The sequence below is a fragment of the Saccopteryx bilineata genome, chromosome 5 (genome assembly GCF_036850765.1).
Source record: "Saccopteryx bilineata isolate mSacBil1 chromosome 5, mSacBil1_pri_phased_curated, whole genome shotgun sequence".
NCBI lineage: Eukaryota > Metazoa > Chordata > Mammalia > Chiroptera > Emballonuridae > Saccopteryx > Saccopteryx bilineata.
In genome coordinates, this window is record NC_089494.1 from 122,709,537 (window position 1) to 122,779,962 (window position 70,426).

General features: G+C 54.7%; 1 protein-coding gene across 15 annotated transcripts; it reads right to left on the reverse strand.

The window, feature by feature from the left end:
- Positions 1 to 7,414: 7,414 nt before the first annotated feature.
- BIN1 (bridging integrator 1) lies at positions 7,415 to 59,582 on the reverse strand. Of its 15 annotated transcripts, XM_066278972.1 has the most exons (20): positions 59,350 to 59,582; positions 32,455 to 32,535; positions 29,617 to 29,671; positions 29,307 to 29,401; positions 29,042 to 29,137; positions 27,904 to 28,011; positions 26,998 to 27,090; positions 22,915 to 23,000; positions 22,631 to 22,706; positions 20,890 to 20,972; positions 19,476 to 19,520; positions 17,849 to 17,996; positions 16,419 to 16,547; positions 13,551 to 13,658; positions 13,001 to 13,024; positions 11,459 to 11,566; positions 10,573 to 10,662; positions 10,224 to 10,334; positions 9,792 to 9,893; positions 7,415 to 8,061 (listed from the first exon to the last, which is right to left on the reverse strand). In XM_066278972.1, the coding sequence occupies exons 1-20, from the start codon at positions 59,431 to 59,433 to the stop codon at positions 7,954 to 7,956; spliced, it is 1,830 nt and encodes a 609-aa protein (XP_066135069.1). In that variant the 5' UTR covers positions 59,434 to 59,582; the 3' UTR covers positions 7,415 to 7,953. The 15 variants fall into 15 exon arrangements, with proteins under 15 accessions (XP_066135069.1, XP_066135072.1, XP_066135071.1 ...); XM_066278975.1 differs by lacking the exon at positions 26,998 to 27,090; XM_066278974.1 differs by lacking the exon at positions 26,998 to 27,090 and having other exon boundaries at positions 19,476 to 19,547.
- Between the last annotated feature and the right edge of the window lie 10,844 nt (positions 59,583 to 70,426).

Here is a 70,426-nt window from a genome sequence, read left to right on the forward strand (position 1 = left end):
ATTGCGGAATCCTCTGGCCAGGGGCTCACTATTCTCATCTGTAAAATGGGGATAATAGTGGAACCTTGCCCATAAAGCAGAAGCCAGCTCTAAGTAAAGAGAGGTGAGTACAAAACTCAGTACAGAAACTGGCGTGTCCTAAGCGATCAAAAAGGGATGGCAGTTGTCCACCTTGTGGAAGAGAAGCAGGAGCTCTGTAATTCTCTGCCCTTGACGGGGTCTGCCCACTGCCCAACCACCCATCACAGTGTTACCTGAGCAGGGCCAGCGGCAGAAGCTGGCTGTGCAGCTAGACTGTTCTCACCCCTTTGATGAATGTTCCATGAGCATAAAATAAGAAAAAGCTTGCTTAATAGGATAGTGCTGCCCTTTCCTTGCCCCTTCCTTTGTCCTGAGGAAGTTTTGGTCTCGGGAAGTCAGACTTCATGCCATGCTCCAACCCATGTCCCCTGTGCTCTTCCCAATCTAGATAGTAGGCTCACTGAGGCTCCGAAGATTTCCACTTTTTTTATGCTTTGCCTCTCCTTTCTCTGTTTGTCTTATTCCTTCTCTCCCACTGTGAAGACTTGAGGCTTATCCACATTCCTGACTGTAAAGCCAGTAGCAGGACCACCATCACAGCTTCCTGGCCCATGCAGGTTCACATTAGATTCGGACAGACAGTAATGAAACAACGGAGCCAGGAACTAGTGGGCCATTACCTTTAATCCTAGCTTGCGCCTGGCAGGCAAGTAAAAACATACACTGGGCTCGAAAAACCCCTCATTCAGTGCTCACAAAGCTACTGACTTATTTGAGTTTCCTAGAATCAAAGGTTTCTAGCTCACCAGCCTTATTCACTTCTGTTCCCCCATCTCCTCTCTGCACAAACTGGCTTCTCCTTCAGCACTCTGCCATCTTGGCTGCTTCTCCTGTCCTCCACATGGCCTTTCTCTGCTCTCCTATAGCATGGGCTTCTCCTAGAACAATGATGGGCAATCTTTTGAGCTTGGTGTGTCAAAATTCGCCAAATAACCAAGCATAACTCAAGTGGTGTGTCACTTCGAGAAAAAAACCATAATTTCATGATATTTATAGTTTAAATAACAAAAATGTATAATTGTAATATATAATTGTATTTCATAAACCAAAACCTAATTTACCTGCTTAGTGACTTCTTTGTTCATCTGTCAGTCGGTTTCTTTAGTTGGTCTTGATATTATTTAACTTGTGTGGGGTGCCATGAACTAAGATAAGTGAGGGGGAGGGGGAATTCTTTAACTAACCTGCCTATTAGTGACTTTTTTGTTGCTGAATTTCAATGGCTAAATCTTCAATTGAAGGTTGGTATTTTGTACACTTAAAGCCCAAGCAAGCGCTACTAACTTCATCTGTCAATCTCTTTCTTTTGTTGATTTTGACATTATTTAACACTGAGAATAAGGTCTCACAAAAGTACGTAGAGGGAAAAATTATGAGTAAAGCCATTGCTATATTTTTCAGGGTGCTAAAAGTGTCTGGTAATCAGTTCCAGGCACTCCAAACTTCCTGTTTGTAGTGGCACTCTTCTTGATTCTCCAAGTGGCACCTTTCCAGATTCTCAAGCTTTGACCTCAAGTCAACAAACACCTGAGCCCAGATGCTGTCTTGAAATTCTGCAAGTTGCATCTTATGTAAATTAAGATGGCGGCCACTATTTCTAATGGCGGAAACGGCACTCATAGCACAGGCCCTCGCCTCTCCCAGCCTCCCCCTCACTTATCTCAGTAATGATGGTCAATTAGAAATCCACTACACCCCAGAACAGTAGATTGGATATGACTGCTGTGGTTATGTGGTTGCTGGTAATGGCAATCACAGGGCCTCCAGAGATGCCCTGTGGCATTCCGCTGCTCCCTGCTCCATGGGCCAGAAGTGAGGTCAAAGATCCCCTAATGGCCTAACCGGAAGTCCCAGAACTAGACGCTCTGTGCCGGAGTTCTGTTGTTTTGGCCTACACACCTCCGGCACAGAGTGTCTACACTACAGCGAATGTTTTATCCTCGGCTACTGCACCTGGCTGTGCAGGAGCCGAGGATGAAACATCCTTTTGGCATGCGGCCCCATACTTCTCTGGTATGCGGCCCCATATTTCTCTGGTATGTGGCAACATGCGGCCACGTATCATCGAAAATGGCTAAACGTGTCAGTGCTGACAAGCGTATCACAGGTTCACCATCACGGTCCTAGAACATAATCACTCTTTCTCCCAGAACAACATGATCTCTCTTCCTTTTAAAACCTTTTTGTGCAAAAGCCCGCCCCCAACACATATTAACATAATCACACCCATCCCGAGCAATCACCTGGGTGACGGGCTTCCATGTGGGTAGTGCTATCTTTAACAAAGTGAGCATAATATATTTTATCTGCCCAACACTGACTTCACCTTCTCTACAGAGCCGCTGGGTATCAGAATGTCATAACCTGTGTGTCTCTCCAGCTTTCTCCTGGACCACATGTCCCTCGCACAGCACCAGGCGGAAACAGGAGCCACACAGATCTAAGCCACGATCAGTGGGAGTGCATAGTCCATAAAACAGTACATGTCAGGTGAGAAGGCCCTGTCTCACAGAGGCTGATGAGGCGACTGCCACACTGGGCTCCAACAGTTCCACCACCCCAAACTTCTTCTAGACCTAGGTCTCTGTGTGAGCCGGGAAAGCATTCCCCATCCCACCACTTAGGTCTCTGGAAAAGGCAGCCCTCTGGCTACAGGTCCCAGGAAACCAGTCCAGATACAGGCCAGTTTGAACCACATGCTTAGAAACAGAAGGCAGCTCTGCCCTGTGCCCAGTAGCCATGGTATCTCCAACCTCTGCCACATGCCCTCACTTAGGAAAGAAATGGGCATTGGGGGCTGAAGAAGCTCCTGGCAGCTGCTGTCAGACAGCAGAGACACGCAGGTACATGTAGCTCTCCAAAGCCCCAGCGGTCAGGAGGGAACAGAGGCGGCGGGCCTGGCCTCTGCTCACAGACACAGCCCCCCACCTAGCCTTCTGCAGTTCCTTTACCAGTGACAGTCAACCTGGTCCCTACCACCCACTAGTGGGCATTCCAGCTTTCATGGTGGGTGATAGCAGAGCAACCAAAGTATAAATAAAAGATAGATTTAAGTATAGTAAGTTGTTTTATAAAGATTTATTCTGCCAAACCTAGCAAAAATCCAACATAAAGTACTTGGTAAGTAATTATTATTATATGCTTTAACTTGCTGTAACTCTGCTTTATAAATTTTATAAAGTAAAGTTACTTCCCTACTTTATAAATCACCATTACTGTGGAACCGGTGGGTGGTTAGAAAATTTTACTACTAACAGAGATACAAAAGTGGGGGGTACCCCTGACTACCCCTCCTTTACACCATCTGAAGCCCAGTTATTGTTGGTTTATTCAACAGACGTTTAAGAGATGCCAATACTGTGACAGTCACTGATGCATTGTCACCTTTATGGCTGGTGCTGGAAACTTCCCAGGTCTGACCCCTGCCGGCAGTTACCCTGGGGTGGCCAAACAGATCCAGGGCATAGACTCATCAAGTGTGACCAGAGGCGCCTCGAGCCAGTGGGTGCAGAGTCCTGAACCTGAGTATGACTGGAAAACCAGGGATGCAGAAACAGAAGAAGGTCATGCGGGGGGCAGGAAGGTGTGGGAAATGCCTCCAGGGACTAGAGACTCACAGCCCCAGCCCCAATTAGGGGATTCAGATGAAAATGTATGTCACCACAGCCTATCCCTATGCCCAAGGTGCCTGAATAAGAACAGATGGTCTGAGCTGGGGGTAAGGGAGAGTGAGCTGCCCTAATGCCCTCTTGACGCAGGGCAAGACGCAGCCAGCTAGCCACCCCTTTGATGGGAGAGCAGACTCGTTAGACCTGTGTTCAGGACTGTTTTGTTTGCTGGCTTGCTGTCATTTTCCCATTTTTGCCTTCTTTGTTAACATCCTGTTCTACTAAGGATTATGTGCTTACGTGCTTAGAAGCTTAAAAAAAGGCCAGGAAGCTCAAGCAGGATTTGGGTTACTAAGACAGCTCTGAAAGCAACCATGGCCTTGAAACCTGGAAGAGTCGTTTGTTTTTAACGCCATCTCTCAGCCACTGCCAAGATCTATGAGGGAAGGAGCTACAGTAATGAGCCTATCTGCCCTCAATGCAGAAGAGGCCTTGTCCTTTACTTCTAGTGCAGGGAAAGGCCAGTCTGACTTTGCAAAAAGTCTGAGCCAGAGATCTTTTCTGAGTAAGACAATGGTTTTAAATTTTTCAAGAGCTTACAGTAACAGTAACTGGGCCCGAGGCAGGCCAAGACTGGTCTCGTCTCCCAGGACACTGGGAGTTCCTGATGGGTTAGAGGCAGCAACTCACTCAGTCTTTGTTTTACACATGGAAATCACTCTGGGTTTCGCCCTTCAGAAGAACTTAAGTGTCTGTTTTATCCAGGCTCCTCACTCTTCTGGCCCTTGGCACTCCATCGGCCCACCCACCCCCACCCAGCATGTCCTGCCTCAGGTCGTCAGAGAAAGATAACATTTTCTCAAGGATGTTACACCCCTTGTAACTGACATGCCTGGGTGCCCTTCTTGTCTCTGGGTATACAGTGCCCGCATGGAGTGTCTCCTGCAAAAGCCCCATCTCCCATGGTAGTCGTGACCTCAGCCGGCCAAATGGCACAACAGTGTCATTTCTAGGAATACATTATTGTGAAACACACTATAGTGAAATTCTGTTAGAATAAATCCATTCATAGGAGTGTTTTTAATAGCAAAGTATGGGCAGTAATACGAATGTGTCTCAAAAAGAGAATAGAAAAGCAATCGTGGTGCCATACATGACTAGCCACAATAAAGGAATAATATGGAAAATCTCTTGGCTCAGCCATAGAGCATCGGCTTGAAGTGTGGAAGTCCTGGGTTCAATTCCGGGTCAGGGAACACAGGAGAAGCACCCATCTGCTTTTCCACCCCTCACCCTCACCCCCCTCCCTTTTTCTCTTCCTCTCCCACAGCCATGGATCAGTTGAAGGAAGCTGGCCCCAGGGTGCTGAGGATGGTTCCATGGCCTCCCTCAGGCACTGAAATAGCTTGGTTGTTGAGCAACAAAGCAGCAGCCCCAAATGGGCAGAGCACTGCCCTGTAAAGGGCTTGCCAGGTGGATCCTGGTAGGGGTGCATGCGGGAGTCTGTCTCCCAGCCTCCATGCCTCTCCACTGCTCACTTAAATAAAAAGGAAAATCACGATACAGTGTTACAGGAAGAAAGTACATAGTACACTAGCATACGTGTGTGTGTGTGTGTGTGTGTGTGTGTGTGTGTGTGTGTGTAAAATGTATGCAATCGAATATTTCTAGAAGGCTACACAAGAAACCAGTAATATTGGAGGCTTTGGGGAGGGAAACTAAGTAGTTTTTGGACAGGCATGAGGATGAGACTTTTGTATCTTTTCATTTTAAACTTAGTTTCAAAAAGTGTATTGACTCTTTCAAAAATATATAAAGAAAAAAGAAAATGGGCCTGTCACATGGAGACTGACCAGGAGCTGATAGGGCAGCATTCCATGGGAACCACAAGCAGAAAATGAAGGCTACATTTTGTAGGCAGATTAGCAAAGTTCGTGCCTTTTTCTTTGTGTCTTTTGTTATTCCAAGGCTTCCAGTAAAGTGCTCTGTGAGCAGTCCAGCCTGCAGGGCCTAGTTAGCAATACCAAAAAGGTTAAGATGTGGGTTCTGCCTTCGGGAAGTTCCAATTTTCAGTGGCCAAAAAATACCTATATCACCTTGAAACTTAAAAATTTGGGTTATCTTTGTTATGCAATGTAAACTATATCACAAAATTTAATGGCTTAAAACAATACTTTATCATGATCCCCTTAACATTGTGTGGGTTAACCGGGGTCAGCTGGCGACTACAGTCCGAAGGTGCCTAGAGTTGGGGTCATCAAAGACTCAACTGGGCTGGACTCTGAAGATGATTTCTTCATTCACATGTCTGGCCCTCCAGCAGGGTGCTGGCCCAACATCTCTCTCCATCTAGCCCTGCCATGTGGCTAGTTTGGCTGTTATGGATGGTAAATGGCCTCCTAGCCAGACTTGCCTACTCTACCACTTGCCTCTGTCTGCCCAATATGGGCCTTCCCTGGGTCAGCTCCTAGGGACCCCCATTACCTCTAAAGGCTCAGCAAACACCTCCCATGTGAAGCCAGAGTAGTGGCATCTTGTCTGCAGAACTCAGAGCACACACATCCTTAACAGCCCTGCTGTGCTCTTAGCTGTTCTGCCGGGGCTAGGAATCACACTTTAATTTCTGTGATTGCATCATGGCTTACTGGTAGAGTGTTGGCTCAGCATGCAAATGTCCCGGGTTTGATTACCGGTCAGAATGCACAGGAGAAGCACCCATCTGCTTCTCTACCCCTCCCCCTTTTGCTTCTCTCTCTCTCTCTCTGCTTCTCTCACCCTCCTGCAGCCATGGCTCAACTGGAGGGAGTTGAGGATGGCTCCATCACCTTCACTAAGAGCTCAGTTGGGCTGATCAGATGAGCAGATCATCATCCCTTAGTGGGCTTGCCGGGTGGATTCCAGTTGGGGGTGTAGGAGGAAGTCTGTCTCTGCTTCCCCACCTCTCACTGAATAAAAAGAAAAAAATTCTGTGATGGCAGTGCTGACATGGGAAGTGGTGAGGAAGTAAATGAATGTTCAGGAGGCCGAATTTATACACAGGTACAACCCCTGCAGCAAGTCTCCAAATGGCTGAGGAAAGCCAAACGTTGCTTGTGCTGTAAGCAGTGGTGGACAGGCTCTAGGGCATGGAGGTGGAGGGGCAGGGAGGTCAGATGCACACTCGTCCTGGAACACAGATGCACATGGGTTAGGTTCCTGATGACGCACTGGCCTTCTTGATGAACTGGATGGACTGGAGCTCCAGGCTCAGGCTTCCCCAGGTGCTAGGGCCAGCTGCTCAGGTTCAGACCAGCCTCACTGCTCCCCTGCAAGCCTCCAAACCCCCTGGAGCCTGTTTCTTCCTCTGCTAAAGGGAATCTGGCTCCTGACCCCAGTTCACTCATGCATTAAATCACACCACTTAGGGCAGCACCTAGCAGACTCCGGGGCACACAGCTGGTTCTTCAAGCTTCTCATCTTCCCTGCTGTCACCCAGTTCCTGTCCACCAGCAAAACTGAGAGGGGAGAGGGGCTACAGCCTTCTACTGGCTGAGCCCAGCCAAACTCAAAAGGAAGTGGTGGTAGCCCTGTAGCTGGTGGGGGACTGCCAAGACTCCAGCCTCTTGCCCAGGAGCACTGACCCAGAGGAGTTCCCCCAGGAGTGAACTGTGTTGGTAGAACAGCCATGGATCAGCCCAGTTACAATGTACAGGAACGGAGGGAGAAGAATAAACACAGTCTCCAAGTGCTTTCATCAGGTTTTGTTTTGTTTTTGTTTTTTTCATTTTGTTTTGAACACTAAGATTTATTTTCAAACAGCACACAGAACGGTCTGCAGAGCAGGGCCAGGCCAGATGGTTGCCTGGGTCCCGAGGTGTCTGGAGAGACAGGACCCCACCCACAGCAGCTGCCAGGAAACGAGTACCCTTGCCCAGGTGGCTCAGCCAAAGCATCAGGCAAGCACGGCGACTCTGCGGCCCCCAAGGCCCTGCCTTCAGCTGGGCACAAAAGGCGCTGGCACAGGTGAGGCAGCCAGGAACTCAACTAGGGAACACAGCAGCTTCAGGAACACTGGTGATTCGACCAAATCTGCCGAAACCAGGCTCTTTGGAAAACAACATAATATTTGGGAGAACACCTCTTGGTGTAGGTCTCTCTAGATTCCCCTTTGCTTTCCAAAAGTTTAAAAACAAAACAAAAACAAAAAACAAACAAACAAAAAAACACATTTTTCGGGAAAAGGTGTTCTTCACACATCCAGAGAGCTGCACCAGCCGCGCTGCCCTCACTGAACGCGCTCAGTAAAGTTCTCAGGGAAGACGCCCCGGCATTTGTCCAAGTCCTTGTGCTGGTTCCAGTCGCTCTCCTTCACACCCATCAGCCAGCCTTCATCCTGAGGGGGGCAGAGCACCAGGCTGCACGGGGGTGGGAAAGGAAGAGACCTGGACCCTACGGGGTATGTCTGGCTAGGGAGCTGCTGGGAGGATGTCCCCTCCTCTAGTTTGTGAGGCTGCCTTAAAGAACACCTCCTCCAGGCAGCATTCCCTGCTAATCTCCCAGACCCAAACGTAATGGCCCCAGGAGCTATCTGCCCTTCAACAGGTGGATTTAACTCTTTGCCCTCTGGCAGGTCCTCTTCCCTCTGCAGAGGTAGACTGACTGCGGCACTGGTCTGAGCAACGCCCTTGGGCCCAGCCAACGAGCTTTCCCTTTCTGCTGCCCACAGAGGACACATCACTGAGGACAGAGGCTCTCCTTCCAGACTCCTACAGATAATTCCAGAGAGTTCTATTGAGCGCTGACCAGTCAAAAACTTCTAGAACAGCCTGAGGCTATCCCACCAAACCCTCCACCTGGACCTTTGCCTAATCCTGACCCCTCCCAGGGTCATGTCAGCCTCCTTGGCCCCAGACCCCGACCCTGGGCCTGCAGGAGCCATAAACCTGGCCTGTGGCTGAGCCCTGCGGTTGATCTATGCTTGGCACCCACTTATGTCTTTGTTGTTTCATTCTGTGTCACTATTTGCCTGTTACAAACCCTCTGGATATCCTCTCTGAACCACATCTGTCCCCCCACCCCAGATAACTCCAGCTATGGACCAGGATTCTGCTTCTGAAAATCCCACCCAGCACAGAGCTAGGCCACGAGGGAGATTAGTGGAGACCTGAAGTTTAGGAGAATCAGCAGATTGAGTGCCAGCCCAGAAACTTCCCAGACCAGTATGGCTTCGTACACATCTGGTGCCCTAAAGCCCAGCCCAGGACCACCCCCCCAAGTCCAGCTCCCCTCTCACCCTGACAATTAAACCACATGGACATGCTGAGATCTAAATGGGTCAGTCTAACCAGAACCCTCAGGATGGGAGCCCCCAGCCCCCTCACCAACCCCCTGCAAAGGCTCACTTGACACCGACAAGGAGAGTCCTGCCACAGGGCCATAGCTCTGTGCACAAAGCAGCCTGCCCCAACCTGGGAGGTGGTTCTGTCTCCAGGGAGCCCACCCTGAGGGATACATTAACAAAGAGAAGTGACAGCAAGAAGAGAAGGTTCTGAAAGGCATTTGGGGTCAGAAACAGCTGAAGACATAGTGGGGATTGCTCAGGGGTTCTGCTAGAAATTACACTGACCCTGTGGGTCCTGTGTGGACGGATATGGGGTCAGCCTGGAGGGGGTGGTACATGGGGCCAATGGGAGCCCACCAGGAGGCCAGGAGCGGTGAGCAGGGCTAGAGGTTCATGGAGGGACAGCCAGGGGTCCTATCCCAGCAGAGGGAGAACTTTGGGGCAGAGAAGGGAGAAGTGGAGAGAGAAACGAGCAGAATGCTCAGAGAAGGCAGCAGAACCCAAGGAAAGGGGGGAGGACAAAGTCTGAGGAAGACAGGGAGGAAAGAAAGAAGAGACAGAAACGGGAACAGCACCAGAAGGGATGTGTCAGCAAGGGAGATGGTCTGAAGAAAAGGCAGCGGGAACAGGTAGAACGAAGGAGGAAAGAAAGGGGGGACGACGAATGATGAGAGATGAGGACAGGCAAGGAGAGGGGACAGGCCCGCTGCGTGGCAGCCTGTGGGGCTCTGCTGCCCAGCTGGCCATGCCCCGCTGCCAGCCCTGCCCAAACGCAGCCTCACCTGCTCCTCGGGATTCTGGAAGGGGATCACCAGCACAACATCCCCAGCTTTAAGCTGCAGCTCGTCTGTATCGGTAGCCGTGTAGTCATGCTGGGCCTGCACCTGCAGAGGTTGTGTGGGAGAGCTGGGCACCCTCTCCTGAGGCCCTTGGTCCCACTTTTAAGCCTGTGCAGGGTACCAGGCCTTGCAGTGGCTTGGCTTTGTTGGGATGTGCGACACAGCGACCAGGAACATGTGAACATCGCAGGACCAGGGCACAGATACCACTGTGCCGAGTGGGTGGCAGGGGCTGGAGGAACAGGACGACTTTGGGCCGATCACACAGCTTCAGGGACTGTGTGTTCTCATCTATGAAGGGGGTGACACCACCCCCCCCCCAGGACACTGTCTGACAGCGGCAATCAGGCTGTGGGGTCAGTAACCGGGGCTCACCTTAAACATGAAGCCCGGGGGCAGGTCCAAGCGCACAGCCGCACTGCCACCCTCCACGGTGCCGTTCACAGCTGCTGAGAAGGTCTCCGCCACGACAGCAGGCAGAGAGTTCTGGGGAGGGAGCACAGGTCAGCGTGAGCAGGAGGGGGTCCCAAGAGGACAGGGGTGACAGGCAGGGGAAGGGGATGTCTGAGCCTGATACCAGGCCAGCCAGCCTCCAGTCTCCTCAGCAGGATCTATGACCTGGACAAACGGACAAAGCAAGGAGGATAGGCCAGATGCAGAGCTGGGGGGCACAGGCAGGCAGACAGCAAGGGAAAAAGCCAGAGCCCCGGTCCCTGAGTCTTACGGAGGCTGCTTCACTCGTGGCCGCCTCCCCAGGCTCCTGGGCTCCCACAGCAGGTTGGGTCCCACTCGCCACCTCCGAGGCCTCTGCTGGCTGCAACATAAACCCCAGTAGAGGGTCAGACACATGCTGGGACACTGCCACCAGAACAAGGGAAGGAGCCAGAGGGCAGCACCCACTGGTGTGTAGAGTTGACCAGCTGTCTGCAAAACACAGGGAGTCCCTGGAGGAAAGGCAAGGTCCTGGGTGTGAGGAGCAGCTGGAGAAGGTGCCAGCAGGTGTGAGGCCAGCACAGGCCCCAGGGGCTACCCCTGTCCCTCCCTCACAGGCCCTGTCCCTAAGCCAAGAGCTGGCCCAGCCTCAGCTCCCTGAACTCACATGGCCCACTGGCCCTCACAGCTTACTCTCGCAAGAGGACGCAGCATGGACTGGGCACCACGACAGGGCCTAGGTAAGTCCAAGAGGATGCTACCTAGCTGCACTCAGGCTGCCCTGGGCCAACACTCAAACTCAGCCACTCCTGAGGTCTGGGAGCAATCCCCTCAACCCTGCTAACTCTGTGAAAGGAGGAAATGGCTAGTGCAGGGTGAAGGTTAAAAGAGAAATGCTGAGAAGTCTCCACCACAAACCAAGGGGAGCTGCATGTGTTCCTTCCTCCCCCGTGAGAGCCCTGCGCTGGGAGGCTAGGCTGGGCTCGGAGAAGGGAACAGGGGCAGATCCAACCCCAGCTACCCCGAACACAGGGACAAGCCCCTAGCTCATGGCCCTGGCTTCACCCTCAGGCTCATGGCGGTCTTGCCCATCCTGTGCCCTTTCCTCTGGGCTCGTCTTCCATGCTACACCCCCAGATACTGTGGACAGGTGGGGGGGCTGGCAGGTGAGCACTTACTTGCACAGGCCCTGGCTCGACCATCTGGCTGGGCCAGGCCACAGCAAAGGTGCCCTCGGCAGCACTGGGCTCCCTGGAAGGTAAGCTGCCAGCTGGACTCTCTGTGGGCTGGTGACGGCCACCAGGGAGGATGGGGTGGGAGGTGGGGAGGACAAGGAGTTGGGCAGGACACAAGACAGAAGACAGGCATGAGCTGCCAGTGTGGGCAGAGGGGAGAGGTGGTGCCTGCGGCAGGCCGCCTGGCTAGAGCCCAGCAGGGGACTGATGCATCCCTGATGGGACACCCGTGTCCACCTCCAGGAACCCCCCACTGCCAAGGAACAGGTGTGACTGTGCCCCTCGCTCAGAACCCACGGAAATCTGCTCTGCAGAAGGGCTCTGCCCACTCCCACCTGGCCTCCTCCAAAGTGATACCTACTGAGGAGCTCCCTAAGCTCCCAGGACCCAGGGCTGCCCTCCCTTTCACACCTGCCACACCAGCACCCCTACCACCGCTCTGGCAGGAGCTATCACCAGTTACTGGGCAAGTCCCACACCCTCCCTGAGCCTCCATGTCAGAGCCACAAGGTGATGACGCCATGAGCCCAGCAGGTCCTGCTCATGAAGGCACCTAATTCAGCTTGCCTTTCCCTCCCTCCTTCCTCTGTACCAAGAGCCCCCTGATGTCACCGCCCTGTGGCCCCTGCAGACAGAAAGCCCCTCAAGGGCCAGGACCCTCCAACCAGAGTCACCCTAGTTCTACAACCTCAGCCCAGCCTGAGAATACCATGTCTGTCCTGAGTGATCAGCTGGTCACTGTCCTGGTTGTAGGCCTCAGCCCAGCCTGAGAATACCATGTCTGTCCTGAGTGATCAGCTGGTCACTGTCCTGGTTGTAGGCCTCAGCCCAGCCTGAGAATACCATGTCTGTCCTGAGTGATCAGCTGGTCACTGTCCTGGTTGTAGGCCTCAGCCCAGCCTGAGAATACCATGTCTGTCCTGAGTGATCAGCTGGTCACTGTCCTGGTTGTAGGCCTCAGCCCAGCCTGAGAATACCATGTCTGTCCTGAGTGATCAGCTGGTCACTGTCCTGGTTGTAGGCCTCAGCCCAGCCTGAGAATACCATGTCTGTCCTGAGTGATCAGCTGGTCACTGTCCTGGTTGTAGGCCTCAGCCCAGCCTGAGAATACCATGTCTGTCCTGAGTGATCAGCTGGTCACTGTCCTGGTTGTAGGCCTCAGCCCAGCCTGAGAATACCATGTCTATCCTGAGTGATCAGCTGGTCACTGTCCAGGGCCACTCACAGGCCGTGCCAGCTGGGCCACACCGAGAAGGACCCTCTTTCTCAGACTACACCCTTTCCCACAGGGCCTAACTGGGGCCATAGTGCCTCCACAGCAGGGAAGCAGCAGAACAGATGGACACAGGCAGCGGTGGCCAGCCCCTGTGCATGGGAGCACAGGGTGCATGCACCTGTGGACGACTAGCTATAGGAAGAGTGGGCCCAGCTTACGCAGAGGAGCGGCTCCCCCCCAGGGGACAGGCACAGAGCACACATGCTTACCTCCCAGAGGTCCCACGGGATTGGCTGAGCACAGCAGAGGGAGAAGGACAGAGTTAGCACACAGTTAGAGCTGGGGCAGGTAAGCAGCCCCCCAGTGATCCCCACCCCATGCCCACCCAGGGCCCTCCAGCCAGCCCAGAGCTGGCACAGACCCAGAGCCAGGCTCTGAGGTCCCTGGAGGGCTGAGTCATGGACATCTCTCAGTGGGCGACAACCCCAGGCCTGGGAGTAGCCAAATACAGGGTGACTGTCAGCAGAGGCACAGGGTGCTGGGATGGACAGCACACTGCCCGGTAAGCACTCAGCTGACCCTACTCCCAAGGTTCCCTCACCAGCGTCTGTCTGCTCTCTTTCCTTCCCCCACAGTCAGGACCAGAAGAGGTGACAAGGGCCAAGGGCCAGAGTGTGAGTGGGAAGAGAGCCTGGTGACCCCAGGACCCCCAAAGGCCCAGGCCTACAATGACCCACACAGCTAGGGGGCAGACATGAGCCCAGGGCCCACTGGCCAAGGGGCTGGTGGGTTCATGGGTCATGGCAGACTCAGACCAACCTGACTGGAGGGCATGGGTGCCTTCACAGGGCTCGCCACAGGTGGGAGAGGGTCAAAGTCCAGGTCCAGCAGGCTGGCCTGCTCCGAGAAAGGCCCCAGTGCCTCAAACTTGGCAGCAGTGGCAGAGGAGGATGGCAGTTAGTGACGGGAGAAAGCATCGCACAACGCACACAGCCGGCACCAACTCAGGGACACTTCCACCTCACACACACAGCAGCGCCGTCCACACCAGAGACCGGGCACACGTTCCCACCTCAGTCATGGGCAATGGACCAACTACCTGCCAGACCGATGTTGGTCCCGCTCCCTCACTGGTCTCCGCCCAGCAACTCCCTGCACCACAAACCCCAAGACAGGACAAGACCACACTTGGTCGCCCTGACCCAGAGGGCCCCTAGGACAGGCTCCAGCCTCCCCTCACTGCACCAGATAAACAGGCCACACTGTGATGACAACCACCCCCTGGCCAGCCACAGGAAGCAAGGACAGAATGACAGCCACACTGCCTAGGAGCTCAACCATTTAGGCAGCATCCCCAGCACCTGTAGCACCCATTTCAAACTAAAGATTCCGCCCAGGCACCCCCGAGATTATCATTCAGTGGGTCGGGGTGCAGCTCAGGGATGTGCCTGTGAGAGGGACAGCCCCGGGAGACTGGGAGGTGGTGGCCTTGCTCAGGCTGGGAAAACCGGCCCCACAGTGAAGTTAGGCCTCACAACCGTAGGAGAAAAGGCTCTTTCCCAGGGCCACCTGCAGAGGATAGCCAGCTCAGCACCAGAGCGCAGAGTACATGCTGCCTCCATCTGGTATGAGGGCCAGGAAGGGAGCTGGCTCAGCCTGTGTCCCCCTATCCCTCCCTCACGCAGCCCTGGGAGGGCCGCAGCCCCCAGGAGCCCATCCCAGCCCGGCTCTGCTTGCTCTCAGTGGACGCCCAGTACGGATAGGGGACACACTGCAGCCCTGTCCCTCCGAGGCCCTCCATAAAGGACCCATGACCTGGAGAATGAGGAGGGGTATCCCAGGAGGCTTTGCACAGCTGAGGTGTAGCCTGTTGGGAGAGAGGACCCTCAGGCCTGAGAAAACTTGGTGCCAGCCATCCCACAGCTGAGGGGACAAGGCACCCCCTCAGAACCAAGCCACAGAGTTGAGAGGGCCCAGGCCACATGGCCTCACCTCCTAGACAAGAGGCTCTGGTCCCCACGGCACTGCCCCAGGCTTGTCCCAGTCACCAACTCTCCCTTTAGGGAGAACCCTGTCTGATGAGACGGGGAGAGAGATTGCTGCACCATTCCCATCCCCTTCTTTCTGTAAGGGAATGCATGCTCCAGGCACCCTAGGTGCATGGCCTCTATGTGCCCCCCACTGACCGGCAGGGGGCATTTCTCCCCCTAAGTAGCCCCACCACCCACCCTTTCTCAGATGTCATCCAGGCCCAGACTGCTGCCCCCTCACGCCCCAAGGGGACAGTCACCAGCCCAAAGGGCAAACCTTATCCTCCCTGCCTCTTTCCAGCAGGCCATCCCCACCAGGACTGTCCTTGGGACAGGGAGGAGGCTACTCACCATGGCCCAGGAGAGCAACCTGCCAGCACAGCTTCATGGGTGTGCCCAGGCCACCCCAAACCCAGGCAATAGCACCCACAGTGTCCACTTATGCCCCCACCAGGTAGACACCCAGCTCCCTGAAATGAGTGGAGGGGCAACAAGGGCAACATGCAGTGAGTGCCGAGATGGACACGCTCAGGGTAGGTGGTCTGCTACAGGTCAGGCCTGCACTCACCTGTCACATGGAGACGACCTTTCCTAGAGGGCGGGTGAAAACTGAACCAGGCCGTGCAGTAAGTGCTAGTTCATACTGCCTTGGGGAGGGGGGTCTTACACTGTCTCCCCAGTGCTCCTGGAGGGCCCCTGAGCCAGCCTCAGCCACCGTCTACAAACAGGGGCTCCCTTGCCTCCTAGAACCTGAGCCAGGGCATCATCCCACACCCACCTAGGACCCCATACTGAAAGTTCTTACTTATGACCCAAAGTCCTCCCCAGGGGCTGGAAGGAAGCACACTCACCCTGAGAGCCCTCTCAGCAGAGACCACTGTCCTCAGATCCCATCTGCCTCTCCCTCTGTACTCACAACTTCTGGCTCTGCCCCTCCCTTCCAGACCTCTGAGTCAATGCTAAGGAGACAGAGCCCAGAGCACCCCAGGCAGGGCAACCCCATAGCAGCAGCTCCCCACAGCCTGGGATCAGCAGTCCACTCAGGGAGCAGGCCTTGCATGGCAAGGGCCTGGCTGGGAGGCCTGACGCCACGCTCGGTGCCGTTAGCACATATGGCCCAGGCGAACTGCGCTGACAGCATGCAGCCTGCTCTAGGGCTACCACAGCGACCTTCCTGCCCAGCCTCCTTTTGTCTGTGAGTGGGCCTTGCATGCTCTCTGAGGGCACTGATGAGCACATTGAACTCCAGAAGTTCCTGAGCCCCTGTCTCACCCCTCTGGTCTACACACAAGCCACTGTCTCTGCTTCTAGTCACCTGGCATATGTCACCTGCTCCAGGAAGCCTTCCCTGACTTGCCCAGGTGCTCCATGCTCCCCATCTCTCCTCATAGAATCAATGGAACCACAAGGTCATTGCTGAGCTGAGGATCTCTGTTAGGACCATTCACCTATGTCCCAGACTCTGGCCACAGCACATGCTCAGAGATAAATGAGGGATGACAGATGAAAGGACGAACAGTAAGTGAGGGAGGCCCAGGGCTGACCTCTGGCCAGATTCCTGGCTCCTGAGGCAGCAGATGGGTGTGAGACAGAGGAAGGCCATGCATGTCCCACGAGAGCAAGAGGAGGGAGCTGGGCCGCGGCGGCCGCGGCTGACCTGGGAAGGGGTGGTCACGCTGATTTCAGGGACAAAGGTGTCATCAAACAGGCTGAGGATCTGCTCCTGCTTTACTTCCTTGGACGGGGTGTGTTTGGGAGGCGGAGGGACTGGTGGGCCTTTCCGGAGCTGTGAGTCAACAGTGGGTGAGGGGCCGCACAAGGAGATGCGGCAGAGCGCGGAGAATGGGGGAGATAGAGACAAAGCCATGGTTAGTCACACCCCAGGCCTCAGATCCAACCAGTCAACTGAAGAAGAGGCAAGAAGAGCCACCACTCCCCAGGACAGACACCAGGACTACTGCCTTCCCTTGGTAGGAGGTCCAGACATGCTGCACAGGGAGAAAGACAGAAGGGGTGGGGGAAGGCAAGAGAGAAAGAAGAGAAAAGAGGGAAGAAGGAGGGATGGCCACAAGAAGGCTCCCCAGCTGGTGAGATAACTGCCTGTGTCCTGTGCCCCACCCACCCCAGCCTCCGCTCTCCTCACACCCAGGGTCCCTCCACGCTGAGCCATGGAGGCCAGCCCAGAGCCAGGGCCCGGAGGAGGCCTAAGGACAATGGTCACACACTTGTCCACTGTAGGGGTGGGAGCTCAGGCAAGTCACACCACACCCCGCAGCCTGGGTTTCCCCATTTATCAAGCTGGGCTGACACAGCATCTGCCTCCCAGGTGACAGTCAGGATTCAGGGAACGAGAACAGGGAAAGTGCTGGCAGTTTCCAGCCCGGAGTAACTACTCCTTAAGTGTGGGCTCTCGTCACTATTAGCATCCTCATCCTAATCAGCTTGTCCAACAGGGTGTCGGCACAACCCAGCAGAGCTGCTGCCAAGACAGCCTGCCTGGCTCAGTGAGGTCTGTGCAGATGCTGCACTTGCTCCCCTCCCAGCACTGGAGACTGCAAAAACCCGGAGAAGCCCAGTGGGGGCAGAGGCTAGGCTTCCCCAGAAGGGCCAGACAGGAAGCCCAGGGCCTGGCCTCTGACCCACTTCACATAACCCTCACTGTGCCCGTTCTCTTGCATGACCCTGTGCAGGACAGAGAAGGTGAGGACCAGGGAGGCAGCTGCGTCCAAGGACCTGGACGCTCTTGAGAACCTGAGCCTGAGTCTCGGGCAGAAAGTAAGATGGAGGAAGTCAAGCTGCCCACAATGCAGGGAGAGAAGGGAAAGGGCACTGCAGTGAGGCAGGGGACACCAAGGAGGAAAGAAACAGTCATGAATGCCCCTGAAAGGGCCAGGGCCATGAAGGGGAGCCTGGGCCAGGCAGGGCCCAAGGGAGAACAATGCCAGGCTCAGCCCCCTCTGGTTCCAAACCTGTCCAGGCCCGGGCAGAAGACAGAGCACTGGGAAGGGTTGGGGAGTGGGGAATAAAAGCAAAGCAGGAAGAGGAGCAAGGAGGGGAGGGGACAGGCCACTGAAATACAGTGTGTACCTGAGATGGGGACTTGGGGAGGGCAGCCCCAGGGATAACCGCACTGGTCAGTTCAGGCTCATGGTTGACTCTGATTTCCGGGGTGGCTGCAGGGGAGCTATCCGGCGGAGGCGAAGGGCTCTTGTTCCCTTTTCCGGGGGCGCTGTCACTGTGGAGGCAAGAAAGAAGGGAGCCCAGTGGAGGGAGGGCCCCACATCTGAGAGGGGACGTGCAGACCTGCAGGTGTGTGTGAGGGTGTGTGCACATGCAAAGGCTCTGGGGTCCGTGTACATGAAAACCTCTGTGTGTGTGTGTGTGTGTGTGTGTGTGTGCACACACGCACGTGCCTATAGAGCAGTGTGCGAAACTGCATGTCCATGTGCCCAAGGACTGCTGACAATGGCCCACACGTGCCGGCAGCAGCACATGGGGCAGTGCTGAGCTAGAAGCCATGTCCCCAGGGTCAGGGACAGGTCCAGGGAGCCCACCACCAGAGGCAGCCCAGTGGCCCCACCGAGGGCCTGAGCTTTCCAGCAGGAGAAAGCCAAACATCCTAGAGGCAAAGTGAGTCTCATCCCACACACCACACAGCAGCTCCTGTGCTCAGGTTGGGCTCCCCGCCTCAGCCAGACCCCACAGGCCCCTGAGCTGCACCCCTGCTGCCTATCCACTTACACCAGAATGCCCAGCATAGCCCGGCTCCCCTCCACACCATGCTCCCATCCACACCACACCATCACTATCTCCAAACCTTTGCTTCCCCAGGCCCTTCCATGGAAATGTGGGAACCCCCCCCCCAGAGGCCATGGGCACACAGGTAGACAAAGGGCAGCGCCCTACAGACCAGGAGCTGGGGTAGGAGGGAGGTCTCTAAGCCGTGTCATTCAGCACCAGAAACCAGACCCCGTGTGAATGAACCTCAGTTGGGTGCAGAGGGCAGCAAATAGAACAGCTGTGTCTATGCTCACATAAACTCCAGGGCAGTGCTGGCACTTGCCACAGGTGACTATGTTAAATTTGTACGTAAATTAAACTAAAAACTCAGCTCCTCAGTCACACTGGCCACATTCCAAATGCTGGCACTGGCCAGTCCCAGGAGGTGAGTGGCCACCACGTTGGACAGGGCAGGTCTGGAAAAATACATAGAAACTAGTAACTGAGTCACTTGGGGGAGGAGACCCAGATGTGTGGGCGACACTGCTGGTACCTTCCCGCTGTTTTTAAATTTGTGTTTCATGGAATGCATTTGCCCCCTTGAAGAGTATACATAAGGACAGTACCCAGGCACTAGGTTTAGAACCACCACACGCAGCAGCCCTCCCCACACCTCCCCAGGCCTCCTTCTCTGTGACGCTGTCCACCTGTGAATGCTCTGGGACCGGCCACAGCCGGTGCACACACAGTTTTACAGAGAAAGGCACTACACTGAGCCCAAGATGTCTGCCCACCATCCACCCCCAGAACCCTCTGCCCTGCCCGCGGCCGCCCACGGCACAGTGCAACCCCGGCCCTGCGGGCAGCATCACACCAGGAAGGTGGGTTAGGGGTTAGTGGCGCCCTCAGAGCAGGGCACGAGGCGCATGCACAGGGCCGCCAGCCAGCACGCTGGCCTCGAGCACCCCCACAATGCAGCACTCACTGCCGGTACCTGTTCTTCTTTCTGCGCAGTCGGGAGAACAGTTTAGTTTTCTTTCTGTGGGGATGGACGGGACGCGGAGGCCTTCGTTTGGGGGAATTACGGGATGTGGGGCTGGCCTGTCTCCATACAGCACAGCGACCCACCATAAAAGGGCTGGGCAGAGGCAAAGCCTCCTCCAACACCCAGGGACCATGAAGAGGGCCTGACCCTGCCCTCAGGCCACCGTCGTCCAGTCCCAGGGCCCCCTGGCTTCACATGCTGCCAGGTGCCCTGGGGTGGCCCTGACAAAACAAGCCAAAGAGGTGCCACCCCAAAACAGCCTGGCGAGCTGCAAGGCACTCAGGCTGGGCCCAGTCCACAGACGTTCCAGGACCCAGAGTGCCAGGACAGAGGGCTCAGTGACCAGCACGGGGCCTGCGAGGAGGCAGGCAGCCTCCTCTGGGGTAGAGAAGGCTCACAAGCTTCCACACCCCTCCCTCTCCCCTCAGAATGACCAGCCACTTCCCCATACAATGTCCACTGTCGGAGGGCACGCATTGCCCAGGATGGCCACAGCTCGCCCCATCCCCCTACACCCAACCCGTGCAGTACAAGGGGAGGCTGGTCCTTCCTCTAGCGACCTGGGAAGTTGCTTTCAGCCTTTCTGTTACCCTCACTCCCGTCAGCACTCTCCTCAGCCCACAGCCCCTGGGGGCCCCGCTGCCTCACATCACTGTTTTCAGGGGAGGGGCCACGGCAGTCACTGAAAACCTCCTTTGTCCTGGGGAACACCCAAATCACCACAAGAAACAGACACTGTCACCCATTTGACAGAAACTTGAGGTCCCCTGTGCTCTCCACATTGTGCCACAATGGCCAGAAAGGGAGAGCCCCCGACTCCCTCCTGTTTCCCAGGGGCACCTTCTCCTCCTCCCTCACGCTCGCCCGTCAGGATACAGGGTCGTGTGCTCAAGACCATGAGGTGAGAGAGGCCAGGGTTGGGCTAAGGGCAGGAGCAAGGGTATCTGTGTGGGTGTGAAGAACGCCACCATCCCAGGACCCAGGCTTCCTGGGAGCAGAAGAGGGAAACGTGACACCACTCCCAGCTCCCTTTCCAGAAGGCTCCATGTTTGTGAATCACTGTTACCTCCCACCCCCTCCCAAAGCTACACAGGCCCCCAGCTATTCCAGCAGATGAGCAAGAAAGGCCTAGGCCCAGGCGATCTGCTCAGTGCCAAGGCATGCTCCTCTCCCGATGGGAGATGTAGGAGAAGTGGCCATGCCCTCCCCCGTTCCCCTGAGCACAGGGAGGCCACACCAGGATGGCCAAACCCATGGGACCACAGGAAGAAGCCCCATCCCAGCCTTGCACACGTCCACTAGCAACAGCAGCTGGCCCGACCACACCTCCCACCCCATCACAGCCTGGATGGACCTCACACACCTGGGCTGGGCCTTGACCGTGAAGGTGTTGCTGCCGTGCTGCTTCTCCAGGCTGACCAGCACGTCGTTGAGGTTCTGGTTGAGCTGCAGGGGGGACAGTAACCAGGGAGGAGGACCTCTGGAGCCACCAAGCAGCCCTGCTCTCCCCAACACCATCCTGTTTCTCCCCTGCAAACCCCTTCCTGCACCGCTGTCCCTACCTGAAACCAGGAGCGGAGGCTCCTCAGCAGTGGGAGCTGGGGACCGCCACACCAACGCGGGGAGATCAAGGCGGGACACGGGGAGGGCTGCTCCACTCAGTTACCATCGCTGGGGACCAGCTCTGCTTTCCTTTCCACTCTCAGGGATATCATAAATCCCACATAGACCTTGTACTGCTCTTACAATTGTTTAACTGTCTTTGCAAACTGTTGACCCTAATTGTTAAGGTCACTCTGTCAGAGACATCACCAAGTGCACAGGCGAGAGAGGAAGTTGATCCCGTGCACAGGGTGAGACTCACTGCTGAGATTACTCCCTCTGTGTCGGCCACTAGGAAGCTCAGACATGAATTTTCCTCCTACTTTACATAAATGTCTTCTTCCCCAACACAACTTCTCTCCGTCTGTTTTATAAATTTTCTTAGGCTATCTCAAGTCTTTGAAGAGATAAATAAGAAGGAAGGAGAGGGACAGCCTCCAAGGCAGGAACTCATCCTCAGGGCGGGGACCCAGGACAGGCCCCCCAGCTCACTCTTTCTGTTCTCCTACCTGGGCAGGCTCAGAGTCCACCACCATCATTTCATTCCTCTGGGCCCAAGAGACAAGGTCAGACCCCCTCCCCCAGAGGTAGGGAGCTGGCAGCACTGGTCTCCCCAACTCAGCTTTGCAGTATAACTGCCGGTTAAGTTGAAATGAAAATAACTTGACCCTGGCCAGTTGGCTCAGTGGTAGAACATCGGCCTCGCATGTAGATGTCCAGGGTTCGATTCCCAGTCAGGGCACACAGGAGATGAAACTATTTGCTTCTCTACCCCTCCCCTTGCCCCTTCTGTCTCTCTCTCTTCTCCTCCCACAGCCATAGCTCAATTGGTTCCAGTGCATTGGCCCCAGGCGCTGAGGATGGCTCCATAGAGCCTCTGCCTCAGGCACTAAAATAGCTCAGTTGCAAGCATGGCCCCAGATGGGCAGAGAGCATCAGCCCCAGACAGGAGCTGCCAGGTGAACCCTGGTCAGTGTGCATGCGGGGGTCTATCTCCCCTCCTCTAACATGGAAAAGAAGAGAAAAAAAAAAAGAAAGAAAAGAAAACAGCATGGCATTTTAAACTAACCAGAACCTCTCCCACTCTGGACTCTGGTAGATAAAGCAGACCTACTACAATGTCTTAAGACACATGGAAAAAACAGTAAAAACTGAGAAAATTCTAGCAGCTTATTTATGAATTGTCCCTGAAAATTGGGAAGCCACCGCAATCTTCTGACATGGCGCTCCTGTGTCACGGTCTAAGCTGGTTCGCTCAGGCAAGAAGAGGCCTGGCAGCAGGACGAGGCTGGGCCGGGCTGGACCTCGGGGCTCTGCCGACCCAGCCGCCCAGCAGCCCCCACAGGGCAGAACACTGACAAGAGCTCCCTGAGGACCAGAGGGAGTGCAGCGGTCACTGGTGTGTGCAGAGCCTCAGCTGGAAGAAGGGAGCTCGTCTGCCCCTGCTGGGCCTCTGACGCCAACCTGGGCAGCGTGAAGCGAGGCCCAGAGGCCCTGCCTACCTTACTCATCTCCTTGTGGAAGTTCTCCTCCAGGCCCGCAATGCTCTGAAACGTGTTGACATAGAAGCCTACGCGGCTGCAGCAGGGAACGGAGGAGACAAAGTGAACACGCAGGTTGGGCGGGCAAGCAGAACCACACACATGCTGACACCCCGCCACCCTCACCAGCAGCACAGCCTCAAGAGGCTGGGCACCCGGTACAGAGAGACAGAGAGACGCGGCATGTTCATCGTGCAGCCTTGGGGATAGGAGGCCAGGTTCCTACAACCCCTCCAGGCTCTCACCTGTTCCACAGAGATGGCAGCTCCTCCTGCAGGTCTACATTCATCTCCTCAAATACCTTCTGGGCTTTAATAAGCTCCTCCTCGGCCTGAGGGGCAGGATCAGTCATTCCCTCTGCTGGGCCTCTGTGCCAGCCAGCCCAGGCCAGCCCAGGCCCACCCCCACACACACACCAAGACCCGCTACCCAATCTCCCACCCAGCGTGCTCAGACCAGGCCTCTGGGCAAGACAGATGTGCAAATGAATGTGGACACCCAGACAGACCACCCCTTGCAGCCTCTCCACCAGGGACCCTGCAGCCAGACCCACAAGGGCTGCTCCAGGGAGGGGAAGGAAAAACAGCCATGGCAAAAGGGACAGCCTTTCTCTCTGGCCCAAGCGTACCCACACAGGGCCGAGGGATGAGTAGGGCACAATGAGACGACGCAGACAGGGTCTGGGGTGCTGGGGCACAGGCAGACCCAGACCCAGATATATGAGGACCTTGCCCAGTTACAGTGAAGCCCTCTGAGCTGGTGTCAGCCTGCTGCCTAGCTCTCTGTCCTTGCTATACCCTCCAGAATACCCTTTCCCCCTTCTCAAGTCTGCCTCCCACTCAGCCTTAGTTACCAGCCTGCATGTCACCTCCCTGGGACAGTCTCTTTTACCCTCCCCACCCCTACCACTCTCTCCTGTCCATACCAGATAGAGCTGAGCCACTGGGCATGGTGCCTGAGCCCACTCCCAAGGCCTTCACTTCCCCAGGCAGCCCTGCCCCTCCAGCTACTCACACCCCCCAGGCAGCAGCACTGAGGCCCCGTCCCAGGTCCAAGAATATAGAGAAAGGCAGCAGAGGTGCTCCCTCTAACGGTGGAGGACCAGACAAGGGTAGGGTGCTTCACAAGACCCCCATCCCAGAAGGGGCTCTGCTGGCTCACTCTGGAGGGCACTGCTAGAAACAGTAACTCAGGGAGGGGATGACTTCAATTCAGGGTCTGAGTCACAACCCAGGAACGTGACAGGTCCCACCCAGGAAAAAACTCCTGCCAGCAGCCTCAAATTCTCAGGCCTCTGACAAAGGCATCCAACTGGCCAAAATGCTTAATTGCCACAAAGCACAAGATCTCCCCAAGCCCACCACACTGGCCTACCAGCCCAGTCAGCCCTGTACCCACTGTGCCCAGAGCTGAACCTGGTGATGGGGGCAGGTCTGGAGCAGAAGGGCCACTACTGCTCCTGACTACAACTCCCTTCATTGCTGGAATATGCTCAAGGGAGCTTGAGCTCCTTGCCTAACTTTTAAACATGTAATTTAAAAACTAAAGGTAGAAAAAAAAAGAAATATCTCTACACATGCATGCCTTGCTACCTCTGGATGAATTAGATCTAGTCTGGTCACCCCTGTGCCTGATTAGGGGCTACTGAGGACAGTTTGTAAAACCCACAAAATGGGCCTGACCTGTGGTGGCGCAGTGCATAAAGCGTCGACCTGGAAATGCTGAGGTCGCCGGTTCGAAACCCTGGGCTTGCCTGGTCAAGGCACATATGGGAGTTGATGATTCCAGCTCCTCCCCCCCTTCTATCTCTCTGTCTCTCCTCTCTCTCTCTCTCTCTCTCTCTCTCTCTCTCTCTCTCTGTCTCTCCCTCTCCTCTCTAAAATGAATAAATAAATATTTTTTTAAAAAACCCACAAAATGAGTGACTCCCCATATATCTGCCCTACACTCCCCCACCTGACAACCAAGAGTCTGACTCCAGGCCTACGTCCCCCGGGAGCCTGCCTCAACAGTCCCAGCTCCCGTGCAGTGGGACACCTCCTCTCGCTAAGGATTCAATCTCCACCCCACCAGGTTGGTCCTAATTCTCCAATAAACAATCGTGACCATGACGATAACAATGACACAGCATCTCACCACTGTGCCAGGCATTTGTCCCCATGTTCCAGCAACACTGCAAAGAACAGGGTGGCTCCAGTCTGGAGGTCCCGAAGGTCAGGACCTATGTATCCTCTTCCCTGTGACTCACTCTCATTTCCTGGGTCGTGGAGCAGCACCGGGTGGATGGCAGGGAGAGCTGTCCACTGCAGAGGAGGCCTTGTGCAGCCCTGGTGGCTCTGCTACATACTGACGAACGGACGTGGACAGCAGACCCAAAGTCGGCCTGCTTGCCACACACCAGGGCCCCAGCACCCTGCAGGTAGGTTTTGGGAGACTATGGCAAGTGTGAAGCACAGCTCAAAACTAGTCCAGGCACACCTGGAGCTGGTCAGCTCAGGAGAGCACAGCCTACGAGGCTGCACTGTTTCCCTCAAGTCAAGCCAGCCCTCAGGGCAGCCTCAGGCCTCCAATACCAGCTCACAGCCAGCCAGCTGCCCAGGGAGCCCCTAGGGCTCCCCCACTCCCAGCCAGGAGTGAGGCAGGACTGGGCGGGGGGTGCGCAGGGGGATATACTCCAGTAAGAATGAGTCCAACGGAAAAGCCAGTGTGGCTGAAGGGCAAACATCTGCAGTCCAGCATTCACGAATGACATCATGTGCTTAGCTGCCTGTCATTCCCCAAAGGGCGGAGTGTGGGGCCCTCTTGGCGCATCCCCAACTACACTCACCCCAGGAGCCCAAAAGCAGCCCCAGGCCTTGCCCCAGGCCCCAGTCTCTCAGCAGCTAATCCTACCTGATAAAAATGTTCAGCTGGCCTCCTGCCAAACCCTGTCTCTGGGTCAGCGCCCCACTCCCCCCCCCCAGCCAGAGCCCTGGACTCTATAGGAGGCCCCCTCTAGCCCCTCCTGTATCCTGAAAAAAACCTGAAGCTGTCTCTCTCAGAACCCAGAGGTCCCCTGCCCTCCAAAATCAGTCCACAGCTTTGGCCTGAGAGAAATCAGGCAGCAGGCAGATTAGAAATTGGGCCACACACCCGTGCTGAGCTGAGAACTGTCCACATCACAGGCACTCAGGACACGTAGGCTGAAGATGAAATCAGAAGGGGCCCAGAATAAATGGGGCCACTGCCCAGACAGAAACCCAACCCCCTGGGTTGGGCCTGCCGGCTGCCGCCACCCCAAGACCACAAAGGGTACTGGGGTCACGTCAGTTTCACTCAAGAGAAAACCACAAGGTGACCTCTCCCAGGACATGGCCCCCAGTGGCCCCTGGCCACACCAAGCCCATTCCAAGAGCAGGGACGAAGTGTTGCCAGGGTAGTAGTATCACATAGAATTCTGCACCACAACCTCCTTCAGGAAGCCCTCCAGGACCAGCCAGGGGGTCTCCAAACTTTTTACACAGGGGGCCAGTTCACTGTCCCTCAGACCTTTGGAGGGCTGCCAAATACAGTGGTCCTCTCACTGACCACCAATGAAAGAGGTGCCCCTTCCAGAAGTGCAGTGGGGGCTGGGTAAATGGCCTCAGGGGGCCACATTGCGGCCTGCGGGTCGTAGTTTGGGGACGCCTGGTCCCAAGGGCCAACCCCAGGTCTCAGCATATTAGCCGGACTAAAGAGCTCTCCAAATGTCCCCTCCAGGGGCTTCATGGGGCTCACAGGTCCCAAAGGTCTCCATGAGTCTAGACTCCTGTGCAGGACCATCTACATGGAGCATCAGGCCAGGGAGCTAGGGAAACAGGCCAGGCCTTGAGTCATGTGAGCTCCAACTCAGCTACTAAGCAGTTCTGGGACCCTGGCAGGAGATTCTGCCTCTCTCTGCACGTCTGTTTCCTCTGTAAATTCAGAATCACCTCACAGTTCTTATGAGGCTTGAAGCACAACACATGTCAACAAGTCAGGACAGGAGCCCTCGTGACATCATGTCCCTCCCTGCCGGCGCTCGCACAGAGGACAAAGGGCTCCAGGCTCTCCTGGGTGTCTGGACACTGGGATTTCAGAGAGACCCTGGTGCTGAGCAACAGCCCTGAGCCCGCCCCCGCCACCCAGAGCCCCGAGGCTCTACCCACTCCTTATCTGCCCTCAGGGCTTATATGTAGCAGCAGTCTCCCAGCCCTGCCTCCCAACCCAGGAAAGGGCTCAGCCCTCCCCATCCAGGGCAGTGCAAGCACAAGGACAGGACACAACAGACCAGAGGCACCAGCATGTGCAAGGTTAGAAGCCAGTGTCACCTGATTTCGGAGCAGGTTAGTTTGAGCTACAAGATGAGCCTGCAGTTTGCCTTGGCACCACTGGGGGGCGGCTTTCTCAAGCAGCGAGACAGGCTGGGGGGTGGGTGCAGAAGGGAGGTCAAGGCAAGGGAGGGTGGAAAAAAATGGGAGGGAAGTGGGGAGAGAAACAGAGACACAGATATTAAACACCAAGTCCAAACGTCTCAGCACAGTGACAAACAAGATGGCTGGCCCTCCAGGGACCCAGCCCTCTCAGCAGGCTGAGAGAATTAAGAGAAGCCCCCAGCGGGGCACAAAGAGGGGTGAACTCCAGCTGCAAAGCAAAATGTGAGAGCTGTTAGCAGGGGCAGAGGGTCTGAGCAAGCTCGATCCTGCCCACACCCCGGCGTGGGGACACTCATCTTCAGGGCTCCGTGGAGAATGCAGCTGGTGGCCCAGGCAAGCGCTGGTCCCCCACCCGTGCACCTCTACTGCTGTACACCCCACCTGTACACCCTACTGATGTGAAGGTCTCTCACATCAGACCTGACACAATTTCCCTCAGAGCACAGCAGGCTGGGCAAGGTGAAACCCAAGCCTGCTCGTCTTGCAGAGAGCAGTGTCAGAGCGAGCAGACGAGCCAGGGGCCAAGGAAGGTACCACAGACTGAACCACAGGTGGGCCCTCACCCAGGGGACCACGAGGACCTTTCTCCCCCCACCTTAGCCCTGGGAACTTATACTAGTCACAGGTGGAAGCCCATCCAAGGAGGGCTGAGAATTCCCACACCAGGGGAGCGTGAGAGCCAGGACACAAAGGTGCAGGTGAGGGTGGCCCAGAGGGAGGCTCCCTGGACCCACGAATTCCCCCCACCCTTCCCCACCCCCATCTCCCTGAACACTGCCCAGGCCCCTCTCTAGCTCTCACCTTGGCAATTTTGGCTTCATCCTTCTTTTTGGCCGTTTGAAGAGACTCGTAGTGATGCCGGGCACTGTCATAGTCCACCAGCTTCCGCCCCCGCTTGGCAATGCGTGACTGGGAGACAAACGGGGGAGGGGAGGGCTGAACAGGGCCCAGCAAAGGGCCTCCTGTGGTGCTGACACGCTGGGCCCGGGCAAACGGGGACTAGGTGAAGCCAGAGGGCCCACACAGTACACCCCAGGCTCAACAAGAGCATCCAAGACATTCTGAGACACCGCTGCTCCACATCTCTGGTGGCAAGGAGCTCACTTCTTCTAAGCAACCTGTGCCCTCTGCGGTCCTTTTGTATCTAGAGGTCAAACTATTTCCTCGCACATATTAACCCATTCGTCGGTACCCACCAGCCAGTGCTGTATCGGACAAGCCTCTTCCCTGGCCTGGCCCCCAAATCCTGAGGGTGCCTTCTGAGCCAGGCTTGTCTTCTCCAGGGCCACCACCATCAGCCTCTCTTCCACTCCCCACAGGACACCTTTGGGAGCCTGAGGCATCCACTCTGGGTGGCTGAGTAGGCCAGCAAGGAGCATGACCCCCACCCCCTGCCCTGTGTATCATCAGGTCCAGCATGATGGTCAGCACCTGGGCTCCAGACACCTCTTCTTCCATGGCCGAAGCCCCAAGACCCCACCGACCTTGGTGGAGGCACACCAACACTCTGCAGCACATACCCAGGCCCACGGAGGCAGCAGGCTTCCTGAACATATATAGTCACAAAAATACACCCAGAGGAAGGGCGGTGCACAAGCACAAGTGTGTACACATTCTCTTCCAAGCACAGCCAGCCTAACACAATGCACCTCTAGGCACAGATGCCCAGGCCAGACATCCCTTGACTACATCTTATACAATCCTACAGACTCCACGGTAGCATGACATTCACATACCATGGGGTCACTTCCCCTAATTCAGAGACCCAGGGGTCCAAGGCTTAAAGCTCCCTCAGCTCAGAAAAGCCCAGTCCAGGGGGTTAGCAGGCTGGCTTCAGCAGGAGCAACCCTGCAGGATGAAAGTGAAGAGGACTGCCCCCACCATCCTTGGCCCCCTCTCCCATTTCCCTGCACAAGCTGCCAGATAGACAGTCTCTCACCTTGATGTCAGGGAACTGGCCCAGGTACGTGTCCATGGTCAGCAGTGCCTGGTCCACCAGCTTCTGGTGGTAATCCATCCAGAGCAGGTCATTGTTCTGAAGGAGCAAGAACATACAACTGCACCACCAGGGCTGCCAGTCACTTGCCCCATCCCTTCAAGGCTCGCAGACTTCTCAAAACCTCAGTTTCTTCATCTATAAAATGGGCCGGCAGCCGAAACCAGTGGGGCCCCGTGGGAGGGCTGAGCCACCTGCCCCAGCTCACCTCAGCAATCTTGTTTGCTTCCTCCCGGCCGGGCCAGTCGGGCTCGTACACTTCCTGCAGACACTCGCTCAGCTTCTTGGAGGCTTCGTGCATGGCTGTAGGGCAGAAGGGCCATGCTGCAGCCAGGGCCCCAGGGACCTGGGACAGCAGGTCCACCAGCAGATATGTGGGCCTCCACAACAGTCCCCGCCCCTTCCCCAAAGACCCCCGACACCTTTCCTAGCTCTTGACACGTCCGTTCCACCTGGGGAGCCTCACTGCCTCGGCATCCTGGGAAGTCCGGGACACCCAGACCAGGTGTGCCCCTTACCTTTGACTGAGGCCAGGTAGGTCCGGAGGTCCTTCTGTAGCCGGCTGCCCTCACTCTGCAGAAAGAAAGATGAGAACAGGTACAAGGCCAGGGGCATACCCTGTACCCCATGTTCTCCTTCCCCTCAGCAGGACTAGAGAAGAGAGAGTGTGAATGTCAAGAGCTCAATGCAGAGCACAGCAGCTGTTGCCTCTCAGATGAAACACCCCCAATGAGCACCCGCTGTGTCCTCAGCAACATCCCTGCAGCGGGAGTTCTGTGCCCAGGGCACACTCAGCACAGTTTGTCAGCACCTGTCTGTCTCTTCTGGGCACTATTCTCAGCCCCAAACAGCATAGAGAAACAGAGACACTGGCACCCTAGACAAGATGCTGGAGGCTACAGGACACACATACGGCACAGCACACGAGTGTGACAGGACCAGGTGACCAGGGAGCACAGAAATATGGGTAGGGGCAGAGGCACCTTGTTTCCAAAGGTTAGGTGGTGCCCAAGGCCAGCGGGCTCCCACTGAACCATGCCAGGCAAGGACGACGGCCCTGAGGAGAGAGGAGACCTCTAGACGGGGACGGCCTAGCCAGAGTGCAGAGAAGTGTGGGGGTCACATCCAGGACTCCCTGCACACTGGCCCAGCTAAGAGGGAGGGTGTGGGACACAAGAGGAAAAGATTGGTAAAGGAGAGTGGGCCAGGTAATGAAGCTGGACCAGATCCACTGGGATCACCCTTCCAAACTCAGCCTGTCTTCCTGCCAACCGTCCATCACCTCACGCCCTGCCCACCAGTGGCCACGCCTGCACACTGCACCCCGAGGAAGGGGTCATCCAGGGCATGGGATGCTGCGCTTGGCCAGGTGTCAGGCTGTACCAGGGCCCCTTGTGCCTCCAGAACAAGACCACACTGTGAGCAGGCATGCGGGACCCAGATGTACACAGGGCCGCCCAGAGTCAGCCACCCACATGCAACTGCAGCTGGGTCCCTAGGACAGCTTCAGATCATCTCCAGGTCAGACACAGCCCTTCCCCATCCAGCTGCTCTCTGCAGGGCAGAACCCGGGCAGCCGGCACAGAACCACGCGCTCCCTTCCACAGGGCTCCTGAGGTCCCCAATGGGTATCTGAAAAGCCCTTCTCCGGAGCTCCATGGAGCTCTAACACTGCTTGAGGAGCAGTTGGGGGGAGGACAAAGTTCTGGACCCGCTGTCCCCCAGGGCTGCTCTCCAGGCTCCGAAGTCTAGAAGGTCACCACAGCCCAGGACCAATACCCAGGACAGCTCTCAGGTGGCAGCTCTGCCAGAGACCCATGTCTCCACCGTAACTCCATCCAAAGGGTACTCCCCACTGCCCCTGACATCTGCCCCCTTAAGGGTGGCCTGAAGGCTGTGATCCATCTTCCCAGTGGGCCTAAGGTCAGGGGCACCCCTCCTGCATGGCCCCACCCAGCTCCAGCTGACTCTCGCCTCTGCATCAACACCAGAGGGTCTTCACTCAGGGCCAGCAATGCCTACTTGGAGCAGAGCCTGGGTGGTTCCTGGGGACAAGTCCTGGGGGACAGGCTATTGATGGCCACTAGGAGACGAGCTTGGCCTACCTATAGGACCCTGGGTGGCGTCCAGGATTGCCTGAGCTGGGTTTGCAGCACTCAAGGGAGCGGAGGGGGACAAGAGGCCTGCAGAAGGTTTCAGTGCAGGGATGGAAGACACAGTGCTCTATGACCAGTGCTGAGCGGGCCCAGGAGGGGCTGTGAGAACGAGTGACAGCAAGTGCCCCACCCCTCTCCTAGGACTCATCTTCCACAGGACGAGCAAGGAATCTGTTTCCTTGAAGCCCATACCCCTGCTACCCCAGCCCCAACAGGTGATGGGCCACTGAGAACAGGAGCAGTTTAGCTCCGTGTGAGCCCACCGGCCCCTTTCCTGGCAGAGCTTAGACCCTACCCTCACTTCCCTCTCCTACAGCCTCTTCTGGCCTCCACCTCCATCAGTCACTCACTGGGGCAAAATTGCAGAAGCTATAGTGTCAGAGAAGCCCTCCCTTCCTGCTACCCTGGCCCTGCCTGGGGAGGGGAAAATCAGCAAGGTCCTCTCACACCCCCTCCTACTGTCTCAGGCACAGCAAGTGGCTTATTCTAGACTCAGCAGATTCAGGCCTAGCCCAGGCAGTGTATTCAGAGCCTTTGGTCAGAAAGCCCTGCCCCCAGGCTCCAGCGGGTTGTCACTGGCCCCTGACCTACAGAGGAACTTGGTAAGGATGCCCTAAAGTCCCTTGCAATCTGTGAAACCAGATAAGTACAGGTCTGAATCTGCTCCCAACACTTGGATGCCCTTGGGGAAATCACCCAACCTCTCTGAGCCTGCAATGTTTGCTCTGCAGGCTGGAAACAAGGACATTGACTGCCTTTACAGTGCTGTTTACAGGCCCCACAAGCCAAGGACAAATGGCCTTGCTTAATGCCTGTCATACCACCAAGCACAGCCGATGCTCACAGGGAGCCAACCTGCTCTGCTCCCACTTTAAATCCTGCTCCTTACAAGAAGCTTAAATAGCTCCCACTATTTCTGCCTTGACAAATTCAAGGCTTTTCAGTGTCTGGCCACGATCTATTGTCGACTCCTACCCAGCCTCCACCCTCCACCCCTACCTTTGCTATGCCTTCCCAAGGACCTAGCACATAATCCCACCTCTCCTCATTCCCTCAGTCCATGTCCCGTGCCAGGTCTCTCGTGACCTCACCAGCCCAAACCAACCCCCTGCTCCACAAACTCAGCTTTCGACAGCTCCCACCTGGAGGCCACAGTTCCATTTCTATCAGCTCCCTCGGCCAGGGGCTGCCTGTACTCACCAGCTGCTTGTTGAAGTTCTGGACACACTGTTCAAACTGCTCATCCTTGGTCTCGTCCGCCTTCCCCAGTTTCTGGAGGACCTGCAGAGGCAGACAGAAAAGGAGAGTGTTACCCAAGAAAGAGACTGGTCCAACCAAGAGCGCCCAGTTATCAATGCCTCAGGCCCCTCCCCACCCTCTAGCCAGAGTTTGACTGGGAGGCACACTGCCAACACCACCAGCCCAGGGCCCTGGGACCACCAGGAGAGCTGCTATAACTCCCAAGGGCAGGACAGGACTGAGTACATCAAGTTCTAAGACCTCCCCACCAACTCTCCAGGGCTTCCCATCAGCCCAGAGGAGAACCTGGGACAGACTTGCTCTAGCAGCTGCAACCAAGAGCAGGTGCCCCCCCTTGCTGATGTCACACTGCATCCCTGAGTGCTCCACCCTACCCTGGCAGCTGAAGAGTGAGCTGAATGCAAGGGGCGGCCTGCCTCCCTGCATGGCTCCATGTCCTGGGCTCAAGGCTCATGAATCCCAGAGGGAGGAGCAGAGCAGCCCCTGACTAGGAGGCCACCACCCAAGGTGAGGAAGGTGGGGGGTGGGGGTGGCAAGGTACAGGCTCTTTGTGTCAGTAGGAGTCAGTGCCCAATTTGACTAGATTCTCAGATACACACTCTGACCACCCTGCTCTCTTCCCCAGAGCCCAGCGGCCACCCTGGGCACAAGCACACACAGCACACAGGCCCACAGCCTCGCCACACACTGGGGAGGAGGTTAAGGGCAGAGGTGCAGAACAAAGAGAGACCCACAGCCCCGAGAGGAGCCTGAGAAGAAGCCCTGACCACAAGGGCTGGCCCGTCTGGTTCTCCCAGATTCCCCTCCCTCGGGTCCTGTCCCCTCCAGGCCCAAAGTCTTCTCTGATGAGAGAGAGAAGAGGAGCGGGGAGAGGAGAGAAGAGACAAGGAGGAAAGAGGGCCATGAGAGGACAGCAGAGAAAGACTCTCAGAGATGGGGTGCAGAAAGGGGTGCTGGGGTGAGACGAGGCGGGTCTGCAGGGAGAGGGAGACAGGCTGCCATCTGCAGCCCTGGACAGGGGCCTCTACTGAGCAACAGGGGGAACAACAGAGATGCTCAGTAGAAGCAGTGGCCGAAGCCCAACAATGAGAAGGAAACAGGGGACAGTGGGTGTGGCAGGCAGAGGGGAGAAGCTGAGACTGGACAAGAATGAGTATCCAATGGGGCGGCCATGGAACCAGGGGAGCCAGCCCAGCAGCTATCAAGGGCCAGCAGGTAACCCCCATCACTCTCCTCAGCTATGTTATCCCTTCAAAGACCCTGACACAGGCCACACTGCCTGGAGCACCAGCGCTGCCCATTCGAGACTCAGGCTTGAGTCCTGGACTGAGGGGTATCCAGTTCTGGGCAGATCCTGGACCCATCCTGCCCCTGACTGGCCCAGAAGCCACAGCAGGCCAATCAGCTCTCAGGTTTGCTCTCTCATCATGTGTATTTGGCCTTCCCTCGCCACGCGCCCACTCTGTGCCCAGTCCTGGGCATACCTGCTGGGGCAGCGTAGACCAACCAGACATGGGTCCAACCCCAAGAGAGAGAGAGACACAAGGGCCTGTGGGAGCCCAGGGTAGAGACCCCATCTAACCTGGGCAATCAAAGAGGACTTTCTGGGGGAAACTTACAGCAAAGGCAAGGAGATCCGAAAGATGAGGTCCATTATCAGAGAATTTCTAATCTCTCAAGGCAACTAGGGGTCACAGAGGATAATGAGAGAGGGTATGAATTGCAGGAGGGACAGTAGTGAGCCTTGGGGAGCATCCTGCAAATCATTCTACACTACCTGGTCATGACACAGTCTACGGGGCTAGAGCTGCAGCCAGGACCGAGCCACATGAGAGGAGGAAAGCAATAAAAGCCACTGGCACACCCACAGGCCCCCTTCTCCCATGGCAATCACCTCCAACTGGTCTCATGGACACAGGGTGCCCGTGGAGGTGCCCGTACTGAGTGAGGTGACTCACCCAGATCAGCTGCCCACTGCCTTCAAAGACAGAGATGGACCCATGTGCAGAAAAAAATGTCCAGGAATCAGCAGAGACTCTAAGTAAGCCACAGCCTCCCAGGGAGCAGGGTCCATGTCTGGCCAGCCCTCAAGCCTGTGGGACCAGGGAGGTGGCCCTGTCTACCCCCTACCTCTCCTTGTCCCTGCCGTCAGGACCCCCAATATGCACACAGACATGCACACCCAGCCCCGTTTCCAGACACAGCAGTGTGCTCCACTCAGACAGCCAAAGCCACCAGAGACGCTTCAGGACTTAAAAATGGCCAGCTACATACAGTAAGACCATGCCAGGCAGTGAGGGAACCGTTGAGAAAAGGGACTCCTACTGTTTTTCTCCACTTCAAGTGTCTTGTCTGGAAAATAAAGAGAACATAGCACCCACCTATGGATCATGTCCATAAAACACATCTCTGTACCTGGCCAGCAGCACAGACTCAAGTAATAGCAAGCCCCTAAGAAGCCTTCACATGACCGAGGCCCAGGCCCGACAACTCACCCTCACGCCAGGTCCAGATTGATGGCATCTCCAGATGCTGAACAGAAGTCACATGCATACACTGTTCATGTATGCGTGGGCATAAATGTATATACTGCAAACTTCTATTCATCCTTCAAAACCTTGCTCCAGGCCCTGGCCGGTTGGCTCAGCGGTGGAGCGTCGGCCTGGCATGTGGGGGACCCGGGTTTGATTCCCGGCCAGGGCACATAGGAGAAGCGCCCATTTGCTTCTCCGCCCCCCCCCCTCCTTCCTCTCTGCCTCTCTCTTCCCCTCCCGCAGCCGGGGCTCCATTAGAGCGGGGATGGCCCGGGCGCTGGGGATGGCTCCTTGGCCTCTGCCCCGGGCGCTAGAGTGGCTCTGGTCGCGGCAGAGCGACGCCCCAGAGGGGCAGAGCATCGCCCCCTGGTGGGCAGAGCTTTGCCCCTGGTGGGTGTGCCGGGTGGATCCCAGTCGGGCGCATGCGGGAGTCTGTCTGACTGTCTCTCCCCGTTTCCAGCTTCAGAAAAATACAAAAAAAAAACCTTGCTCTGGTGACACCGCCTCCATGAAGCTGCCCCTGCCCTCTCCCTCTCCCATACCACTCTGCACAATTTAGGGTCTGGGAACTAATGGTGTCCACGTGTCTGCCTCTGGCCCTGACCTATCCACGGAACAGCCTGAGGTCAGGGACAGTGTCCACCTCCCTGTTCCTAGATCCTACACAGGGCTGTGCAAAGGACAGATGCACAACATGTTCTTGGTGACCACTGGCTGATCTGAGTCATGGGCTTTGAGAGTAGAGCCATGACCTCACACAAAATATCCCATCTCTCAGCTTGTCTCCTCTCGTGCAGTTGCCTCTTGTGGTCATTTATAAAGAGGACTCAGCTTAACACAGAGAAAGCATGCCTTTGGAGGTAGCTATCAGAATTAGGATGATAACAGGCATTCATGTTAATCCAAAGTCTGGTATTGGGTACTCCAGGCTGGCTCCAGGGAGACCCAGCCTTAAAGAAGCAGTGTGACCAGCTCAGGAGGCTCTGGGTGACCTCAGGCTGATGGCTCAACCTCTCTACACCTCAGGGACCCACCTCTGACGTGACAGAGGCTTAGGAATAGACTTGGCAAATGCACGGTGGCCTTGCCCTCATTTAATCCTCATTTAAATCCCCCCCCCCCAGTTTTACAGATGTGGGAAGGAAGGCACATGGCGCTTGTACTCAAAGAGCTCCCAGTGTGTTTACTAGAAAAAACCATCTGAGCACACCTTCCCTAGGGCAAGGGCTAGGACACAACTCAGCCCAGCAGAATCCCACAGGCTCGACTGCTACCTGCTTCCTATCTCCCACCCTCTGTACTGGGACTGCTGTCACACCTCAGCCACTGGGTGCCCAGGCCACAACCCACCTCCTCTGGCCACCTCCAAGCTGCTCAGCCATCCCAGTGTCTGTGCTGTTCTTCATGGGCAGGCCCCATGGCTGCTCTCTCCCACCCCACCAGTACTTTCCTGGGGGAGACACACACACACACACACACACACACACACACACACACACGCTCTTCGCCTGCTGACAGAGGCGCTGTGGCACTGCTGCTCTGTCTACCCGGCACACTGTTGGTGGGGCCTCCACGTGCGAAGCTCACAGACAGACCACCGAGCAGCGGGGGCCTAGCCTAAGGGGCTCAGAGAATGCAGGACAACTGAGTTGGGTTTAGAAGGACAAGCAGAAGTCAGGTGGGGAGCAGGGGCTGATAGCAGAGCCAAGATCCCTACTCTCTGTCCAGGGGGGTTCACCAGGGAAGCCCAGACACTCCTGTGCCACACATCAGCCACTAATCACACAGGACTCCCTTTGCAACAAACAGGGAGGACCTTCAGATGGGACAGAAGACAGGCACACACACAGGCCCCACTACACTTGCTGTTAGCCCCAAAGAAGAGAGTAGGACCAGTTCAGGAGCACAAGTGCCAGCTGTCCAGCAAGCCTTGTCACTGTCACCCGGGTGCCTCTCACCACATCCTCAGCTCAGACAGACAGAAGTGGAGCTCAAGTGCCTCAGAAGTGAAAACCAGCACGGGGCAGAGAGGAGCTGACGGCAGGAGGGGACCTGCCGACAACATCCGCAGTTCAGCCTCCCTGAATAGGGCTGTAAGCAGGGACAGCCCTAGAGGAAGGACGCCCACCAGACACAAATTAATACCCCATAGTGCCCAGGCTCAGCAGGAGCTCCCTGTGACCAGGGTGCTATGGAGAAAGGGGGTCTTTCCCCAGCCTCTGCTGTGGGCTTCCTTACAGTCCATGCTACGGACAGCGGCCACCAAGCCCTGTCCTCTCCCCATGCCAGCCAGCAAGCAGCCCGGGGGACAGACAGGCCCACACCAACATGGGCCTCCGCACTCCTGTGCTGCACACACCAAACCCACAGGGGCAGAGCTCCCAGGGCAGTCTTATTTGACTAAGAGCAGTTCATTACTTACTGCCCACCGAGCCTGAGACTTCACAGGCGCCAAAGGCACCCTCCTCAGAGGTGTGCGTCTTCACCACCACAATCAAATGGCAGGTGGGCACAGACAGAGCTGGACACCGAGCCTAAAGTCTCACACTCAGGACAGAGCGCTGAACACTGCTGTCCCCAAGCAACCGGTAGACCTTGCCATGCCCACATCACTCCCTGGCCCACTGCGTAGATCAGCAGGTCTGCAGGCGCACCGTGGTGCTGGCACTGGGCAGCCCTGCTGGAATTGCTGAGCCCGGAGCCCAGGCCAGCCCCTCTTGGGGCCTCTCTCTCCCAGAGAAGCTGGACCCCACACTGGTGATGACATAGGCACACATCTGAATGACGTGGCAGAGGGCAGGAGTAAGTACATTCTAGGACCTAAGGCTGGGGAGAGGGAGGGAAGCCCAAGTGAGGCAGGACCCTTTTTCCAAGTCAGCCCTGCCCCCAGGTGCCGGGCCAGACAGGAAAGCTGGGGGTCCTCCAGCAGCCACAGCACCTGTCACAGCTGCGCAGGAGGTATCTCACACCCACCCACCCCTCACCCAGAGTGTCCCCAACACACACACCCCCACGGAGGGCTTCATCCAGCTCCTCCGAAGGGACCCAAAACCCAGACGCTGCACCCCAGAGGGCCTTCACCTGCCTCATCTCCTGCAGCGCCTGCCTGGCCACCGCCTCAGTCAGCCTGGGTCTGGGAGTGAGGCAGCTGTGAGCTGTGCAGGGTGGTGGGTGGCGCCACGTCACCGCTCCCCCAGCAGAGCTGCGGGGACCACAACAGGATGAGCGCCTTCACACCCCACAGGGGCCAGCACACAGATGAGCAGGCAGGAGCAAGGCCAGGTTCCCCACTGGTCACTCAGCACACACAGCTCCCTGTTCTGGGGGTGACACCCCAACAGGAAAGAGTGAGGGGGGGGCAGTGGCATCCAGCCAAAGGCCACACAGTAGCCAGAGCTGCCCTCCCCCAAGCAGATATAACAAGATGGGATACTCTGCCCGCGGGCCCCTGGATTCCTGACTCGCTCCTACACTGGGGGTCCTTCCCACGTGAGTGCCGGACCACACTGGAGAGATTGCTGAGCACAGCACCGGCCTTGGGCTTGAAGGCTCTGAACCACAGGGGCCCCTCCAACCCTGTGAAGGATCTGACACGAGAGTGGGCTAAGCCCATTCCCACACTCCTCCCAGGAACCCAGGAGCTGCCTGGGCAGGGCCCCAGGAGTGCCTACAAAACAGCAAGGAGCCCAGGGAGAGGGTCAGCCCCAGCTCAGCAGGCCTGCCACACTGCATACACCCCTCAGTCTCTGGGTCTGAAACGTAAACCTCAACACAAGCTGCAAGAACAGCACCACAAGCTGCCTGATTGATGTGCCCCCCGCCATGCACTGACCTCCGCCACCCAGCCAGTTGCCCAGGCAGCCCCCTCTCTCCATGGATGGTGTGGGTGGCTGTGTATGTGTTTGCCAAACCACGGCCGAGTGAGCTGCGGACATCAGGACCCTCCCCGAGGACTCGAGTGCGTCTCCTCACCACCCACAGGACCGTGAGCACACCCCATATGCTGAGTATTTGTTTAGTGCTGTTATCTGACCAAGCAGCCCAGAGTCAAGTGTCCCTAGCTGTCTCCCAAAACGTTCCTTATGTCTCTGTTGTTTTTCCATCTGAGATCTGACATAGTTCTCATGTTGCTTTTGAACTGTCATATCTCTTATCTCCTTTAATCTAGGATACTCCCCACACACCTATTAACTATGCACTATTGGACACATTGTTTTCTCTCTCATGATACTGACACTTTTATGATACAAACCAGTCCCATAGAGAACCCCCCCACACTCTAGATTGCCCTGACCCTCTCTTTTTGATAAAGTTCAGATTAAACATGTGTTTTGGCAAGAAGAATAGAGAGATGCTGCTGTGTCCTTCCCGTCACATTGCATGGGGGTGTGCCCTGTGTAGCAGGCTGAACTTGACCAACTGGGGGCCAGTGCTGACCAGGTCTCTGCTGTAATGGGAACATCCCTCATGGTAATCAGCCAGTCCCCTGAGGAGCAATACATGGTCACTGTGTGTGTCTGAGGCCAATAACTTTGCACACAGCGCCTTGCCCAGCCTCTAATCCTTCCCTCCTCAAAGTGGGGTCCAGAGGCCAACAGCCTCACAGCCATCAGGGAGTCTGGCTGGTACAAACAGCATCTCAGCATCTCCATACCTGGCCCCAGACCTGACGAACTAAGACTCCCCAGGGCTCTGTTCACGCACAAAAGTCTGCGAAGCACCTGACTCAGTTTTACCTGAGCCAGCGCACCCCCTGGGCATCTATCACATCCTCCCTGTGACCCAACATTCTGCACAGAGCAGCCCCCTGGTTGTGCCTCTGTAAGGAGGGGTGGGGATATCACCATGTTTTGCATTCAATGTGTTAGAATCTATTACTATCCTTATTCCTTGTGATACTCCAACTCCCCTAAACGTGGCTAGTACAAGCCTGTGGACATGTCCCTATGGGTCTTCAAGCATTTCCTTGCCTTCCAGCACTACTAGACGCTACAGGGTGTGTCCATATTCTCCCTGCCCCACCCCAGAATCCACAGGCTCCACAAGGAGCCCTGGCCTCCAGAGAGAGGGTGCTCCTGCTGTGAACAAGGAGAGGGTGTCCTCACTCCTAGGCATCCCATTTCATCTTCAGGCCATGCCCTGGGCTAGCTACACTCACCCCTAATTCAGAGATAAGAAAAAGAATGCTGAGACATTAAGTAATTTGGACACATGGCTAAGGAGCAAAGTTAGGCCTGTCGCCGCGTGGTGGCTGTGACAAGTATGGCTCAGGTCTCTTCTGTGCTGGCAAACCAACAAGACTGACAGGGTCCACGAGTGCCCTGTGGGTCCACGACTGTGTCCCTGTCAAGGCCGCTGGGGGCAGGGACTGAGCAAGGTGGGGCTGCAGAGAGGACAGGCTCCTCCACAGGCAGCTCTAGCCCAGGGCACCACAGCCAGGAGCTGTATGCAGCCCAAGCCCTCCCAGGGCCTGCTTCCCAGCTTGCTGCTAAGTGGGTCAGAGGACAGGCACAAAGTACTAAGCTGGCCCGGGGCTGGCCAGGACCAGACCTGGGTGTTCTAACTCCTGGGTCCTTTCTCCAGGCCCCTCTCCTGGGATGCAGCTCTCAACCCCAGGCTGATGGGTAACTGCACCTCTCATCCGGCCCAGGAAAGTCAGCCTCTCCCTCCCAAGAGCCCAGCAAACTAACTCATGAAAGGGAATTGGGCAACTCTGCCCTCAGAGCAGCAATGCCTCCCCCTCAAGGCTGGTGATCTCCTTCCTGGGACAAGTCTGGCACGGTCAGCAGCTCCAAGGCAGATGCAGTGCCCTGGACTTGGAAAGAACTGGCTGCCCCTGCAAGGGCGTCAAGCCCGTGCACCCAAGCCTTGGCCCACTCCAGCCCAGCTAGAGGGAGCAGCAGCTCAGGCTCCTGCTTGGGAGCAGGGCCCTGGGTCCCAGAAAGAAAGTTCAGGACACATGGCTGAGAGACTTTGGCCAAAACACTCCTTGGAACTAGTGAAGCACGGAGAGGCTTTGCCTTACAACTTCCCAAAGGCTCGATGACTTTTTAAGAAAGATAAATATTGCAACACTGGCCTTGGACGAGAGCCAGGGCCTGCATTCCATCCCTCAGAGGCAAAAGCACTCCTGGGTCCTCAGGACCCCGCGCCGCTCCCCACAGTCCACTCCCGGTGCCCACGCAGCAGGCGCACCCAGCACGCACAGGTGCACAGCTGTGCCGCCATCTGTCTGTGCACAAACACACACGCCCTCCCCACAGGCTCCTGCAGTTAGTTGCTTCCAGGTACAGCAGGAGGGTGGCAGGGAGTGCAAGGAGGCCACAGAGCCCGGCAAGAGGCAAAGACTAGGAGAAACTGTGAGAAGAACCAGACAGGGAACCAACAGAAGCCCAGGGTGGAAGGACCCAGCTCTGGGGCATACTCACACACACACACACACACACACACACAGGGCTGCCTGAGAGTCAGGCCTGGCCCAGGGGCCTCAGTCCCCTCCCCAGTCTCTCTGTCCCCAATCCTCACTTGGACCTCTGTTCCCCCAGGCTAACTCTAGGGCCAGGCTGTCTGACATCCTGCCTTCCTCCCTGGGCAAATACCACACAAGCCTGGCTCACACTCCGCAGGGGACCCCGAAACATCAGATGCCATCTCTCAACCACACACCTACAAGCCCAGCCCCACAAACTCTCCACAGACACCAGTGGCAGATACTGACTGCCCCTCCTTCTGAGCTCCAATGAGCTCCACTGAAATCACACAGCAAGACAGGACCCCAGAAAGCCTGGTCCAAAGACCCACCTTGAGGGAGGCCCACCACCCTGACACCTGTACACATGGTCTCACATCACCAGGGCAACCTGAGGTGCTATTAGTCCCATTTTACAGATGAAGAAACCAAGGCTCAGAGAGAAGTCATTAAGCTAATGATAGCAGAACCAGGACCTTTAAACCTGATGATTCCAAAGCCCAAAATCAAGTGTGACTCGCAAACAGGGGATCCCCAGGCACCCGGGCAAAACAGGCAGCTGCGTCCAGGGTTTACTGCAAAAAGATTCAGGCTCTATCTCGCTGAGTTCCAAAACATGAACTGGTCAAGACAACGCTTCTGTCACGTAACCAACACAGAGAGGCAGATTGTGAGGCAGCGTACAATGTTTGCAAAGATTTGACAATGACATGTAAAACTAGGAAAATATTTTCAGGTCCCTACAGGCCAAGTGAAGCTGGGTTGCCCCCTCCCCAACAGAGCTCCAAGGCCTCACCCTCACTTGGCAATACCTTTTTTATTTTTAAGTCCTTGTACTGAAAGTCGCTGTGCCCTGACACCAGTCCAAAAATACTCCTCATCCTTTTCTGCAGCTCCTGGTCAGAACAGCTGACTGCCTGAGGAAGCCAACGGGTGTTTCTTGGGAGACTATACCTCTAAAATTATCTCCTTCCTCTTTTGGTGACTTTCTCTTTCCTTTATGAAATATTGGCAAGAGTAAAAAGTGATGTATGGTTTCCTCTTTTACATCCTTAACTGGACACATAAAAGCACGGTCAGCCCCACAATGCCTCAAAATGTGACTGGGTGGTCAGAAGCCAAAGTGCAGAGATGACCCCCTCCCAGAAGCCCTGGCCCTTTCTACGGTGACCCCTCCTAGGGCTGGCGGCTTAAGTCCACCCCTGAGAAATGTGGAGGATGGGGTCTCCTCCTCCTCCTCCACATCCATCTCTCCAGGTAGAAGGGAGGCTCCCTACCCCAGGTAAGGAGTTTCTAGTTGACTCCAGCCTGGAAGACTCCCTCCCCCCTTTCTCTCTCCATCCACTGCCAGTGTTCTTGAAATTCCATTCCGGTCAGCAGATAAGCCTGTGTCCAGCCAGGGCAGGACCACCCAGGTCCCAGAGGAAGCCAAAGTGGCTAGATGACTGGACCAACGTGAGACAGAGCACAAGGACCAGAGGCAGCAGGGGCTGGAGTCAGGGTGGGGAATGGGTTGGGGGTGCTCCGAGGGGCCAGGCTGGGCTGCTAGGGTGAGGTGGAGGTCATAGAACAGCAGTAGTCACACATCCAAAGGTGTCCAAATGCCTTACACATGTCCCCCAAGTCCCGTGAGAAGAAAGAGGTGCTCCACAGGCGAAGAAGCTCAGCCAAGTGCTGAGTAGCTAGAATGTGAACACAGCCCTCAGCTCCCAAGGCAAGGCACCACCTTGCCCAGGGGTGGGGGACTCTGCCAAGAGGGGCACAGGCTGCCCCAAGGGAGTGCTGAGAGCCCTGGCTGGGTGAGCACAAGCTCTCTCCCCTCAGGGACGCCCCCAAGCTCACAGAACCAGGGATGCACAGGGAGGAGGGCTTCGGGAAGGGCCAAAGCCACCCAGACCAAGATTTGCCCCCACCCAACTAAGCAGATCTCTCACTAGCCCTCCACCCACCCTAATGAATCCACTCTCCAGTAGATGAAAACACTGTTCACTCACCACTGCTCCCTCCCGGTGGTCTCCATCTGACTTCCCCCTTCACAGTCAAGCCCAAGAGGACACCGATTCTAGATACTGAGCCATGTCCCCTGGGTTCATCTTGGATGCCTTTCCCCAGACTGCCTAGCTATGCCCTGCAGGGAACAAAGCCAATGCTCCAAGGAACAAGCATGTGGTACTCTAAGTCTACCAACAAAAACCCTGCAGGGCACAGAGGGGAGTGGGGCAAGGGAGGTACTGCTCTTAGGGAGGAGCTCAGGGAAGTGACCTCTGAGACCTGATGATAGAGGGTCTGCCCAGCAAAGGGCACAGCACATGCAAAGGCCCTGAGGTGGAAAGAGCAAGGACAACATGTCTGAAGACAAGGGCGTGAAAAAAAGAGGTTCTAAGGAAAGCAACCTGACAGGGTGATCTGCTCATAAATTCCTAACTGGGCAGGCACGCATAGTGGGTACTCACAACCCAGGCACATAACTTCTTTAGTAAGCCCTGTCCGTTGTCTCCGCGCCTAGGTTAGCACACCGTTGATCCGCCAGAAGTAAGGCCCCTCACAGAGGTTATTAACACTAAAGACAGCACATTATCACCAATACCCATCTGGCTATTTCCCACCTTCATGGAATCATCCTTCCATCCCTCCGTAACTTCAAATGAGTGCAGAAGCTACAAAACTGTCATTCTCAGAACCCTTGAGATCCCACTCCCCAGCATACACCATCAGTTTGGCTCAAATAAATCCATAAAAACCCTCTAAAGGTCTGGACATTTCTGACATCGACACTGAAGAGCTCTGACCTGAGTTGCAATTTTAAAAGATCGCAGGCCACTGAGTGGGGGCACACTGCAGAGTAAGATGGCATGCAGCCGGTTTGGAAGGTGACTGCAGTGACCCAGGTGACAGGCGGTGGTGAGTAGGCAAAAAAAAGACGACAAAGAGAGAAGCAAAGGGGACTCCAGGGCCTGAGCCATGAGAAGGAAGGAGCTGTCATCATCCAAGATGGGGACGCCTGGGGTTCATTCATGGTGAGTGTGAGGTACAAAAAGATGTTGGGGACGGGGGCACACCAGCCAGGGACCCTGGGGAGCTGGGGTGGTCAAGACAGGCCCCACCATCAGACTCCTGCCATTCACTCCCCATTCCCCGCCCACCTGTCTCAGTCATACCCACTCCAGCAAGCAGCTCAGAGCGGTGACCAGCTCAGAGTGTCTGGTCCAGACAGCTGCTACAAGAAAGGGAAGGAGAGTCGGGGTGGGAAGAGCACCTCCTGCCCTGAACCCCTATCTGTGGGAAAGGCCCAGGTGTACTGCCCTGGTAGAGAACCCTACCTTCCTGAGCCCTGAGCCTCATCAGTAACACAGAGCCAGGCTTTCTCTGTCAAGGGGGGATTTAAAGATGAACATGTGGATGTATTACAGGTAGGAGGGCCCAGCACAGACAGTTGGCCAGTTTCCTTCCTGCCCTATGACTATATATTGACCTGAGATTCCTCCCACCCAACCCAGAAAGCTCCAATGGTCTCTCCCACCCAGCCCCACCTTCCCCTCCTCACCAGCCAGCCCGCACTTGCCTTGCCTGGTCCCTATGACTCACTGGGGCTCACATAGGACATTCCCCACTGAGAGCAAACACCAGTCCACTTCACCTCAGCAGCTTCCTCACCCCCACTCTGTGGGGCCAAGCAAGCCCCCCACACACCCTGCCCCTTTGGTAAATGATAGGACGAGGGCCCACAGAAACCAAACAGCAGCAGAAAAAACTGGCCTCTCCCGACCACTAGCAGCCGCCACCATGAGCAGCCCAATGGCCTCTGATATCCAGTATCCCAGAGCCAAGTCCAGGCGCAGCCCACTGTGTGGAGAGGCTCAGAGAGGGCCACAGCCCAGGCCACCCACTGGCCTCTGTGTCACACTGAGTTGAGCCTTCCGAAGGACAGGCATGTCCCCACCCTTGGCCCAGTGCTCAATACCACCTGTTCAGAGATGTCACACAGCCGCCTCCAGAGTCATTGCCCGCCCACCTGTCCCTTCCATGCAAGTGTGGGTGCTATTCTCAGCCAAGGGTCCTGGATGCTGGCCATCAACACAGGGCTAGAATCTGCCCCCCAGACCACCCACCTCCTCCCATCACCAGCCTACTGAGCTCCATGGGAGAACAGCCTGTGGGGAGGAGGTCCAGGCCACAGCAGAGAACAGGGCCAGGAGAGGGGATGGTGGAGGCCCTGCCCATACCCACCTGCCTTGCCTGGGAGCCAAGCAAAGGTCTGACCAGTGGAGGACCATGGAATCCCCCAGTCTTCATCAGGTAACCCTACTTCCCTACTAGCGCCTGACTATGCTGGCCCTTCAGGTCACCTCCTCCAGGCAGCCTTCCCTGACCTCACCCCAAGCAAAGAGACTTACATGTCCCTCCAGATGCCCTCAGCCCTTTACATATGTCTGGTCCTGTCTGAGCAGCTCAACTTAAACTTGCAAACAGGTTATTCATTCGTTATCCCAACCGTAGTTCTCCGTTTCCAGGTCTGTGCAATTGGAAAGATTAAATAGTAACAAAAGGAGACAAGATTTGTGGTATTTTTTTTTCTGAACACCTTATGGCTATTATTTTGGTTATTGTTATTTTTGTTATTCGTAAGAGTCCATCGATGTGCGGAGTCAGCTTTGAACAGCTCCCATCCATCCAGTCCTCCCCACCTAAGTGTGCACCACACATGGCCCAGAGGGAAGAGGGCTGTCTGGAGGAGGCCCTGAAGTCACTCCAGCCCCTCCTCTGCCTGGGAGCTGTGCTAATGGCTTTCCTGCCTGAGCCCTGCTTGGTCCACAAGTTGCCAGGACCTGTGAGGGCACCGCAGGGACTCCTCCCTTTGTGAATGGAGAACCAGAGGCAGGGACTTGCTGGTTCCAGGGAGGCCACATTTCCAGCTCAGGGCTACCCCTTTGCACTTCTCTGGAGCCAAGGCTGGGAGAGAGTGGGAAGGGACTAGAAGAGGAAGGGGTCTTTGCTCAGCTTACAGGTGAAGGGTCAAGGTTGGAGGGCATTAGAGCAAGGGGAGACCAAGAACAGACCAGGGAAGTCATGTGGCTACTCCAGCTCCCGGCAGGTAGAATGAATGTCCAGGGAACAGGATAGGTTTTTCTGGGCTTGCTTCTACTAACCCCGCGTCCTAAGCAGGGAGGACAGGAAGGGGTGGCAGAGGCCCCACCTCCAAATCACAGCTAACACCACACGTTTCCTGCCTGCTGGGGGGTGGGGGTTCGTGCCTACTGTCCCCTTTCTCCCCAGGCGGCCCTCTTTACTGGGAGAAACATAGCTAAACAGTTAGGGAAAGCTGAGCAGCCACACAGTTACCAATCCCTTTTAAGAAAGAAAAAAATCACAGAAACATGCCAACAGAGGAACACAGAAAATAGCAGAGTGGGGTCAGTCCTGGGGTACCCAGAGGCTACCCCTTGGCTACCCCACACTGTAGCTCTGGACACTTCCAGATCATCTACAAGCTGGAAGGATTCCTGCTGCCTACAGGGAGAGGGGGTCAGGGTGGAGAGCTGGAATAGTGGGAAATGGAGAGGGGCTATGCTGGCACCTGGACCCTTGCCCTCAAAGGCCCTTTCTGGGCAATGTCCTTCCCTAAGGCTTCAGACCCCATCATCTGGATCGCAAGCTGGGCCTAGACTCCTTTGCTGACAGTGGACCCAGCTGGCCTGGACTTGGGCAGGATGGCCCAGCAGGACACACACTGAGGGGGCACAGGTGCAGCTGAACACCTCCCTTTCACCTCAGGCCCCTCGGTCACCCCACCCCACAGAAGAATTAGGCCCACACACTGCCGCCCCAACCTTGTGTCCTCCTGTATGACATGGAGACACTGTTCTGCCATTTAACCCTCAAAGATATGGAAATGAAGGCTCAGGGGAGACAAGGGACTGCTGCAGGTCAAGGGCTTGAGAAGAGCGGAGCTGAGACGGGACTCTGAGCCTTCCGCCTCGCCATGCTACATATGATGCTTCGCAAAACCTTTCCTGCCCCTCACGCACAGGAGGCTCACACTCCGATTCATTGGGCATTAAGTGCCTACTCTGTGCGGTGCCAGAGTCACAACCTCCACCCCCAAAGTCTCGAGGTGCAGGAGAGATATGGTCCCCCCCCCTTTATGGAGGAGCAAACTAAAGTGACAGGGGTGACATAGCTGGTCCTAGTCCCAGGCAGAGGGGACGAGGAGCAGGCTCTGGATCAGACAGGACTCCAGGTGTGCTGAGAGCATTTGACCACTCAGGCCTCCCCCCCTCCACCACCCTGCTCAGGAGTGGCACTGTGCAGAACATGGCGGTGGCCTCCTTTGGTCTCTTAGGGCACACAGCAGGCAAGGTGACTCATGAGTGCAGTGGCACAGAGTCTGGACACAGGCATCAGGCTCTGTCCTGCTGCTGACACAGGCTTCCCATGGCGCTGACTCAGCCCTCCCCACAAGGCCCCGCCCTCGGGGCAGCTTCCCCAGGGCCCAGACCAACAAAGCCAGGATCAGGCCCTAGGATGGCTCCCCCTCAGATCCAGCAGTTTCAGGGCCGTGCTGCACATCCTCAGAAGGGACCTAGGGCCACCCTGGGTTGTGGCCTCCACCAAGCCCACAGTCTACACAGGAGGGCTGTGCCTGGAGAAGATGGTGACATCCCTGCTCTGCCAGGCCTGCTCCCAGAACAGACTGCTATACTGAGTCCTCAGGGAAGAGGGCAGGGAGGACACTAATGAATACATTCCGCTGCGTTAAAGTTTCAGAAACAAAACAATACTTGGGTCCTATCCCAGGTTCAGCAAACACATCTGATTAATTGTGGATTCTTTTTTTGGTTTAGATCACAGGATTCAATTTGTATTCCCAACCATTAACATGTCTTAAGTCTCCCTTAAGATCCCCCCCTTTCTCTCCGTGGGATGTGGGCGCTGTGGTATCGGTACCTTCCTCTCCCCCTACCTGGAGGCTCCCTGGGGAGTGCTGAGCTGGGCCAGCTCCGCCCAAATACCACCGCCCTCCACCCCTCATGGAGTCTTTGGGGGATCCCAAAAGTGAACCCACTCTGCAGGTTCAATGTCTCCTCTAGTGTGCCAGCCTCCTGAGGCAACCAAGAGTCCCAAGCTACACACACACACACCCCATAGGTGCACCCCACAAAGGCTGTCCCCACTTGATTTTCACTTGAAAACACTTAAGCATTCACTCAGAATCCCCAGATGGGTTCAGAGATGGCATAGCAGCACCTGGGAAAGACCAACTTGGGGCCAAGTGGGGTGATGACAGAGAGAAACACCCAGGGAATTCCTGAGCTCAGTACTTCACAGATGACAGAGACAAATGAAAAATAGTGGGTGTGAGGGTACTCAGTAAATTATAAAATGCCGCAGAGATGCTAAGATTGTCCTCCCCTTCTGAACCATCCAGACCTACCTGGACCCAGCAGGACTGAGCTCACCGTCTCTCACTGTCCAGGAGCTCAGGCTTCCCAGCTCCCTGGTGGACACAAGCTCTGGGGTCCAGGTAGGGTTCAGCACAAGGCTCTGGAGCCTGTACTCTTTTGATACATACCAGGCCCCATGAATGAATGAATGAATGAATGAATGAATGAATGAATGAATGAATGAATGAAAGAAAGAAAAGAAAAGAAAAGAAAAGAAAAGAAAAGAAAAGAAAAGAAAAGAAAAGAAAAGAAAAGAAAAGAAAAGAAAAGATACCCCTCTCCTCTGTCCCCAGATCCCTGCCCCTCATCTGGCCTCTCCAATCACCCTACATCCTACCCCAGGGAAGTGAGGCCACCACCTCCTGATTTAGCTTCCTCAGCCTATGCAGGAAAAGGGGGGGGGGGTGCCATGCAGTTGTTCAGTTTCAAGAATCCTGTCACACATAAAGATACATGGCTCAAAACATAAAAGTCAGGATGGTCCACAGACGTGGACTCTTGGAGGCTTCCCCAAGATGGCCCCCACCAAGAACCAGGCACTGAACACATTCACCTTCTCCTGGACCCTCTGCACAAGCCCAGGGGGAGCAACTCCTATTCCCATTCACAGAGCATGAACTGAGGGTCCAGGGAAGGCATGGCTTGCCAGCGCCCTGAAGAGGTCAAGTTATCACGGGGGCCACACTCCTTTCTCTGTTCAGGTCTGTCTTCCTGCAGCACAAACCACAAACCTCGTCAACTGTATTTCCCTTTCCTGGTTCAATCTCTCCTCCACCGTGCCGGCTGCAGTGCTCCAGGGCCTGGGATTTGCACCTCAGCTACCATCAACCCTGTCCGGCCTGAGATAGTTATTAATGGGGTGGAGGACGTGCTCTGAGAGAGAAATAGTGGAGCCGCTACAGATGGGGTGGGTGGAAGCAGGGGTCCCCCTGAGGAGTCTGTCCTGGCCTAGGTCTGCCTGCACCAGGTCTGTCCCTAGTGCCCAATGCAGGCCCAGGCTCACCCCGGGCTCAGGCATGTTGGCCATGATCCTGGGGAGAGGCCAGACTGAGTGAAGGGTCCAAAGAAAGTAGCAGGAGCTGTTGGAGAAACTGGCCAGGCTGGTGAAGGCTCTCCTGTCAGCCCAACCCCCTCCAGCCCTGCAGCCTCTCTGAGGCTCCTCCAGGGACAGTCACAGTCACAGGTGGAAATCCAGACTCCTGTCCAGGCCGCTGCCACTCCCTGAACATTCCTCACCCAGAGGCTGGATCCCTACCAGCTGGCCTGCCCTCCCTTCCCCTGTAAGAACCATCCTCCTCTGAGGAGCCTCCCTCGCTTGGATCCTGGAGCCAGGGGACCCCACAGAGCCATCTGGTCAATGGCCTGCCTTGAAGAGGGGTGAACTGACCCACTGATGGCCCCTCCCAGCTCTGAAGCCCTCTAAGCCCGGCAGTATCACCACCTCCTCAGTGTCACCGTGGAGCCCCCAAACAGACAGATGAATGGGTAGCCATGTAATGGAGAGAGGTACAGCCTTTCCAGCAAGGCCTGGGAACAGGCAGCACCCAGCCCCCCTCGCATGACCCCAGCTGGGGGTGAATACTGGGACAGCAGCCCTCCGCAGGCCCCCTGGCACCAGCCTGGGCCAGGCTGCACACTAACCTGTCTGAGGCCCAGGTCATTCCCTCAGGGGACTTGGGACTCACCCATTACCCCATCTCCTCCCCTTCCTCAGGCTTCGAGGACCAAGACAGTAAGACACTGGATCTTCAGTGAGCCCAGACTGGGGGACAAACCTGAGGATGGAAGGTGAGCAGGCCAGGGCCAGTGGTAGGTAGGGACAGAGCCTGCTGGCCCTCCCGGTGCTCAGGGCCTGATCTCCCTCAGCTGTCTTTTCAGGCCCAGGCTCAGCCCACCCAGTCCCCTCCACACATGTCCCAGCCGCTTGCAATAGGCTTCCAGAGGATCCTTCCCCAACCCCCAACCTGCCCTCCTGGGCTGCCCGGGATGTATATGAAGCCCTTCAGGGTCCCAGGGACCCAGCCCTAGACTGCCCAGTGCTGTGCTGGGCACTGTGTGCAGGCCGAGCAGCTTCTTCTCAAGCTCCTTAGCGCCGTCCTCACCCGCAGTGGGCAGGCCAGAAGTGAGAGAATGACACTGGCCATGCATATGGGTCAACACAGCCACTGGAGATAATTCAGTGTAAGAGGCTGAGGCATGTAAAACAAGGGCCAGCGAAAATGTCCCTACAAAGGGGCCCTGGGGGCTCCAGGGTTGCCCAGAAGCCCAGCCCAGCAAGCTAGTGTGGAGTCCCTCCCTCCAGCCCTGTGGTAGCTGCAGCCACTCCCTGACACCCTCAGCCCCAGACTCGCTGCTCGGTGACCTCAAACTGCAGAGGTGGAGGTCTCTGCAGCTCACTGGCCTTCCAGGGGACGGAAGTAGCAGTGGGGACGCAGCCCATTGCCCCAAGCTTGGGTACAGCTTGGGGTCACCAATACCCACTCCCTGGGCCACCATGGACAGCTCTCAATGCTCAGAGACCACAGCCCCACTGTCAGGCTCCAATCCCACCCTTGGCTCATGCTGTGGTCCTGGCTGCCTTCAGTGGCATGGGGACCTGAGTCAGGAGCTGGGTGAAAGAAAAAGTCCTGGGAGGAGGGAACAGAGGCAAAGGGCAACATGGGTTGTGAGGGCAGCAGCAAACTCTCAGATCCAGCAAACCCCCAGGTCAGGGACCCCAGCACTTCAGTCATCTAAAAGCTCTCTCAGGTTGGAAGAGTACCCTGCAGAGGGCCCGAGCATGTGACCTAAAGCCAGGTAGGACTCCCCAGAGGGTCCCCAGCTCCAAACACTGCAGCCCCTGGCTCAGGCCAGCACCACCACAGCTCTGAGCCACTCCACTGTGGCAGGAGATGCTGCGTGGGGATGCCTGTCCCTCTGAAGGCCAGTGCTGGGGTGCAGTCTGCCCCTCCATCTGATCCAAGATCTTAGCTCTCACCACTGCCTCTCCTGCCCTCTGAAGACCTTAAATCCTGTGGTCACAGCTTCCTCCTTCTGTCCCCTGGAACCCAGAGAGCTTCCTGGGCCTCTGTCAGCCATCCCCCCCCAACCTACCTCACCCCACCCCTATCTCCTCGCTGCCTGACGATCCATGCATCTGTGCAACAGGTCTGCATGGAGCACCTGTGGACCAAGCTGGGGACACTACTGTGACTGCAGAAAGCAGTACCCAGCTTCACAGAGTAGATATTCTAGGGGGTTTGCCCCAGGCCACCATGGGCCTGCCTCCAGCCTGGACCCAGGACAGTCACCTCCCCATGCACGTGGTCAGGCCACAGGGGTGAACAGCAAGTTCCCAGAGCAGAAGGTTCCAGACTTTTGGACTTCATACCTGAAAGTCTTCTCAGTGTGTGTGTGTGTGTGTGTGTGTGTGCGCGCGCGCGCGCGCGCATGTGAGTACGTGCACACAGCAGGACTATTTCTTCCCAAGAATGTTAAGAAACAAGTAGTTTACCACCATCTCATCAAAGAAACATTTAAACAAAAGTAGACAGACAATTTCAGAGACAGGGTGTACTTTTATATTGAGTAAACTGGACGCAGCTTTGATACTTGGGACGAACACACCACATGGCCTCATTTGTACACAGGAACACAATCTTAGATCTGCATCAGGAAACCGCAGGCCATCCCTTGACCCCAGAACCCACCACATATCTCAAAAGGGGAAAAGTCACATCCCAAAGTGTAAGCCTAGATACTAGGTGGGGTCCAAGGAGAAACTGGGCCCCAAATCTCATTTAATAGGAAAAAGAGAGAAGGCTTCAGTGACCAAAATCTGCCAAATGGCCCCTCCTAATAGATATAGACTTCCTGGTCAGGAGGGTCTCACTCTTCTTAGTTGCATGTCCTCAAGCCACACAAACAGTTGACCAGGATAGCACACGGGTAAGGCACATCACTGCTCTGAGCTTCAGTTTCTTCATCTGCTGAATGGGAATCACAACAACCTCTCTGGCGGCAATAAGAATGAGAACTTTCAGGCCCTGGCCGGTTGGCTCAGTGGTAGAGCATCAGCCTGGCGTGCAGGAGTCCCGGGTTTGATTCCCGGCCAGGGCACACAGGAGAAGTGCCCATCTGCTTCTCCACCCCTCCCCCTCTCCTTCCTCTCTGTCTCTCTCTTCCCCTCCTGCAGCCAATGCTCCATTGGAGCAAAGTTGGCCCGGGCGCTGAGGATGGCTCCATGGCCTCTGCCTCAGGTGCTAAAATGGCTCTGGTTGCAACAGAGCAACGCCCCAGATGGGCAGAGCATCACCCCCTGGTGGGCATGCTGGGTGGATCCTGGTCAGGCGCATGCGGGAGTCCGTCTGACTGCTTCTCCGTTTCCAACTTCAGAAAGAAAAAAAAAGAATGAGAACTTTCACCAAGCACCTGGCACTCAGCAGCTACACATAAGCACGACCATTACTATTAAGTTAATATTTAACAAAGGGTTCCCTTGAGGCAGGAAGAACCTGCCTTTCTCTTCTCCAGTCCCCAGACTTGGCATGGAGCCAGGTTCCCCGCCCAGTCTAGAACCATGTGGCCTCTTTGGGAGGTGGCACCACTTTGGGGAAGCACCAGGAACCCTGGGCACTACCTAGTTCCCACAGGTGTGCCCCTTTCACAGACAAAAACAGCTCCTTCAGGGAAACTGGGGCCCCTCCTCTTTGCTCCTGTCCACTTAATCTCCACGATATTTAACCTGCCATTTATTAACCTACACAGCCATTTATTTCAGTTAAGGACACTGAAACTCAGAGAGGTTGCTATAATGTTCCCGGGGTGGCAACTGGTGGGGAAGGACCCAAACCCAGAGCCCCAGAGCTGAGCCCACGCGGTCTCCCCACACTGCAGTGTGGCTTGGTGTGGAAGCTGACACACGGCCCTCCCAGGCTGGGCCATCTCTGCAGCCTTCCTCTCCCACTTCCCCATCCTACATCCTGGGCAAGAACCCCTGCCCACCAAGGCTACCCAGATCTGCCTTCTATCGGAGCCCTGATGAGTGGTTTTAACATTGGTGTCCTTTTCTTTGCACTTTTAATCCCAAAAGGAGATTTGCCAAAGAGGCAGCCTTAGAAAGAGTATACAAGGGTGACATCCGACAGGAAGCCATCTTTCCCCAGGTGCCCTCTCACCTGGAGACCAGAAGCTTCCACTCGGCCTCTCTTCACCCAATCACTTGTGCTGTAAGAGGACCCCCTACTCACAGCCACACCTGAGTCCTCAGCACCTGCCCTGGGGGTGCTCAGGAATGGCAGAGCTGGAACAACCAGACCAATTCCACAGAGGAAAAGCTAAAGGCCAGCCCTGCTTCACTGCCCTTATAGTTACCTGACACCACAGATTTTTTTTTTTTTTACTGTCCAGCTAGGACATCTGCTTCCTGAGTTTGGGGCTTGGTTCTGTTTTGCCTGGACCCCCATCCCTAGAACAATGCCCATTACCTAGGGGGCACGCAATATTACTTTCACGAACCAATGAATAAATAAGCATCATCATCCTTTGGCTGATGGCCATAGTGAAACCCAGACAGGGTAAACTGAGCCAGACCTACAGTTTATGGGCAGGTAAGTCAAGATTACCCGGAAACTGTCTGACTCACTCCCCTGCCACACGCCGCCCCTCTCCATTCTCACACACATGCATGCATGCACCACCCGGGACCAGGACAACAGCAGAAGCCCTGATCAGCCAAGGGCTCAGCGGGGATTAGCTGTCTACAGAGGCCTGTGATGGACACTGGGAGAAGGGAGCCTGGGAAGAGGTACCTGTGCAGGAAGAATGGACTCAAATGTGGGTTCACTCGCACTGCTCACCCCTCCAGAGCTGATATTCCATGAGCACTTGCTATGTCTGGGCACGTGTCCAGGGCTTTCCTCCCCAGCATGTGAGGAGGAACCATTATCATTCCTGTCTTATACATAAAGATACTGGGCTCAGAAAGGTCCTATGACTTGCCCAAGGTCCTGACTAACAGGGAACCCAGGACCACCTGCCTGTCAAGCCCACACACGCACTCTCTTCTCCTTTGGTCCTAACACCAAGGGTAGGACGCAGGAATTCCAGAACCTCATAGAAAAAGAACCGTGCAAGCCTGGTCTTGACACAAGGCAAGAAGGGGTGCAGAAGCATTCTCCTCATGGTGTCCAGCTCACACAGCGTGCACAGGATGGGCTAGGCTGAGACAGCAGAGTCCTGGGCAAGGCCTGCCCAGAGGCCAGAGAGACCAGGTACGATTGGGCCTTGGTGGGGTTAGAATGCAGTAGAAGAGCGCAAGCTTCAGCTTCTCTAGAACCTACAAAGTACAAAGATACCCCCGAATTCAAGACTTAATCAAATCTGGCCCAAATCTATGGCACCCCCTCATCACTCCTGACATACCACTCCCCTTCTCTTCAGGTGTACAGACACCTCTGCAGTCCTGACACTGACCCCACACCTTGGTCAATACCTTGGTCCCAGCTGGAACATCTCCACATCCCATGCAACACAATGCACTCACTTTCTCTGCAAAACAGCCTTTGCCTTGCTTTGAGCCCTCCTTTGAACTAGCAGACTCGACTCAGTAGACACTCAACCCACCACATGGGGCCCATTGGGCCTCAGAGGAGGCTGGAAGCCAGGCTTCCAATTTCCCCACACTCACATTTCTTAGCCAAATGTCCACCAAGCCCCCATAAACATCCCACCCAGAGATAATGCCCTGCTCAGGAGCCTTCTGTCCTCAGGCAAGATGAACCATGTCAGTCAGTAACTAGAGCTCAGGGAGAAACTGATCTGAAGACTGCAGAGGTGCAAAAAAGCTTGCCCAAGCTCAGAAGAAAAGAGTACGCAGGCCAGGGACGCAGAGGAAGAGCAAGGCCAAGGGAGGTGGAAGACTGACGAGCAGGAGGAGCAGGACATCTCTAGATGGTCACGGACAGAGACGGACACCAAGGGGAAAGAGAAAAGGAGAATACGGGTGGAGAGGAGTCCCTCTGGACTGGGGCCTGGGAAGGGGGAAGTGCTGGGTCCCCCGGCCTCGGAGTACCTCCAGGAGACCTGGGGGGCTCCCTGCTCCCAGAGCCTGACCTTTGGTGTAGCAAGGCTACTCTTGAGGCTGCCATGAAGGTAAGGGTTGGTTGTAAAGGCTGGACTCCTACTGAGGTGGCCAAAATGGATGCTGTTAAACTGAGGGCACGGGCCGAGCCCTTGATCACCAGATGAGCACGGTGCTGTCCTGGCCATGTGTCAGGGCTCTATAAATACCTCCCATTACACCTTCCCTCCAGTAAGCATCTGCTCCCAAGTGCCAGGGATTTCTGTCCACGGACAGCCCTGGGCCCTGCCCCTCTCGGAGGGGCGTCCCACCAGACAGAATGCACACTCTCATCCTGGCAGGGCCTTCTTCCCTACCATCCATCCAGCTCCCCAGCTCACGGCCAGCAACCACCTTATGCACGGTCTTTGAGGACTTCTGGGCAGTGGACCTCAGCGGGCGGGTGGCGGGGAGCAGGCCAGATTCCACCTCCACCCCAGCTGTCCCTGCTCCACAAGCATCCCCTCCCCCCAAGGGGCCAAACCAGACAACCTCTAATCCTCTGTCATCTGACCCAGCTCCACCCTAAGTTAGCTCTGCCCAGCCACTCTACTGAAGCCCAAAAATGGACAGTGCCATTTATAGAGGGTCCAAGAAGCCAACACAATGGGAAGATGACCTCACACCCTGGGCCTGAACTCCAGCCATGCAGTCTGCATCCCAGGCACTCAGGGACAGCCAGGGGCTGGAAGGTGAGCAGCATTGATCCCTTACCCCCCCCCCATAAATTCTCTGGTTCTCCCACCACCAGGCACAGGCCACAGGACTTATGACCATAGCTCCACACCAACCTGAGACACACACACCATGCTCCCTGCTCCCCACTGTCCCTGGGCTCAGCCCAGGATCAGCCACAGGACATGTGTCCAGCCAAGATCTGCTAAAGGAAAGAGGAGCACACAGCACAAACCAGCCCACCCACAGACAGGGCAAGGCTCCCAAGCCAAGCCCCCAAAGGCCCTTGTTTTTGTTCATACACAGTCACTCAGCACCCAGATGAAGGCTCCGTCACTCAGGAAGCACCAGAGCAGTGGCGGAGGCAGGCTGGTTGATGGGTTTGCTGAGCCAGGACCCACAGAGAAAGACACTGAACTGAGGGGACAGGAGACCTGGCTGCAAGCACCAGAAGGCAAACTTTCCTTGACCACATCATCGCCCTCTGGGTACTTTCGGACTGAGCTACTGCTTGTCCCTGCTCAGGGAATGCGTTCCTGTGGCAGCTGGACCACTGGAACCACATTAATCATTGATTTGACTGAGGCAAGTGGGACAGAAGCAGGGGCTCCTGTGAGACCACTGACATTGTGAGGTAGATATGGTCCTGCCACCACCAGAGGTGCTAGGAGACAGCCAGATCACAGCTCTCAGGCTTTGTCAGACCCTGAGCTACAGGAGAAGTGAGGAGAGAGGTCCCTGCAGGTTGAGACATCAAATTTCCTGGGAAGGGGTACTCACTGGGCTAACAAGGGAGAGGAGAGAAGGAAGTCTACTCTCCAAGACTCAGCCAGGAAACCTGTTGTGTTGTTCTAGCGTCTGACAGGGGACCATCTCCTAACTATTGTCCACCAGTAGCATTAAGCTGCTCCAGTCCCATGAAGCGCTGGCTCAGTAAGGGACAGCCCTTGTGCAAGGCCAACATCCACAGATGACCAGCTGTAAGCCAACTGCCTGTGGCCACAGAACAGGAGCTGAAGAGGAAGGGGTGGCAGCTCAATGGGGTCAGTGATGACGCAGGACACAGCCCAGGCCTATTGTCTCTGAATTACTCAAAGATGCTGCTTGCAGGGACAAGGCAACCACAGCAAAAGGGACACAGGAAGAGCAAAGGGGACCCAGGAAGGAGGAGGACCTCGGTGGTGTGGGGGCAGGGAACAGGTCTCAGCTAACACTCAGCTTCCCATTCATACTCCTGGTCCCTTAAGGGCAGGAAGCAGGCTTAGGCCCAGAGCTGTACTCCAGGCACCTAGGAGGATTACCCATACACAGAAGGGTAGTAGGAGGGTGAGGAAGGGCAGGTGCATCTGCCCTCCCCCACCTGAGAGACTGAAGCCTTCCCAGCACCCCCTGGCAACCCTAGTTCTAATCTGTCCTCTAGGCTTGGGGGGGTGGGAAGAGGGGTAGAAGACAGCTGAGCAGGCCAGATCTACAGCTTGGTTGTGGGCCTTCACCTCCACCCACAGCCATCTACCTCCTCAGCCCGGGACCACCAAGGTGAGCAGCACGACTCGGAGGGAGACGCTGGGAAGCTCTAGTCCCTGCACCCCCTGCACCCGCTCCATCACATGGCTGCATCCTTAGTGAGCCCGCAGGTCCCAGCTGCAAAAGTCATTGTTTATAAACAGCCACAAGCCTAGCAAGGGAAAGCCGGGGGTCCCCGGGTTCCCACTCTGCCGCACATGCGAGGGCGCGGAGCTGAGCCCCAGGCTGGGGGCTGGGGACCACCCCGGCAAGAGCCAGTATTCTGCAATCTCAGATTTCAGAGTCCGTGTAGGCAGGGGAAGTGGCGTCAGCACCTGACAAGATCCAATGCAATAAAGCAGAGATGGCCTGGGACACAAGGCCGCGCGAGCGCGGACCCCCGCCCCCTGTTCTACGTTTCCTGAACAGTCAGGGCGCCGCAGGAGGTCAGGCTCCGGCCCCCGCCCACCGCCAGCTGCTCCTGGCCCCGGGGCTCAGGTTTCACGCGGCGCCCTCCTCGCTCCTCCGGCCCGCCGCCCTGCTCCAGGCCGCTCCCTACACTGGCAGTGGGCCTCTAAAGCGGCTGCCACTCCGCCCCCGGCACCGGAAACGCGGAGCCCCCGAGGGGCGCGCAACGCTGCATCCCCGGAACTTCCAGGCCGCAGGCACCCTTGGGAAAGGAAGCCCAGCCCTCCGACGGCCGACAGGGACACGGGCAGAGGCCTGCACGGCCCGGGCGCCCCGCGTCCCAATTCTCCCGGCCCTCGGCCTCCAGGGCGCGGTCAGCCCGGACCTCACGCAACGGAGGTCAGCGCGGGCCGCCCCGTCTCCGCGGACGAGCGGCGACCACACAAAGTGGCTAGGGAAGGAGGGCGAGCGGGCGGGCAGCGGCGCCCTCTCTGGTCCCGCCGCGGGGGTGGGAGAAGACAGATGAGTCGGGCGAGACAGGGCGATTCGAGCACCTGCAGCACGGCCCGCGGTCCCCCGAAGGCCTTCTGCCGCGCTCGTCCGGGGGGGTAACAGCGCGCGACCTCCGGGGAGGACCGGCCCCCGAGGCGGGAATAGAGGCAGGTGATCTGGACCGCGCGGCGGCCGGGTCCTGGGCTCACTCACCTTCTCTTGCGCGCGGGTGAGCTTCTTCTGCACGTTGCTGGCAATCTTCCCCGCCGTCACCCCCTTGCTGCCCATCTCCGCCATCGCGCCTCCAGCCTCGCCCGATGTCGGGCGCACAGCTCCCAGCCCCGGCCGCCGGTTCCAGTCCGGCTCCACGCCGCGTACTGGAGAGCCCAGCCGACTGGCGGAGGCGGAGCGTTCGCCGGAGCAGCCAGCGAGCGCGCGACGCGGAGACCGAGGGAGGGACAGCAGGGGGAGGGGAGGAGGGGCTTGGCCTGCGGCGGCGGTCAGCGCCTTCCCCAGCGCCGCCCTCTCGCTGGACCCGACCAGACAGGGCCCTTTAAAGGGCCTCTCCCACGTGCGGACCCCTCAACCGGCGCGGAGGGAGCGGCGCGCACGTGTGCGGGATTCCCAGGACCGACCGGGACTAATAAAACAGCCGTGGGTCCCGCACCGCCGCGCGCCGTTTCTCCTCACCAGTAGCCAGCTCCCACAGCCTGGGAAAGGAGGCCAGATGGAGTAGCACAGTGCTTTCAAAAAGCAGAGCTAACGTGCGGCGATAGATGCTGGTCCCCTGAATCCAGGAGTCCGCGGCTCCTTCACGGTGCTTCTCTGACTCCGCGCTGCGCACTTAACCTCCTCTGGCAGACTTTCCCGCAGACTCAGCGGTTTCCATCTGAGTTCTCTCGACCCCTCCGCGACACGTTCCCATTTCTGTTCCAATCGCCTGGTCCCGTCCAACCACTCACTCAGTCTTCCAGTTTGCTGAGAATTCTTTTATTCTATAATATTAACAACCTAACATTACTGAGCGCACACTGTGGGCTTACACTCTGTCGGGGCCTCCTGGACGGGCATTATTGCATTCAACCTCGATAACAGCTCCAGGAGGTAGGTGCTATTATTAAAATGCATTTTAATTAATAACAATTATGATTCTATTAATAATAATAAAAGTGTTACTCCCACCTTACAGATGAGGCACAGAGACAGTCCTGGAACCAGATGTTTGACTCTCAGGCTTTCTACTATACATTGGATCTTCTTTTCCTTGCTCCAAGAAAAATGATTAATGGCCATTATTCAAAGAGAAGATAAGGGTACCACTCACTGGCTTTGCCAACAGACCAATGACATTTATTCAACGTGAATCAATACGGGGGTTGGGGAGGCAGAAGCAGGTGTAACAGTTGACCATATGGGAAAAAAATGTGATAATAATCAAGAATAAACTGTTTCACATACTCAACTGTAAACCTACTTTTGCTCCACCCTGTATGTATCTTACCCACACCTCTCCCCCAAGTCACGTCAGGGCTGTGAAGGATGCCAGAGCTCTTTGCCACCCTGGAAGGGTTCTCAGGGACAGTGGGCAGAGCTGAATGGAGAGAAGTGTCAAGGTGGCCCTGATGAGAATGAGGAGGCCTAGACAAGCTTTGTGCAGTTTTTGGACAGGAGTAGCAAGGGCTCTTAAAGACCATAAGCCAAGACCCTTATACAAGTGAAAAAAAGGCCCAAGGATAAGAGGTCCAGTATGAGTTCCATAGCTAGTTCTCCCTTCCCTCTGCCTGGCAGGCCCCCTTACACTATTTGGATACTCCTGGTTCCCCCCATTACTGCTCAGCACCTATAAGTGAGAATTTTAATCAGCCCTCTCTCTTGGCCAAAAGACAGACTCGGCAGAAAGAGGCTCTGCAGCTGCTGAGTTCCAGACCCAGGCCCTTCTACACTAAAGCCCTGAGTTAATACCATGAACTGCTTCCCAGAAAAAGTACCGAGTACTGCATGAATGGAAAGCATTTTGTCAAACTATTATTATAGGCCCTGCTGGTTGGCTCAGTGGTAGAGATTCTGCCCAGCCTGTGGATGTTCTGGGTTCAATTCCCAGTCAGAGCACATAGGAGAAGCAACCATTTGTTTCTCCACCCCTCCCCCACCTCTCTCTCTCTCTCTCTCTCTCTCTCTCTCCCTCCCTCTCCCACAGCCATGGCTCATTGGTTAGAGCACATTGGCCCCAGGCACTCCAGTCCCTGGAGCCTCACCTCAGACTCTAAAAATAGCTCGTTTGTAAGCATGGCCCCAGATGGGCAGAGCATCGGCCCCAGACAGGGGTTGCTGGGTGGATCCTGGTACAGGCGCATGTGGGCATCTGTCACTGTATCTCCCCTACTCTCACTTGGAAAAAGAAGAAGAGCCCTGGCCGGTTGGCTCAGCGGTAGAGCGTCGGCCTAGCGTGCGGAGGACCCGGGTTCGATTCCCGGCCAGGGCACACAGGAGAAGCGCCCATTTGCTTCTCCACCCCTCCGCCGCGCTTTCCTCTCTGTCTCTCTCTTCCCCTCCCGCAGCCAAGGCTCCATTGGAGCAGAGATGGCCCGGGCGCTGGGGATGGCTCTGTGGCCTCTGCCTCAGGCGCTAGAGTGGCTCTGGTCGCAACATGGCGACGCCCAGGATGGGCAGAGCATCGCCCCCTGGTGGGCAGAGCGTCGCCCCTGGTGGGCGTGCCGGATGGATCCCGGTCGGGCGCATGCGGGAGTCTGTCTGACTGTCTCTCCCTGTTTCCAGCTTCAGAAAAATGAAAAAAAAAAAAAAAAAAAAAGAAGAAGAAAAAAATTACTATTATAAACTCATGGCCAATGTGTAAGTTACAGAAACAAAACCTAGATAGCGCAGCCTGAGTTTTAAGGCAGCTTTTTCCTAAAAGCTCAACACACTCTGACCTCACAGTCTCTCCTCATTTTGTGTTTGTCATTTCTCTAACCATTCTCTGAGAGCAGCTTCTTCCAGCAGTCCAAAGGAGGGAATGAGCAGAAGTCATCTCCATTGCAGTCAGCCCCAGCGATACCGGGAGAGTCTGCTTCACTGGTCTTTGGTATCCTAAAATACCACTTGACAGAAAAATGGAAAGCAACTCTCATGGTTTTCAGCAGGATAGGGTCAGCTAGATGGTGCAGCCACCAGAGGGGGTCATTTTTAACAATCATTACATTTCCATGTAACAACATGGAAATAATGCTTATGGTATAATTACTAGTGAAAGAAGAAGATAAATTGTGCATGCGCTATGCTTGCAACCACATAAGAATAATTATAAATGCTCATTATTTATAATTTTGGAGACTTGAAAGAGCCATGCACAAAGGAAGTAGATGTGTTAAGGTCAAGGTGACATAACTGATTTTTTTCCCTTATTTCCTAAGTATCTTATAATCTATTTTGCCTTTGTAACTAACAAAACACACACACAGCTTTGTCTTTAAAGAATGTAATTCTTTGTTTGATCTCTAGATTGGAAAGACTTTTCCAAGCACAAAAGCATTAGAGATTATATTGAAATATATTTTTAAATGTTAGTTTGGTGTTAAATAAAAATTAAAATTTTTTAAAGTTCAAAAAACACCATCAACACGTAGGGTAAAAGTTTGGAAGGAAATGCTCCAAAAATGTCTAATAATAAATAAAAATACAGAAATAAACTGTGCCATGCACTCACACTGTGAGCCTACTTTTGCAGTCCAGGGGTAAGAATGTGGGAGATTTTTACTTCTGTGTAATTTTCTATAGTGTTTTATTTATTTATTTTTTACCTTGGTAGTCCATTGTCTTTACTATCAGGGCTAAAAAGAAAAGATATTACTATTTTGAAAAGAATTTTGACATACAAAAGAATTCAAGTGTAAGAAACTAGGGAAATATTTTTGAAAATAAAGTAGAACTCTTACAGTTCATTTTTTAAAAATTAAGATTCTATTATATATATAAATGGGTAGATAGATAGTAGAAATGGACAATTCAAATGATCAATAAATGGGTTCAGTTTTACCAGGGAAAAAGAAAGTCAATCAAATCATTGAGATAGTATTCCTGACCCCATGTACCAAGGGGTACATGCCCATGTGGGGTGGGGAGGGGGGAGAGGCTGGAGGTCTGGGAGGGATCAGAGGCTCTTTGAAGGCCAGTCATTGAAGACATGAAGTCAGTATTGACATGAAAGCAAGGAGGGAGCCTGGTGCCTGGGGAGCCCAAAAATGTTAAGGCTGGAAGAAATGACCAGATGAGCCAATGTCAAGCACATTATTGGCCTGCCTTTCCTTCTGCCCCTCCAGCACCCCAGCTCTCCACAGCACAGAACCCTGGCCCCACCTACCCAATCTACCCTCAGACATCTGCAAAAGACCTATTACCACCTGTGATTAACTACAGTATAAACATACATGAAATGTTTATGAGAACAATAATGCGCATAAAACTTTTGGTGATGGCAAAGTGCTTGTCATATGTTGTTGACAAAACATGGAATATTAAATTGCATGACAGTATGTACTGCCCACTGCTGTCCAAGTGTGTTTGGTATCTCTGGGTAGAGCAATTCAGGGGGAGGTTTTTTATCCATCTTTTTTTTCATTTTCCAAATTTTACACATATTATTTTTGTAATCAGGGAGAAATGTTATTAAAAATATAATTATTTTTATTGAAATGAGGACACAGTCCCCCAAGACTCTGGTTGGGCAACCACAACGTGGCATAGTAGGAAGAGAGAGCACAGACAGAGGTGTGCGTGTGGTGCCTGCGCATCTGAACTGTGACATCTGGGAAAGGGACTTTTTTCAAACCATGAAGAATTTAGACAGGCAAAGGGCAGTGCTCCCTTCCCCGGAACAATAGAGCACCACCCTGTGTTTCTCCCCTATTCTTCAAGAATTGAGTAAGAGGCTCTGAGCCAACACCACATCAGCATTCTTATTCTGTCTTCAAGAGCAATAATTTTTTTTTTGTATATACTTTTTGATGGTCAGAACAATCCTGTGTTCAACAGCAGTGGGACTTTCTGCCATTCTTTTCTACCCAGAGACTTGGAGAACATGAGTCCACCAGCAGGTACACATCACTTAGTATCTGGCCAGCTCCAGCTTTAGGACGGAAAGGCATCACACCTTGGTTTGGGGCCCTTGGGCTTCATGTTGGAGAGACAGGGAGGATCCAGGAGATTCTACAGGCAGAACCAGAAGGAGATTTGTCTTCCCAGAAGCATTCTCTCAGGGCAGCACATGTATGTTATGGCATCTAAGAAGGGCCCCTGACATACTTGCAATTTAAGGGTCATGGCTAATATAAGTCATCATAAAATGTCCCTCTTAAACACAGCCCTAATGAAGCTTTAAGTTAGAGTTTCTCTAGAGTGTCTCTACCTGGTCTATCTAAATTAATAGAGAATATCCAAAACAGATAGTTTTGAGTACAAGGGGGGTAAAAATAGTTACACCAGCTAGAAGGCATAAGCCAGGACCATCTTGTATAAATTGAGATGTTTGAGCACCTGGGTTGTGGGGTACGAGTTAAGAGTAAAGGTAAGGAAGGGTGCTAAAGCTGATGCAGACCACTGTACCCGTCCATTCTCCATGCCTGTGCAGCAGTCCTTTTATGGAATCCTGGCAGAGAGGGGTGGGTGACACTCCAGAGGACCTTCTGAAAGGGGACATGTCCCCTAGGCTTCCCTTATTGGTTTACAATGTTGTTCGGAATTGACCTACATGTTTAGCTCCAATCTTGACCCAGTTTAACCATGCCCTGCAGGAGTGGCCTGGCCAGTCATGGAATCACTAGCTGGCTCCAGGGTGTTTCCAAGGCTTCCAGGGAAAAAAAAAAAAAAAAAGGTATTCTCTTTTGCCACTGACAAATGAATTCTCTCCAAGAGCCAATAAATAAATAAATAAATAAATAAATAAATAAATAAATAAATAAATAAATGGCTTTCTTTTGTTTCTCTTACAGTCTTAAACTTTCTGTGACCAGAGTGTGGTCTCTGGTATGGCTAACAGGTAAGTAGAGCAAGAAGATGACAACAGCATAGGCCTCAGACTAGAAGTCTTTGACTCTGTTGTTATGAGCCATGTGACCTTGGGCCAGTCACTGCCTGCTCCTTTTCAATGGAACAGTAAGAGCAGGCAAGGCTGTTGTTGAAGATTGAAGGTAACCCAGGCAGTACCTGACCCAGGGTGCAGTGGCCTGGGTAAATGGTGGGCACTATTAAGATATCCTGTTCTGAAGGTTAGGAAATGTCTCTTAGTTAATCTGGTTTGTGGTCTACTTGCTGGTGTGACCCAATGGGCTGATCTTTGTCAGCTCCACAGATGGGTTAAGCAGAGTTGCAGAGAAGCAAACTCTACCCAGCATGCCTTCAATGACTCAGCGCTGACTTCCATCAGAAATGAGACTCTAGCTTCTTTAATGGCTCATTGGAAATTTACTTTAATTATCTTTATGAAAAAAGATACAGTTTACTAAACAAAGGACAGTGACAGGGTTCCACATGTGTGTTCTTTAAGCATTTCTTTTTTTTTTTTTTTTTTTTTTTTTTTTGACCAGTAACAGGCTTTATTGAAAGGAAGAAAGGAACCCCATCAGGCACTTCTCCAGGGAGAAGGGTACCGGTTACAGACTGTGAGGTGAATTTTATAGGGTTTGGGAGAGCCTGAGGGGGTACTGAGTCAGAAGTTCTGGTATGTTCCCTTCTGCAGTTTTATGGTTTCAGCTTTTTGGAATGCTCCTCCTTGGAGTGGTTGATTAGATTCCTCGAACTCTTCTGCCTCAGGGGCGATTTTCCATTAAGTAAGGGTGAGGTCAGGCAGCCAGGTGGAACAACTGGGCAGTTGGAATTTCTGGTAAATTCATATATCTATCATTTCTCAACTCTGTGGTATGATAAAAAGAAAAAGAGGTGGGGGAAGGAGAGAATATGGGGTTCAGGAAGGAGGTTTGTCCTCGACGGGCCATCTTCTGGAGTTACTTCCTGCTGTTATTCCTATTGGGAGCCTCCTTCGTGAACCCCACGTTGGAGTAGGGGTTGGAAAAGCATTTGATTGTAGGTAATCCTGGAGATTTCCCTCATTCAAGCCTGCAGGAACTTCTGGTCCAGCAGGGGTTCGGGACAGGGACAGATTGCCGGCCAATCAACCCTGTCCCGGGTTTCGGTACCAAATGTTGGAATCCATGGGAGTCCGAAAGACCAGAGTAACAGGCTTTATTGAAAGGAAGAAAGGAACCCTGCCAGGCACTTCTCCAGGAAGAAGGCCTCTTTAAGCATTTCTAAAATTTCATTGATTTATAAACAACCAGCTATGGGCCTACTAAGAGGACTAGCCGTTTCCTTGAAACTAGACTTCATTGACAAGTTACAATTTCTAAGTTTTGGCATATTGATATTTGAATATTGAGCTACTATTAAAAGTTGTTAAGTGAACTTCTTAAAACCTAAAAGTCTGCTCTTTCAAAGACATCGTTATTAAAATGAAGAGTAATTCACTCAGATTAAAAACTACTCGTGATACTTATAACTAACAAAGGACTTATGACTTGTGCCAGAATAAATCATTGTTGCAAGAGGGCAAACAACCCACTAAAAAAAATGGCAAATGATTTGAAGAGATGAACCTTCACATAAGCAGATGGCAATAGCACATGAAGCTAAACTTCATTAGTCTTTAGGAAAACGCAAATTAAAACCACAACGAGCTAACACTACACACTTTCCTCCAAATGGCTAAAATTAAAAAGAATGACAACATCCAATGTTGGTGAGCATGTAGAGCAGCTGGAACTCTGCCTAGAGCCACTTATACCTTGTACCAGATTCCTTCTCCTTTCATCATGATGAGAATTTCTCCTTTTCTATCTTTTCCTCCTACATGTTCTGCTCAAGTTCATTCTATGTACCAGAATTCTAACTGTGGGCCTGATGAATGTTCCCCCCCTCCCTAAGCATGCACCACCCAACTCAGATGACCTGTGCACGCTGGGCTTTTACTATGTCCTTCCTAAACACATGCATGCACATACCCAACTCTCCCCTCATTTCTTCACCTGGCAACCTAACAATCCCTCCTCACCCTTCAGATCTACTCACATGTCACCTGCTCCACAGAGCCTACTTCAACCCATCTCATGTAAGCAGGGCTAAGTGGCCCTCCTCTGTACTTCTCAGAATCCTATATACTTGCCTTTCTGATATACCTACAACCACCAACCCCAAAAAGTTATTCTGTAATATTTGGTGGAAGGCACTTTGGGAGCCAATCCCTAATACTGACATTTAGTGAGCATGCATCTACTGTGTTCCTCCAGGCCTGGTGCTGACCGGAGTTGGGGGAGGGGCTTAGGTTCCTTTGGGAAAAAAGAATCATTTCTTTCTCAGATCCCAGCTGGAGACATGACAGCTGCCTGCACAGAACCGTGCTTGCCTTTGAATGTACATGATGCTCAGTTTCAGAACCACAGCCTTTGACTGAGGCTTCAAGGTGGCAGGGACTAGGTCTAATAGGCTCCGACCCCCATGCCCTCCATGAGGCCAGGCATAGATCAGGCACCCGTTAAATGTGTGCTAGATGCTACCACTGTGCCTGATTCTGGGAGTAGTTTACCCAAGATCAGGGAAGGTGCTCAGGACCCAAGAGTGAGACACCTGGAGCTGATATCTCACTAGTGGGTAAGCGGCATTTGTTCAAAGTCTCCTGACTTTTTGTCTTTTCTCTTATATCCCATCCTTGTCACTTCCTCTCTCATATTTGGTTTGGTAAGCGTGAGTATGGTGCTACAGTTTTATAAGTCATTGGCCATGCTTAATCCACTTATTTCCTGACAACCTGTATTACTTCTAAAATTAGCTTCTATCAGAGCAGCCTGATTCCTGGGCCCTGGGAGCTGGGGAAAGCACTGAGGATGTGGCTGAGCTCTAGCTACTGGGCCTCTGGGTGTCAGGTACAGCAGAGCAGACAGAAATACATATTCACAGTGTGCAGGTGGCCAGCATGACTCTCACGATGAAATCATGTTTCTCACATTTAGATGTTGCAGAGCAGGACACAGAACATAATGACTGTGTTCATTCTGAGTAAACATCTGACAATGCCCAATTCAATAGGTTCTTCCCCCAAAATAGCAATGCTTTTCTTAAACAACAACAATACAAAAAAGAATGCAAATATGTGTACTCATAGGGAGTGGGGAAGATCTCAATGCACAGTTCTAGCTGTGAAGAAATAATTGACTTCCTTCACTCTCATCTCTCAAATGCTTATGTCACTGCCAGGTCTCTACCATGCTCTGCTTTCACTTCTCCAGAGTTAGAAAGCTCTGGTCCTTACATCTGTCTTCTGGCCATGTCTGGCCACCTCAGTGTGCTCCTTCCTGCCTCTCTCCAGCCTGGATCCGTGTGTCACCCATACGATTGCATCACAGGTCTATTCCAGGTCCAGGGAGAAACACCCTTGGTGACAGGGTCTGAAGACACCCAATTCTGGCGGCCTCTCAGGCCAGCAGGCAGACATAAGGAATCGTGTGGCTTTGCCCTCCAGACTGGGGCGACAGGTATGCCTGTCCAAGGCATCTGGAGGCCCACCTCCCACACAGAAGAGCAGCATTTCTCCTACCTCCTGCAGGGTGGCTGTACTCTGCTCTTAGATTCTCTCAAACCCAGCTGGGGGTTTTCTCACTCTCCCTGTTCCTGGGGATTGATCCCAGAAGCAGGGCCAGAGCATCTCTCAAGAACCTAGAAGCATCATCAATGTTCTCAATGCCTCTGGTGCCCCACAATCCTGCTGAATGAAATGCCCTCGGATCTGACCAAAGGAAGACTTGCTTTAGACTAACGCTTGAGGTACTGTCCCCAGTCTATTGGCTTAATAAACAGGTCGACGCTTTTCAAAGTAAAAAATCCATTCCTGAAGCAATGAGAGCAGAGAGCTCATCTGTCAAAAATAAGAAGGGGGGGGGTGATAGAAAATGCTGGAGCAGAGAAGCCCTGGTTAGCATTCCAAATACCGTCCTCTGTACATTACTATATATGGTTTATATATGTAAACAGTTTATGCAGATCCCAGGGTAAGCATAAAGCAGGGAGGTGTTTTGTACAGTCCAAGAAGACTGTTGAGAGTGAGCCTGCCTCCCAGGCAGAGAAAGCCCCCATCAGGATGCACTAGGTGCCAAGCAGGCAGCCCTGAACTCTGGGGACCAGGGGAGAATGCAACAGGTCCCCACCAGCAGCAATCCTCAGTCTGGAAGGAGATAGACGATTCTCTATGAACAACCCATAGTGAATGATCATCTGTAACACAGCAAACGGCTGCCTCAAATGGGAGAAACACCTGAGCACGAATAAACATTTTCAATTAGTTTTGAATTACAGATACAAATGTAGCCACCTTTGCAGGAGAGCATCTTCCTCATACCTATAGCTGTGGGACCTTTACCTGAGGTCTTTACTGTCTGCAGCTGCAGCTCTCCAGTGGGTGGGAGGTCCCTGCAGGGACATCATGACATACGCATTCAAAAAGCCTAACCTTCGTTCCGGTCATCAACAGAAACAAAACATTCCCAAGCAGTGAGCAGGCTTTTGGCCAGGAGCTTAGAAGATGCCCCAATGTCCAGACAGAGACAGTTTGGTAGCCAGAAAGAAGCATTTTCCAATAATTTCTGGAGGGGCCTGATCTGGTCTCTAAAACCTTTATAGTTGTGTTTTATCTACACAGCCCTGGTTCACTCTGCCCCCCAACACTGCCTACCTCTGAACCTTCTCCCTTCAGCCTCCTCCAGGACTCCCACTTCATCTGCATTGCCCTGCTGGTTGGATTCTGGCCCCTTCCCTCCAACCTGCCCTCTTCATAATTATTCTGACCATGCCTCTCACTGCCTCCCAGGTTTTAGGATAAATCCTAAATACCTTTGATTAATATACAGCCACCAGGTGGCCCCACTCCCACCCACCTCTGCACCTTCTTCTCCCTGCATGCCCGGGCTCAACCAACCTGTCCTCTCCTGCTGACCCTCCATGCCAGGCCTTGGCACAAGCTGTTCCCTCTGCCCAACCAGCACCACCTTCTTTGTCTAACTGAATGAGGCCAGCTCATCTTCCTAGGCCCAGTTCCAGAGTCCTGCCATCCAGAAAGCCTCCCCAGTTCTGCCTGCTGGGTCAGTGACTGTGCTTTGAGACCCCCTCCCCAAGCATTACTTTTACTTTATGATATGTCCTTCTAAGGAGCAGGCCCCAGTTCATTCATCAACACAGCCTCAGTGCCCAAGAAAAC

What these genes read in the sequence shown, in the direction of transcription:
- BIN1 (XM_066278972.1), bottom strand. Translation starts at nt 59,433, where the DNA reads ATGGCGGAGATGGGCAGCAAGGGGGTGACGGCGGGGAAGATTGCCAGC. An exon ending in CTGCCATCTCTGTGGAACAG is followed by an intron (nt 22,707 to 22,914) that starts GTGAGAGCCTGG and finishes TCCCTGCTGCAG; the next exon opens with CCGCGTAGGCTTCTATGTCA. An exon ending in CCCCGGGCTTCATGTTTAAG is followed by an intron (nt 9,894 to 10,223) that starts GTGAGCCCCGGT and finishes CAACCTCTGCAG; the next exon opens with GTGCAGGCCCAGCATGACTA.